This window comes from Oreochromis niloticus, linkage group LG12, assembly GCF_001858045.2.
Source record: "Oreochromis niloticus isolate F11D_XX linkage group LG12, O_niloticus_UMD_NMBU, whole genome shotgun sequence".
Taxonomy (NCBI): Eukaryota; Metazoa; Chordata; class Actinopteri; order Cichliformes; family Cichlidae; genus Oreochromis; species Oreochromis niloticus.
The window spans coordinates 31,523,241-31,584,958 of NC_031977.2; the positions used below are offsets into that span (position 1 = coordinate 31,523,241).

The 61,718-nt window shown below is 39.7% G+C and overlaps 1 protein-coding gene across 3 annotated transcripts; it reads right to left on the minus strand.

Moving 5' to 3' along the window:
• Positions 1 to 2,696: 2,696 nt before the first annotated feature.
• On the minus strand, positions 2,697 to 57,430 carry LOC100707713 (metal transporter CNNM4). 3 transcript variants are annotated; one of them, XM_003444496.5, is made up of 7 exons: positions 55,955 to 57,425; positions 36,974 to 37,117; positions 36,613 to 36,747; positions 34,465 to 34,634; positions 21,913 to 22,009; positions 10,711 to 10,889; positions 2,697 to 7,089 (listed from the first exon to the last, which is right to left on the minus strand). In XM_003444496.5, exons 1-7 carry the CDS (start codon positions 57,354 to 57,356, stop codon positions 6,832 to 6,834), a joined length of 2,385 nt encoding a protein of 794 aa, XP_003444544.1. In that variant the 5' UTR covers positions 57,357 to 57,425; the 3' UTR covers positions 2,697 to 6,831. The 3 variants fall into 3 exon arrangements, with proteins under 3 accessions (XP_003444544.1, XP_019221390.1, XP_025752808.1); XM_019365845.2 differs by lacking the exon at positions 10,711 to 10,889 and having other exon boundaries at positions 6,834 to 7,089; positions 55,955 to 57,429; XM_025897023.1 differs by lacking the exons at positions 2,697 to 7,089; positions 10,711 to 10,889 and adding an exon at positions 14,036 to 17,699 and having other exon boundaries at positions 55,955 to 57,430.
• Positions 57,431 to 61,718: the final 4,288 nt, after the last annotated feature.

Genomic DNA, 61,718 nt, shown 5'->3' on the forward strand with positions numbered 1-61,718 from the left:
GGGTTAAGCACTGGACTAGGGTGGACAGCCTATCCAGCTGATGAGGCTTAAAGGACATATGGAGCTGAATGTCATCAGCATAAAAATGATAAGACAGGTCGCTAAAAGATTGAATGATACCAGCTAAAGGAAGCATATAAAAAGAAAATAGTAATGGACCTAAAACTGAACCCTGTGGGACACCACAGGTCAGGGCAGCAATGTCAGAGGTGAACCTATCAGCCCTAACAGAAAAGGTCCTGTCTGATAAGTAGGAAGAAAACCAGTCTAGGGCAGAGCCAGATATACCAGCCAAAACCTTGAGCCTGTTGAGTAGGATTTTGTGATCGATGGTGTCAAAGGCTGCACTAAGATCAAGCAAGATGATCACAGAACAATTCCCTGCGTCAGATGCCATTAATAGATCATTATAGACTCTTAGGAGAGCAGTCTCTGTAGAGTGCTGCTTTTGAAAGCCAGACTGAAAAGGGTCGAGGATGTGTAATTTACATAATAGAGACCTGAACTGATTTTCAACAATTTTTTCAAGTAATTTACTTAAAAATGGCAATTTTGAAATAGGTCGGTAATTACTAGTAGAGCTAGGATCAAGGTTCTGTTTTTTTAACAGAGGAGTTACCACAGCATGTTTAAAATAAGATGGAACACAGCCTTGCCTCAGTGAACTGTTGATGATGGATAGTAAAGTGGGACCAATGCTGGTGATAGACCCAGACAGGACAGAGTGAGGTAATATATCCACAGAGCATGAAGAGGATTTCATTTGACCTAAAACTATAATTAAGTCATTTAGTGTGATTGGAGAAAAGGAGGTAAATGATCCAAGACAGCAAGGGGTGTCTTCATAAGGGGAGGCACTTGAGGAAATTTTGGATTTCAAGTCCATCACCTTACTTACAAAGTAATTAAGAAAAGTATTACAATCTTCATCAGAAAGCAGCAGAGCATGCTGGGTTGGAGGAGAAACAATACTGTTGATGGTATCAAATAGAATTCTTGAATTCTTCCCCCATCTTCCCTCACCCTCTGCTTAGCTGAACTAAATTCATGGTTCTCTTCTAATTTTCTTAAACTCAATAGTAATAAATCCGAGCTCCTCTTAGTAGGCACTAAATCAACATTATCCAGAACCAACAGTTTCTCTATTACTATCAATAACTCGCCGGTCTCCGTTTCTTCCTCTGTGAAAAGTTTGGGTGTCATCCTCGACAGTACTCTATCTTTCAATTCACACATTAATAATGTCACTCGGTCTGCATATTTTCAATTGCGCAACATTAATCGTCTCCGTCCTTTTCTCACCTCACATGCCACTGCCATTCTTGTCCATAGCCTTGTTACTTCCCGGATTGATTATTGTAATTCACTTCTTTTTGGTCTTACTCAAAAATCCATCCACAAGCTTCAACGCATCCAGAATTCTGCTGCCCGTATCATCACCAGGACCCCTTCTATCCACCACATCACTCCTGTTCTGCAGCAGCTTCATTGGCTCCCGGTCAAGTATTGTATCAATTTCAAAATACTCTTGTACGCATTTAAAGCTATTCATCATCTCTCTCCTCCATATCTCTCTGATCTGGTTAACATCACCACCCCATCTCGTTGTCTCAGATCTTCTTCTTCCCTTTCACTCTCTGTCCCCTCCCCCCGTCTTGTCACCATGGGGACCAGGGCTTTCAGCTGCTCTGCTCCTCGACTCTGGAATTCCCTACCTTCTGATTTAAGAAATATCTCTACCTTCTCTCTCTTTAAGTCCCAACTCAAAACCCACTTGTTAAAAATAGCTTATCCCACATAACCTCTCCATTCGGCTATTTTAAATTTGTTTATGTTTTATGATTGTGTAAACTCTTTGCTTTCATGTTGCTTTTTACTCTACTGTGTACAGTGACCTTGAGTGTTTTGAAAGGCGCTTTCAAATAAAAAGTATAATAATAATAATAATAATAATAATAATAATTATTATTATTATTATTATTATTATTGTTATTATTATGTGCAGTTTCAATCATTTAATTTCTTTCCAAATCAGAAAAAAAAAAGGTGACCGGCTCTTTGGCTTTACTCCTCGCGTTTCTACTCATCAAGTTGCAGATGTGATAAATCCAGACTTGTGCTTTTGAAAACTCCATAATGAAGGATGGTTGGAATTATTGTAAAATTTATGCACCTAACCATTCAAATTCAACCACTGAAAACCAAGTGTATCATATTTGAAATGCAGGTTTTTAAGACTTCTACATCATCAGTTTGATTTCTTCCTCCTGAGAAATAAAAAAATTGTACAATGCATTTTAAAGAATAAATGCCTGATGTAGTAAATAGGATACAAATGTGAACTTCTTTATGCAAATTCATATTTAATTGTTTTGTATTAGATCAAAAGGTTCACCAAACTCTCCATTTTCCTCCAAAAATGGAATTTACTTTACCACTTCTTTCATGGTTCATGACTAATAATTGCTGAGTAATAGCGAGAGGAACACATGTTTTTCATTGCTGAGGCAATGTTTTGTCTTTATCAAAAACGAGAAGCAAAATCTGTGAGTCAGTGATGAAAAATTATATTTGTATTAAATATATTTATAGCTGTAAACAGTATAGAGGACTAATAAGCGTAGTACTGTATGTGTACATTATTGGGAAATAAATGTCAGGTCCCTCCCAGAAAAAAAAACAAGACAATAACAAAGGTCTGTAGAGAAATATATCTCAGGTTTATTAATAACGTTCTTCATTTTCAAAACTCATTAAGACAGAAATTATAAAACAGTATTTACACCTTGTGTCTATTTATATTTTTAAGTTAAAGCATGCCAGAGAGAATGAAGGAAAATCAGTATTTTTCCCAAATGCCAGTCGCTCCATTCGCTCGGTTCCCAAATTTAACTCGAGAGAAAAAAAAAGTTATTACCACAATCACTAACAGTGTTCTGAGGTACAAAAAAAAAAAAAGAACCAAACAAACCAAAAAAAAAGCAAAACATTATATAGGCACTGACAAACACATTCACGTGCACCATAATAAACCCAAACCCAGAACAATTTAAAGCGGGGGGTTTGGGATGGGGGGGCGGGGCACTCCAACACGAACACGGAAAAAAATACAGTCCTTTGAAACAGGAGTGTGTGTCTGCGTGTGAAAAGAAAACAGGAATGAACACATACAAAAAAGTACAGTCATTAAAAAGTAGTGAAGGCAACACAGCAGTGAGAAAGTCCTTTAGCTTCTGTGCAGACAGGGGAGTGAAATTATTGCAGTCACTCGATGAAGTCAGTGATGAAATGATTATGAAATCCGGGCTACCAGCAGCATTGTGACAGAACTGTATGTTGTGTGCTGCTTGTTTGTCACTTGCAAAATTCTTACTTCTTGCTTTTAAGACAAGAAATAGAAACATTTCTTGGAAATGGAGTAAAACATGAGCACATGAAGCTAATGCAAATTCAAAAGTAGAACTAGTGTTTACTCACTGGGGCTTGTCATTAAAGGTTTGGAGGGGCTGCTGGTTTTCTTTCAATATTTGATTTAAATTGGTGTCAACTAAACTGGATAGTTGACTGGTGAATAATTAAATAGATGACTTCGGTTGCCATTTAATGACATTAGCGCTATTTAGTGGCATTTTAAGTGTGGAAAAAAGAAAAAAAAAAATCTAATTCAAGCAGCACTTTTTTCTTTCAAAATATATTTCCATGTGCTCAAATACAAATGAATGAAATGAATGAATCAATGAAATGTATTTCCCCAAAATTGTTCAGCTACAATATTTGCACAGAAAATGCCAGCCACCAGCCACAGCCTCTTTATAAGCAGCATCAGTGCTGTACTTTAGTCTTTGGTAGGCAGTAACATGCAATTAAACCTGCCAAATAAATGATTCAAATATACGAGTCACACTCACAAAGCACCTAGTTTGGTGCAAACAGTTGCAGGTTTGCCAACTGAACATAAAATGCATCATCTAACATTGAAGTGTTCGATGATCACTTTTGTATTTGGTGAAAAAAATAAAACAATAATAATAATAATAATTTGTGAAACATAACATTAAATCAACTACATGCAACTACCTCAAAAATGTTTATTTTTTTAAAAACACTAAAATTCTAATCATGTCTAATTATGTTGCTGAAGTTTTGGAAATTTACTGACCTCTCTGGCCTTTCCCACCACAGCTGAAACTCACTTTCATTGACATCTCACTTCAACAAGACAGGAAATTCCACAATAATGGAAATGCTTTTGGTTTCAGATTTCCTCATCCAGAAAACAGATTTGCTGTGAATAATTGAAAGCTGACCAGATGTAGTAATACTAATTTATTCAAATTTCAAAATCATCTTTGCTGCTGGGTGTTATGTTAATGGTCCCGATCTCAAAAACCGCAACATTAAAAGAAAAATCACTATTTTTTTTTTTTTTTAACACTAGCTTGTGATTATCTTTCCTTTAGCTTGCTTTGTATCATTCTCCTGGTGTCCAGCATATCCCAGAAGACTTGGTCACATCTATTAGAGTGAAGCTGGAAACTTATTGCTTGTAACAAAAACCTTTTGCTACTCAAAGATGACAGAACAAGTCAGGCCGGTGCTACTATAAACTTTACATCAAAAGATGGGTGTAGCATCATCTTCATCTTCCATGAAATTGTGCATTTATTTTTACCTTTGACAACTGGGGGAACTGCGAGCTCAAGTACTGGCAACTTGTTTATCAAAAGATAGCCATGAGCTAATGCATTCACAATTTTACTCTTATTGGGACCTTGTTTTACTAAACAAACATCAAATTATACTAAATAAAAAAAGTGAAACTTGCAATTCAGACCGCAAACTCAAAAAGAATGTTTTTGCTGTGGTTTTAAAGTAGATTCATTTCCTCATAAACTTTTATATAATTACATTTTCTTTGCAACCAGAGAAGTCACCCCCTGCTGGCCATTAGAAAGGATCCAGGATTAAGGCACTTCCACATTGGGTTCATGTTTCAAACCTAAAGGCTATGCCCATCTTTTAAGTGTAGTTTAATAAAAAGTACCAAAAAGTGAACATCTGTTACATGTAGTTGTTAGTGTGTAAATAAAATTCTACAACGGGCGTCTTAAAAGCAGCAGAGTATCACAAAATAAAGAAATACCCATGAAACACGGCTGTGCTCCTGTTAGAGTTCAGGGAAAGAAAAATCCACCAGAAAACGGATTTTCAGATTCTTCTTTAAGACATTGTCTGAGCGTACAGTAAAATATAACTGGAGTGTATGCCCCCCCCCAAAAAAAAAACTGACAGAATTTGGCTGATGTTGCATTTGGAGACACAAATACAACAACTATGTTAGAGTGACCCCCTTTTCCTACATTTAAAAAAAAAAAAAAAAAAAAAAAGAAAAAAAGGAAAACATAACCACTGAATGGAAAGAAACATTTTAACATGTAAAATCTCCCAAAACGGTAAAATAAAATTGCATTTTCTCCCCTTCAAATCAACAAGAATATATCCACACATACACAGACATTAAACTCAATAAATAAAATCTCAGATTTTTTAAAGTATTTTCCAGTCAGGAGGTGATCAAGCTTCTCACTTTTGGTTTATGCTCCTAACAAGTCAGTTGATGGCCAGTTTTGGTCTCGTACACGCAAACTCACGCACAGACACAGACTACCCATCGTCTTTAGAAACAAAACAAAAGAAAGTAGGAAAGGACTCTTTGCTCTCGAACACCTTCGTCTCTGCAATCCATCTAAAAACTCCCACGTCTGTCTTCAGAGAAACAGAATTAAAGGTGACACAGATATGCCATTTAGAGAGCAGGGCAGCCACACTTAACGTACCCCACATATTTAATTTAACACATTCAAAATATTCATGTTGATTGTCTTGTTCACAATACAGACTGGTGGTCTATCAGCGGCAAATCTCTTAACAACTCTGGGATAAAGGCTCTGGGCTACCAACTGTTTCTATGCAGGAAACAAGGAAGAGAAAATATATCACTATAGATAGAAATCCACCCCATTCCCCATCCTCATTTAACCACAAAATCCCCCCAATAAATATCTCACTATAAATTTCTATGGTACACGTATTACTCTGTGTGAACTCCGCAGACATGCTCGGGTCGTCTTTGTCCTCAAGCTGTATGGAGGAGGGGGATGCAGGTTGCTACACATGCGGCGATGGGCTGGTTTGGGGCTTTCGACCACACTTGCTTTTACGTACATCCGGAAATGAGGAGGAGGGCGGAGTCTCCCTGAGTCTCTGATTAGGGACAGTGATTTAGAAGCAACGCACACTCTTTCTCACACACACACTTAAATAATCGGTAACACCTCTGAACGAGAAATGGAGGAGCTTTCTGGTCCAGACAAACAGGTCCTTCAGATCAAGAGGCATGTGCAAACACTGACGCGATACTAGTTTCTGTCACTAAACTTCCATAGATCGGTAGAGGTGTGGAGACTTTGGTATGTGTGTGTACACCGATGAGCCCAAACATTATGGCCTTGAATATCCTGTTCCTCCTTTAAGCGCCGTCAAAATGTTTTGGCTCATCGGTGTGTGTTTGCTCTGTGTGTGATTGTGTGTGTGTGTGTGATTGTGTGTGTGTGATTGTGTGTGTGTGTGTTTAATCTTTGCATATTTACACAGTATGCACGTGGCTTGTCTCTTTGGGCCTCATCAGCTACACCAAGGCATGTGCCTGCGTTCCCACTCACACAAACACAAACACTCACACACAATCCTCCCCTCCTCGGCATACAACCGGGCATAGTAGTGCACGTGGGCCAATGCAGGAGTATGGAGGGCTGGTACCAGTGGAGGCTGTCAGATTCTGTTCTCCACCTGGCTGTGGTGGTTGCCTGTGTGTGGCGAGTTCTGCTCATTGAGGAGGAGAAGCGTCGTCTCGTCTGGGCCGTTCTCCGTAGGGGTGGAGTCTGCTCCCAGGTCCGTAATGGTGGTGTTACCGATGGTGGCGGGAGGCGTCTGATCCATATGAATAGTGTTGTGGCTGCTCTCGGGGGACTGCGGCGTGCTGTCCAGGCGAGATGCCATCAGGCCGTTCTGGTACTGAGCTCGTGTGATCTGAAAAAATAAGGGATAATGAGAATAGTTATCATTCTTAATATGTTAGCAAACACCTGCACAGTTGTATTTCTAGCAGTTACTGAGTACTTTTAAAACTGCATGCCAACAAAACTTTTCAGAACTATATGTCCTAGAAATTTCAATTTTAAAGACCAAAGGTGTGTCGGCATTATAAACAGAATTTCTGTCTGACTTTACAAGAAATTGTTCACTTTCAGTCCAGCATGCGGCACAGGATAACGTCACTGTGATGTCTAACTGGATCAATGTAAGGATAGTGCAGGTAACTGCATGATTTACCCAGGAAACTCTGTACTTCTCTACTGACAAAGAGGCTAAAGTGAATCATTTCCTTTGTTTGCTGCGTGTGACGAAATGTGGGATTTTCCCGACGCTGCAAGGAAAATGTATGTTTCTGGTCAGTCCATCTGTTAGACTTTTTCCCTAAAACCTGCATTATGGTCACTATATTGATTGTGGGACATCACCACAGCACTGCCATCGTTCACCACACTTGCTGCAGTCTTCTGCAAAGAAAGCTGCACTCTCAAATCCATCTGTATCAACTGGGAATCTGTGAACTCCATTGAAATGCTGGTAAAGACTAGAGATGGACCAATCCGATATTACGTATCGGTATCGGTCCGATGCTGATGTAAATTACTGGATCGGATATCGGAGAGAAATAAAAAATGTAATCCGATCCATTAAATATCAAAGCACCTCACAAAACTTGCGACCGTAGCACGTCGGAGCAGTGTGCTCACGTGATAGATCGGCTGTGTGTATTTGTAGCCTCGCTAGCAATCCGGCATTTCATCTCCGAGGAAGTTATCCCAGAGAGAAGTAAAGCAAGTGTGTAAGTTCATCTCTGAATGTTTGTAAAGCATTCCCACGTTAAGCTTAACAACCGATATATGGAGCGACTGCCTCTTCTCACTCCAACTTATTAATGATCAGCTGATCGGCTTTTCTGTCGCGAGTCCGTCTCTCTTCTTTGTTTTTGGCCCACTTTGCACCAGAAAGAGGAAACCAGCGGCTGAACAACAGCAGCACGTTTAAGCTTGATAAGCTGTTGTTAGAATTTATTTAATATTCCTTTCTACACCAGGATCCTTTTCTACGCAGCTGACGGCTGGTAACTGTGCAGGGGCGGATCTAGCAAAGTTTAGCCAGGGGGGCCGACAGGGCATTAACAGGGAAAAGGGGGCACAAAGACATACTTTTCTTTCTTATTCTCATTTAAAATGTCTAGCTTTTAATAAATAATTATCTGACTCTTACACCCAAAGTTTTAATCTGATGTAAAATGTATAGAAGTCCATTACTGTATATAGTAACTGTTAAGTCTAATATACCCTAGTAAGCTATAGTACTTTTTCCTTTGGGAAGATACCATCTGTGAATTCTGCAATTCTGTTGAAAAAAAGATGTTGAATCCATTTAATTATTCTTGAAAAATAATTTATTTCTGTGCATTTTTTTTTTTTTTCCACACTGCATCAAATTAAAGTTGATTACATCGATTAAGCATCATGAGGTGGAGGGTGGGGGGTGGTCCCTTTTTTTTTTGCTGGAAGTTTGCAAGTTTGCATATTAAGTTAGGTTGCTTAATATTTCTGCTAAGTACTCTTTAAAATACCAGAATAGGGAGGATGGAGTAGGTTTAAGTTTATTAGATTGATCAGTGTTGCTGAACTATGAAATATTTTGGGTGCAGTGTATTTTTTACATACAGGTATAACAGAATAGCTTTAGTGTCGTTGTTTATTTAAACTTGAGTATGAACTTATACAAAATGCAGCAACATATTAAAAAAAACAGTTTTATTGATTAAAAACACACTATATCGGATTCATATCGGTATCGGCAGATATCCAAATTTATGATATCGGTATCGGACATAAAAAAGTGGTATCGTACCATCTGTAGTAAAGACCCACACAATCATGCATTTGTGTCGGCTACACTAGGTTACCAGAACTGAGAGGAGCATGAGAAATAAAAGTAGGAAAAAACGACACCAAAGACACCATTCCAGCACCTGTGATGTTACTTGTTGCATGCACATCTGTTTGTGAAGGCAATAATGGCGAGTGTAAATCAAGTGCAATGCTTCGCTGATAGGCCAAAGCCTTATTTTTATTTTAAATGCCACCTGATATAATAATCAGAACTATTTGTAGCACTAGTTCCCAGAGCTCCTACACTTTTGAGAACTTCATAGACCCATGTCTACATATTGTAGCTGTTTACCGTCAGCAGTCAGCAGTGTCACAAATCTGCAGAAAAACTGGTAACATAAGCTCATTTTATTCATTGTATTGGTGTAGTTCCTTTAGCTTGGTCTGTTCTGTAGAGAAGAAAACATTTATGATATATTTCTTTGCAGTCATGCGAAACCAACCGTTAAAAGTGTCCACTGCGGTTACGGTCTTTGCTTCTAATGTATGATTTTGATGCACTTCTTCCTCTTCAACCCCTTTTCCTGTTCAGCAAGCTTTTCACCCAGTAAGAATGATAACAATTCATAGTCTAAGGAGCTTGGAAAGAAAAGCGTCTGGACTTCTTTAAGTTGCTTGAAGACGTTTCACCTCTCATCCGAGAAGCTTCTGTGGGAGTGTCCCACCGAGAGGGGCAATGGACCCCCAAAAGATTCTCTACCTAATCACATGAGCCAAGGTGTGAAAGTGGGTGTGGGTCACGATCAGCCAAGGTTTCGGGTGAGCTCATTGTGAAACCTGGCCCCACCCTATCATGTGATTTCCTGAGGTCAGATGGCCCAGGATGTGAGTGGGCGTTAAGGCGTCTGGGAAGGAATCTCAAAACTGGATTATAGATGGCAGACAGTTGGTGTCGTAAACCACCGCCTCTGTTCAAAGATGGTCGCTCACAGTGGACATAAATGGCCTCTTTTACTCCTCTTTCAAACCATCTGTCTTCTCTGTCCAAAATGTGAACATTGGCATCCTCGAAAGAGTGACCTTTGTCCTTTAGATGCAGATGAACTGCTGAGTCTTGTCCGTGGAGGTGGCTCTTCTATGTTGTGCCATACATTTATGAAGTGGCTGTTTGGTCTCTCCAATGTAGAGGTCTGGGCATTCCTCGCTGCACTGTACAGCATACACTACATTGTTAAGTTTGTGTTTACGGGTTTTGGGACTCTCCACCATTTGACCCTAGAACTGAAGAAGCTTCTCGGATGAGAGGTGAAACGTCTTCAAGCAACTTAAAGAAGTCCAGATGCTTTTCTTTCCAAGCTCCTTAGACTACGATGACCTGGATGATTGAGAACCTTCACAGAGATAACAATTCATAGCATCATCATGTTCTGAAGCTACTGCATTGGTTGAATGACCACTATTTAGATAGCCAAAGATAGTAACCAACACAAGACCATAATTCCTGCATAAACTTTGGAAAGGCTTGTTCAAACCCACTCCACCCACTCCCCAGGAACTGGTTAAAAAGTTCAGAAAATAAATGGAATTCTAAAACATAATTTAGAGACTCTGGTCCTCATGACGGAAAGATTTCCCTAAAGGTTGTGGAGAAAGATCATGTGGTGAAAAAAGGCCTTGATTGCTAATTTGGAGGTAAGAAAAAAAAAAAAACAACCTTGGCAAACTGCAGGTCAGTGAGGGCTCGGACGTAGAAGTCTGGTATGTACTGCTGCATGGGGATGCTGTTGTTGAGCTGACTGTTGCTGCCGCTGACCGAGAGAGACTCCATCCGGTCGGCTCCGCTCATTGAGGCTGTTCGGTTCAAGCCGCTGATATGGGATGGTGAACGAAACTCTGCAAACACCCACACACATGCAGGAAAGGTTAATAGCACCAGGTCCTGTTATGCATTTAAAGACAGGGTTGTGTGATAAACACCTATCGGGCCAACCAAGCTGTTGGCTGGGCTTGACGTTACAGTTTCAAAGCCTTTGATGGTGGAGACCTCAGAGGCACAAGATGCAGTGTAGCTTCAAATGCAGGTTAATATAAAGAATAATGAATGAGTGAGAGTGATTAGCGACACGCAATGTGTAATGGATGCACAGCAATAGCAGCAGTAACACCTAAACAGAAATAAAGTTAAACCTATGAGAGTAAAAGAGACAAAAGGAGGTTAATATTTAGGTATTTAATCCACTCTAAGCACCAAAGCAAAGACGTGCATCCTGCCGTGCTCAAAGCCAACGACATCTAAAAGTTTTCCAAGAGCACCATCAAACTTATTAAGGACTTATTAAGAGAGCTGAAAGCAATATTTGACACACTTGTTAAAAATAAGTGTGCGTCAATGTTTAAATATGTGTCACATTTCCAAGTGATAACTCGCAACAAACTGCTGAAAACCTCAAATTTTACTGTTCACTGGTTAGTCACAAATTGTAAAACTTTCCAGATGGAAATTTCCTGGACAAAACTTTCCCACATTCAATTTTTGATAAAAGAAAGGTTTCTGTGTTTAGAACAATTAATATTTCTGTGTGACAGATAAAAAAAAATGACTGGACTTCTTTAATTTTCTTGAAGATGTTTCATCCAAGAAGCTTCTTCAGTTCTAAGAATAACTGGTTGAGAGTCCCACAAATTTAAGCCCTATTAAAAAATTTAAAAGATTTAACTTAGAATGAAATAAAACTGACAAAAACATAAAATACTCCCAATCAGAGCTAATCAATAATAAACTAATGGATTAAATGACACATAATTTCAATTTAAGAGCATATGACTTATAGAGTTACATACAATAACCTCCACGGAACTCTATAAAGTGACACATAATAACACTCATAATGTAACCAGTAAAGCTTAGCCATTAGTTCAGCTCAGTTTAGCTCTAGATGGCCATAACATGCAGCATGCACCCCCCACTTCCCTCAGACTTGTTATATTCACCCTCTGCTCACTCATAGTGTAACCACAATGATGACATTCACGCACGTCATCCAGCTGATAATACTCCTGGATGTGTCATAAGCACTTCACACGCAAGCTTTACATGGAGGAAGTGGAAAGAAAGGCTCTTGGCTCTTTTAAAGGGAGAGTACCCAGCCACTGGTACAGATATGTAGGCAACACCTGGGTCAAAATCAAAACACAAGAAGTGGAATCCTTCACTGCGCACATTAACGCCGTGGATAAAAACATCAAGTTCACCAGGGAAGACACAAAGGACAACTGCTTGCCTTTCCTGGACTGCGCTGTGCACATTGAAGAGAATGGCAACCTCAACATTGAAGTTTACCGGAAGCCCACACACACGTACCAGTACCTCCTCTTTGGCTACGTTCACACTGCAGGCGAAAGCGCATCAAATCCAATTTTTTTGACCCTATGCGGCCCATATCCGATCATGGTATGACAGTGTGAACGGCACAAATCCGATATTTTCAAATCCGATCTGGGTCACTTTCGTATGTGGTACTGAATCCGATACATATCCGATGTTTTAGAAAGCGACTGCTGTTTGAACGGTCGTGTCGCATTAAATCCGTCTTTTACGTCACTGACACAAGACAGACGCCAATTATCAGCGCCGGAGAAGACATCGCGAACGCTTCCTGGCCATCCAGCGTAGATGTCAGTGAAACTGTTGGGAAGACAACGTGAACATTTTATTTGTGCTGTATAATCTGCAGATTCTGACAGAAATCTGCAACTATCCTTTGAAGCACCGCTCCTCTCTAAAACAGCAATAAGGATAATTATTAGGTTATCTACATTATTATGTAAATAACAAAATAACTTAAAGCAAAAATTGGGAAACGTAAAGTCCGAAGTCTTTATATTAAGGGCCATCAGTCAAACAATATTGTTTGGTCTGGGTCTAAACAGAGCGAGTTGTGTGTGACGTCTTCTTTTGCGCATGCGGGCCGCTTTGAGCGTTCACACTAGAGCACGTTTGCTGTTGCGTTTTATTTGTAGTGTGAACAAGCAGACAAAAAAAAAAAAAAAAAAAAATCGGATTTGATCAAAAAAATCGGAATTGAGCATTAAGACCTGCAGTGTGAACGTAGCCTTTGACTCACATCACCCTCTGGACCACAAACTTGGAGTAATTAGGACCCTGCACCACCGGGCAGAACATGTTCCCTCTAAGCCTGAAGGGAAAAAGAAGGAACACACATATGTAAAGGAAGCACTTAAAACATGCGGTTATCCTAACTGGGCGTTTATAAAGTCAGCAAAGATGCACAGAAAAGAAGATCAGACACCAGCGAGGGAGGATAAGAAAGACAGACGCAACAACATTGTCATCCCCTATGTAGCCGGTGTATCAGAGAAACTCAGGAGAGTTTTCTCCAAACACGACATCCCAGTGTACTTCAGACCCAGCAACACACTCAGACAGAAACTGGTTCACCCGAAAGACAAAACTGCTAAACACAAACTTAACAATGTGGTGTACGCTGTACAGTGCAGCGAGGAATGCCCAGACCTCTACATCGGAGAGACCAAACAGCCACTTCACAAGCGCATGGCACAACATAGAAGAGCCACCTCCACAGGACAAGACTCAGCAGTTCATCTGCATCTTAAGGATAAAGGTCACTCTTTCGAGGATGCCAATGTTCACATTTTGGACAGAGAGGACAGATGGTTTGAAAGAGGAGTGAAAGAGGCCATTTATGTCCACTGTGAGCGACCATCTTTGAACAGAGGCGGTGGTTTATGACACCAACTGTCTGCCATCTATAATCCAGTTTTGAGTTCCCTCCCCAGACGCCTTAACGCCCACTCACATCCTGGGCCATCTGACCTCAGGAAATCACATGATAGGACGGGGCCAGGTTTCACAATGAGCTCACCCGAAACCCTGGCTGATTGGGACCCACACCCACTTTCACACCTTGGCTCATGTGATTAGGTAGAGGATCATCAGGGGGTCCTGTGTCCCTCTTTGGGGGGAAACTCCCACTGGGTTTAAATCTGGGACTCTCCACCATTGACCCTTAGAACTGAAGAAGCTTCTCGGATGAGAGGTGAAACATCTTCAAGCAACTCAAAGAAGAAGTCCAGACGCTTTTCTTTTCAAGCTCCTTAAATTCACATGCAAGCTCATTACCAGATGTGTGCTATTACCAGTTGGTGTGAGTCTTCCAGTAGGGGGCCTCAGTGAGTCATAGGAAACTGTTTTACCTAGACATGTCAAGTGTGTTAGCTTTCAGGAAATTAAACTCTATAGTTAATTCTGGTTGTCTATGGCTACTTTTTAAGTTAGTGGTTAGATGTCACTTCATCAGAAAACAATAATTGTCTAAAATAATCATTTTAAGGTCCAGTAGGGAACCTTTCTTTAGTTGTATCCTGTCAACTTATTATGCAGCCACAACTGAAAACAACACCCAACCACTCACAAGTTAGCACTCTGGTGATGATGATTTTCAGCTCTTAATTTGATTTCATTTCGAATCTTTCTTTACATATAAAAGTACCTAAAAAAAGACATTATCCCATTGATCTGTGAGAATTATGAATTCTCAACTTGCATCATCTTAGTTCTGTGAAACTGTCATGTAACAATGAAGGAGTGGATCTGATTATCTCAAGGGAGAGGCACGATAAAGCATATCCTGCTTTATTGTCTAATTTTTTCTAAATACATCATGATGGTTTTTCTAAAGGTCATCCTGATGTATTAGATTAAACTTGAAAATGAAACAGGAAGCTCATAAGGAAAGTGTTTAATGAGGTCATAGTTTCTCCCCCATACACATGCTCTCTGCTAGCTAAAAACGCGAGTGCTAAAGATAGCGATACCCCGTCCCTCCCTGCAAAAACACAATTGAAAGCCTAAATGGGAAAAGTATGAACCAATCATGCTGTTTGCCTAGCGCATACATGCAGTATAGTTTTACAAGGATTTTAGAGGTGTGGGGACAGGGATCTCTCTCTACTCATTATTACTCATTTAATGACATAAGTGTCATTTTTAACCCTTTTCTTGACTTACTGTGTTAAAAATGTGAAGGAGCATGGCTTTTGCTCAGTAGTGGGATGAACAGAGCCACTCTTTAGTCTGGATTGAGTCATTAATGATGCTGTAATGTTATAAAACTGTGCCCACATGTAGTAAAAACATAAGAAAGCTTTAAACCTTATTTTGAGATAAAGTCACCAAACTTCATCATCAGAGTTGACTGGCAATGGTGTCCTAGTGAACATTAAATATGGCTTCCTCCCTGTTCATTTAGAAAGCAGCTGCAAAACAATCGCCCTGATTTGCTGTAGTTGGATCCCAAGTTTCAAGACTTCTAGAACGACTTTGATGGTTTCAGATTTATAGAACATGTTTTTCTTTTTCCTTTATAAATGTTACATCAAAACATTTTGTGAATTTCTCCTTTTTGATGAATATTTAATATTATTCCTGTTTGTCTGTGTCACTGGTCACAGTGTCAAACCCTCCAAAAAGTCTCCTACTGGATCTTTGAGAACAAAACTCTGAAAATTTTAAAAGAACTACCCTCTACCTGTAATGTGGTGCTCGCACAGGGAGTCGGTGCTTTTAACAGTAAGGCAGACGAGTGATTGGACCAAATTCTAAATAACAATCACCGTACACCCATTTTAATTCATACAGCAATTACAATTTTTTTCTTACTGTTCTTACTGTGCTTTAAAAACACTACAGTCTATTACAGCTATTAATATTATTTAGTCTATTTAAAACTAGTGTTTTCATGACATCGTCAGTTCAACGACAACAAAAAAGAGCTGAATTAAAAGGCTCACATGCTGCATCTTAATAGCTCCACATTCTCCACTGAAAACACTACGTCCAGATGAAGAGAGCTCATTTCTTTCTTTCTTTCTTTCTTTCTTTCTTTCTTTCTTTCTTTCTTTCTTTCTTTCTTTCTTTCTTTCAGCATTAGCAGTTATACTTAAAAACTCACGCAATGCCAACAGAAGACAAGCCCATCTGAAGCTATCAGGAGCAGAGTCTGCAAAGAGCAGACAGCTTAACCCCCGAGGGGATTCATGTCCCATCTGTGCATCTCATGATGTCGTCCCGTCCTTTTGAGTTTTATTTTAGATATGCCACGTGATCGTGTTATTCCCCCCGCATTCCCTCCCAGTTTAAGAAGTGTGCTGACATTTTGGTTGATAAACTCTTTGATCAACTTTCATTATTTCAAAAAATTCGATAGACGCCAGTTTCACACTCGCATCTCCTCGGTGCTACTATGAATCAATGAATGTGCAAAATTATCTTATTGTACAGACCAAAATCCTTCTTTTTCTCCAACCACCAAGTCACATTATTCCATATCTCCATCATCTGTCTTCAAGTCTTTCTCCAATCTAGTGCTAAACACTTTAAACTTACTTTGCTTTAGGCTGTTATCCATGTAAACTATTCAAAACAATTTTTTGAAAACACCCTTAAAGACACTTTTTAGACTAATAAAGGCAATTTGGGATTATTTTACACTTCATATAATTGAAATAACTGATGCTAGTACTTTTTGAAAGCAGAGCCTATTCAAATATTTAGGGGTTAAAAATGAGCTATGGCTAATATTTGGTGTAGAGGTTGTCAAAAGGCAAGTTATTGCCATTTTGGTTACACATGTGACTGTGACTAAACAGAGCTATGAGTACTCAAACAAACTCAAACTTTTTTTTCTTTTAAATGAAGCTTCTTGGCCAAACATGTATAACACTCTAAAAATACTGGCAGTCACTCGTGCTGTCCCTTAGCCTCCGAGTAGATTCACCTATGATAATATATGTGAAGATCCAAGATGACTTCCTCGGTTAATGCATTCCCAAGATTACCAGAAAACCTGACTTGTGACTGGGGCATCGAGTTCACTGGGTTTCAATCAATTTAAAAATCCTACTCTGCCTCGTTCTCGAGTTCACAAAGTTGGCTGTGGTAACAACGTCGCTCAGGCTGAGAGAGAAAAAAATGATCAAGCTTCGATTTAACAGATTTTTTTTCAAAAGGACAAATAATCTCTGTTTAAACTAACCTGTTAAGTTGTTTACAATGAAGTAAATTTAAATTAATGCTGGCCTACATTAAGAGAACACTGATTTATCACCTTCTTGTTTCCTCCTGCTCATTTGCTGTCCAAAATTGGAACAATAAAATGCAGACGTAGTTTGATCTACTGTGATGGAGGTTGTCTTGGTTGATCAAAGAGTTTCTTTGCCAAAAAGTAGCTGTTATCCTCTAAATCTTTGCTCTTCTTAAAGGACAAATCTGCCTTGAATCACACAGAGAAGAAAGCTAGCGCTGTACTTGTGATCTGTGGGCTGAAACCTCAACGTGGTACACCTTTGGGCAATCAAATGGTGATGTGAGGACAGGTGAGGACTGAGCAAAACTTACAGGACTGTATATAAAAGTCTTATCAGTGATCTATTATTTAAACCCACAAAGAGCACTGCCATGAGAATTTCTCTTCTCTTAGTGATCCGGCATCAATTTGCCCAACATGTACAACAGAGTCAAAGCTAGTGCCCCCCTCTACCCATCCACCCAGTGCCCCATGTGTCCTTCGTGTTAAAGGACCCAGACATGCCGGCGTTTACCTGGCAACCGAGAGAACAGAGAAAACCTCTTAAAGGAGAGGTGACGAGGACGATGTGCAGCCACTGGGAGAGGAGAGAAGGAAGGAAGGATAGAGGAGGTGATATTGACGAGGAGAGACAGAGGGGGCAGAGGAATGAAGGCGAGGGAGGGACAGTCAGTGAGAGACAGATCTGCTTCCAGTCTGGACAAGGACATGCAAAACCAGGAGAAACTCTGCTCCACTGAAAGAATCACCACACGTCAGGTTACACTGTTTGAAGGTGAAGTGAAATTTTCAGGTTCTCGTTACTCAGCTGCTTCTGAAAGTCTGATTGATCAGAAATTTGATGAAATGAGTAACAGAAGATGACAAAGGGAAATAACAAAATACAAGCACTTCACATGTTTCTCCATCTGCGGCACTTGAGAGAGTAAACCACTTATTCTGAATATGGAACTGAAAGGAAATACAGAAGAGAAATCAGATTATTTATGTCAGATTAGATGCTGATTCATTGTGATTTAATGCGGCAATGTTAGACACACTGAAACTCAATCACCGCTCTGGGGTTTTCACAGCCTACACTATGTGGACAAAAGTATTGGGCCATGCTTCTGAGTATTTCACTCTCAGCTGTAAGTGGTATTACCACAAAGTGGAAGATAAAAGAACCGCAGCAAATCAGCCACAAAGTGGCAGACCACATGACGCTGCGGAGCAGCATTAGTGTGTACACGCTGCTGCTCTGCTGACTCGATAGCTGTGCAGTTCCTATCTTTCTCTGGTATTAACATCAGCATAAAAGCTGTACAGTCAGTCAGACAGTCAGTGGCTGAGCACTTCCTATAGGTGTAAGGTTTAGGTGGCCTTTAGCTTTTGTCCATACAGTCTCCCTGCAATGCTGATCAGACAGAAGGGGAGCTTGAATTTTATTCACATGTCAATTTGAGCACCAAAAAGCTTTTGTTTATTAGAATCAGTTAGGGTACGGTCATCTTGAAAAACTTATGTCAGATCATCAGATCAGAACTAATGAATACAACAATGTTTGAAGACAGTGTTTATTTTTATTTTATAGAGCTTCTTAATGTCTGAACACAATCTTTTGTTTTTGAACGTTTCCAAAAAACTTTCTAATTAAACCTGATAAATAATACTAAGTACTAAATAATAAAACATTATAAATCTAACCTGGCATTAATTTGGTGCTCACATTTGACACTTTACAATAATCAATAGTCATCAATACTTTTGAGTGTCATGATAAATATTCTCAAATTCAAAACATGACTCAAAATAATCAAGGGTATGGTTTTTGCAGGGTACAGGGAGGAGGTAGAGCTTGATAGGGTGCTCTCGTCCAATATTTTCATAACGCCAATGTGTGTATATGTGTGTGCGGGTGCATGGGTATGTATGAATGGGTATATATATATCTGTAGGTTGTGTATCCCTTGAGGTGTTGTGTATAGATAGATATACAGATAGACGGATAGAGAGATAGAGAGAGAGATAAAAAAAATCAATAATAGATAAGCTTATGCTCCTTTTTGAACATGAAAGTTGGTTTTTTTGTAGTTGTGGTTGCTTGTTTTTCTTTTGCTTTGTTTGTCTCTTTTTATTTCTATGTTGTTGTACTTTTTTTAACATGTTCAAAATAAAGATTCAATTCAATTCAAATAATCAAGCTAAAACCAAACAAACAAAAAAACCACGATACTGAATTTGAACAAGAATGATGATTTTAGAAAGCCCAACTTTTTATTGTTGGGAATGAAAACAAAAGACTTTTAGTTCTTTATTTTTTAAATCATAGTAACACGATACTTGGTGTTCTCTCTCCATCTGGGTCCCAAAATACTAACAGAGTTATGGAAAAAAAAGTATAACATTAAATGATAATTCATTTCATATCAGAATGAATTTATTTCTTTAGTCCTTAAAGCATGTTACCAGCTAATTTATTTTATCTAAGTCTTATAAATGTACATTTTTTGTTATACTGCTTTTCTCCTAAACACATTGAGAAAGCTCGGTTTGAACCCGTTCAGCCTCACTTAATTTTAGATTGAGTGTATTTATCCTGGATTATGTAAAAAGGGTTCTGGTAAGTTGTCTAGAGAGATTTTGTCTTTTTTGGAGAGCTCTGTTAAGCAGGATGAAATAAACTGTCAAGCTTTTTGATGCAACGTCCCACATCTGTCAGATCAAGCTGCTATCAGGCTGATATCTTGTCTGACCCCAGCATCGAAGGTGAGCACACCGAGATTTTCCCCGCAGATACTGAACAGATGTGCTGCAAAGACTGATGCGGCACGATTGAATAGCAGAGAGATAAGCTGACAACTGAATACAAGAAGAAATAGATACTGTGTATAAAACTGGCAGAGAAAGGAAGGAAATCTCGAATGAACTGAAAGTATGAGTTTATGAGACACTGTATTAAAGGGAGAGAGGTCAAAAGTCATACACAAAGCGGTTTCACAATCACTGTTGCAGTCATTTCTCCTTTCAGATACATGTGGTATGGCATGGCCTCCGTGAACCCAGAACGTTATTTTTTTAATGCTGAATACGTGCAGAAAAACTCGACTTTTGATAACACATGGTACAAATGAAGACATAGTTCCTGCTGAAGGGACGTGCGAAACGTGAGCGTGCATTAGATGTTTGTAACTCTTAAGCTACATGAAGTACGTGACCTATGGTTACTACTACTCCGATTACTCAGATTTGTTTTTTGGTTTTTTTTGAAACACAAATCTGAAAACTCGCTGTTTGTCATACGTGAAATCCTGGTAAATTAGTAAGATAAGATAAAGGCCATCTTATCTTACTAATTTACCAGGATTTCACGTATGACAAACAGCGAGTTTTCAGATTTGTTTTTCAAATTTGAAACATGTAATAAATTACGATGAGGTGCACCAAGTGTTTATGAACAAATTATGTGAATACAATGAAAATGTCTGAAGCACAAAACGTTTGTGACTGTGTGCATGACAAAAAGCAGTAATAGAAACGTGCACACATACAGTTTCCTATTGTGACACATGATGGTTGACATGCCGCTTTCCACTTTCCCTCCAGCCAGCCAACAATTTTAATGACATTAATTTTTTTTTGAATAATAAACAATTTAAACTGTCTTCATGCATCCAGATCAGTTTCACTGGACTTTGGCACAGATTCCAGAGAGGCACCAAATGTCAATAGAATATTGGTATTGGCCAATATTCACCATATTTATTGAATTGTCAGTCAGTATCTGCAAATGAGAGAGCCCATCATATTTATCTGTTATTGAATCAGTTGTGCTTGTTTATGTTTAAGTATTGTGTGGTAAAGAGCTTAAAGTCACGTGGGAATAACCTTCAACACTGGTCAAGGTGTGATGTTTAAACACTGGTATCAGCACACATTGGTGCATCCCTTATTGACTCTAGGAGGCTCTCAAATCTGAGACTGCTGTAACGTATCGGACCTGCAGGTGATTCACTGATTGAGATCATTTTCATACTCAGAACATTCAGTGACCTCTAGTGTCCTGATGTTGGTGGTGCTATGATTCTGGAAGACACCTCTCCCATCAGTCTAAAGCTGTTTCAATGTAAGTTAAAGGTCAGCGATTTGCAGTAACACAAACCACGGTACCAAAAAGCACTCCTCACTATAGTTTCACAGGTTTATTTTTTTCCTTTAAATTGGCTCCAGTCTGTATTTTACGAGCCCTTTGAAGTTGCCAACTGTAATGTTTTAAATTGTGCACCAGGTGGGGCTGGAAGACTTCGAATTCCTCTTCTAGGTGGGAATAAAGTGCAGGAATGTGATTGGTGACATTTATATGTATGGGGTTTTTTTCTCTGTTGTTGTTGTTGTTTTTTTTTTTTTTTTTTTTTTTTTTTTTGAACGAGACTGAATTTCAGGAATCTGGGGGAACTTGTAACACGGGCCAAAGAAGACTACTGTGTACTTTTATGTATTTTTAGATGCTTTTTCTTTTTTGTCCCTGTAAAAGTTTACACTTTGCTCTGTAGCGGTTCCTTCTTGTGATTTAATTATAACTAATAGAAAACAAATGTAACTGTATGTAGTCAGCTGTTAAATGTATTTAATATTTTTTTTATCATGTACTTCATATGATAAGCAACATGCTGTGTTGCACTAAAACAAAGCACTAAAAGAAATCATGGGCCACAAAATAATGTTGCAAAGCTGTCCGTCTGTACCAGCTGAGATCTTGGTGTAATGCTCTTTGTATGTGTGTAACATACAGTAATGTGTTTTGGACTCACCCAGTGTGGGAGCACTGAGCGCCATGATACCATAGTATGAGAAAGGTCCGGTCTCAAACTTCATGTTCTCATTTCCAGCCTCCACCTCCACTCGACCCTGCAAAAACAGGACAGATGTTCGTGCTTTTTAACAGTTAAGGCTGCAACAGTTCATTCCTTCTGTTCATGTGGATTTACTCTGCAAAGTCATCCTCAAGCCTTGTGCTGAGCCACATGCAATATTTCAGAACCAATGAAAAATTAAGGCAGACATAATAGAAATAGGTATTTTAAATAATCTATTTAAATGACTGCAGAATTTCAGAACATTTATGTTCTTGGATTTCAGCTCTCCATTTAATCTGAAGCTAGTGTTTCTGTGCCAAAATAATACAAAAGAAATTCTCGAAGTTCTTACTCATTTTGACATAAATCCAGCGAAACATTACGTGGCTCTAAAATTTACATCCCTTAAGTCATGTAAATGACTTGAGGCATGTAAATGTTCTGTAGTGAACACTTTGGGGCTGTGCATATCAGACAAGGTCATATCCTCATGGCAGAACTAAAGTCTCAGCAAACTGATTAAACATATGTGTGGAGAGAAGGAGAGAGAGTTTTTATTTAAGAGGCATTTATTTATTTCTTAATATCCCTGTTCTCGCTAATCACAGGCTAACAAGTCCCTGCATATGCTGTAGTGTCCTTGGGTAAGACGCTACCCCCAGTGTTAGTTATATAATGACACAGCGGTGGTGTGTGTGTGTGGCGCACTTTAAAAAGGTAAGAAAAACGCACAATAAAGTTAAAAAAATATATACATTTTACTTTGATTTTGTCCATCAAGTATTTCAAAACCTTATCCATTTTCCCATCATGTATGACAATAAAAAGAAAGAATTCCTGCTATTTAAAAACAGACTCACTGGCTATGTTTGGTCATTTTGATTAAGCATATTAATGGAGATACTGATTTACTTCCTGCTAATCAGTCAATCCTTCTTCCTAATTAAGCCCTAAAGCACTGGAAGATCACAATTTCTGCTGAGCAGCCCTGACTTTTCTTTTCTTTTCTATGAAATGACACAATTTGGCCTCTAGAGGGCGGTGCAATAACAGGTGAAAAAAAACCCCATATAGCAGTTATTAGTGACCATCCTCAGGAGATGCTTTGCATCACTTGTGGGAAGAAACGGGTTTACTCTGGCCTTGATCAGCCGTCAATAAACACTGTGAAACATGATACACATCTGGCAAAGCTGCTGTCTGCAGAGGGAGGGTGTGATGCAATGGAGAGAAAGGGGAGTTAGCGTAGCAGAAGTTTCTTTGTAAAGAGAGATGGAAGAGAGATTAGGGGCACACAGAGGGAGATGGAGGGATAAGAGGACAGAGGACAGGACAGAAGGGGGTTAAGGAGGCCTCTGTGTTGGAGGCAGTTGGCCCGGATCGTCCTGCTGGAATGTGTGAACTGCAGCAACAACACAGCACAGTTAATCCATGCTGCCATCCCTCCTTCACTCCACACTCCCACCCCGCTGCAAATGGACTGAGCTGATGAAAACATAACAGGTGGTAAAATAAAAGGACGACAAAAGAAAGAGATGGGCAAACAGGACAGAGGGTGGGCTATGCTTACAACAGTGACAAATACAGCAGGACAATTAGCTTAGGACTTAAATTCTAACATCTGAATGAGTTTGCTGTTAAGTGTTGATTAAACCTAATTTGAAATTTTTGTGCAGATTTTAAAGCTTCCAAACACAGCAGCCATAAAATCTGTTATATCGTTGGCTAATATTTCAGTTTAATGTTCAAATGATATCAATAAAGTGTCAACTTTACCAAAAACAGAAGGTAAGCACTGCTCTAAAAATGCAGGCTTGCAGTCATGTTTCAGGAGTCTGTTAAGGATTTATGTGGATAAAAATCATCAGCATGTAAAACCTGCAGACACAGATTAATAACTCAGCAATCAATATCATAAAAACTGAACAACCAAAAATTATTGTTTTAACTGTGAATTTCCCCTTAAGACCTCCTGGTTCAGCAGAGAGCAGCCAACAAACACAATTAATCCGATATAACCATCCATTGTGCTATTTTAGGGCGCGTGCCAATTTAGAAACCTGGCTTTGTTGTTACAAGAGAGGAGAGGGAGAGGGAGAGGGAGTGTATCCGTCACTGGAGTTACCAGGTGGGCGGTTTCAATCACAAACTCTCTGCTGAATTAAACTCACAACATCGGCCCGCAGCATTTCACAACTGTCAAAAGTGATCAGAACAAAAATCTACGCCACAGCTTGTCTAACACTCTAGAAACAATTAGGACACCAACCACATACAACCTGATTCGTGTATCCATATTTAGCCTTGTTTACCTTTGTGAGGTCTCGCTCTTCCTAAAATAAACTGTTTGCTCTCAAAAAAGATTATTTCATCATTGCTGTGCCACTTCTTTATTTAGTCTGCAAATAATTACATGATTAATTTGGTGATTGAATTGATAAAAATGCGGATTAACATAAACATAGATGAGAGAAAGAGTGAAAGAAAACGGTAACAGCAAGATATACATACACACAAGAGTACACAAACCACGATTTGAGGTTAACTGGGTTAAATTAGTTACATATGGTGCTGACGAACTGAGGTGCAGAGGGGGGTAACATCTAAAGGACAATAAACAATGACCAATCATCAGCTGACCTGTCAGGTGATTAATTACTGTACACTTTGTTTTTCTTGCTAACTGCAGCACAGGGTGACGAGAGGTTCCTCTTTATCTGAAACTGCACAGCATTTTTATCCTTTTCCCCATCCCAGAGACAATGTGCGACTTTTTAATTGGCAGACACTTTTCTGAAGTATAGCTTTTAACCATGACGCCATCATATGTCATACACAAGTGAACCAATTAACATCCTACTGGGGATAACTGCAAATAGTGCCAGCAGATTAGCAGATTTTCAGCACAAAGAGATGAAGGTGATAGTTTTCACACAGATGAATAAACGTCAAACAGAAAACTGATTAAACAGAAGTGTGAGATGGTCGAGAATTTACTCCAATGTCCTGTTATATATTACGGAGCAAGGAGGAGACGGCTGAGTTTATTAAACTCCACCGACACAGCTGGTGACGCAACTCTGAAGGCTGGACCGTCCCATTTCACAGCTTCGCACTTCGGGCCTTCTCGCTCATCGAAGGAGCTGGCCCACGTAGACCGTGAAGGAGGGGTCCTTCGAAGGATGTGGCCTAGGAATTGGGACACAGCTAAGAATGGGAAGCTACTTTTTACAGTGTGCAACCACTGCTTTCCCCCCCCTTTTTGCCAGACTCATGTATTTTTCAGTTCTACACATAAGAAAGTATAACAATAAAGTACAAGTGGTTCTCAAAAGAAACACATGGCTTAAAAAGAAATGTGACACTTCGTGGATGCCAAAGACGAGCAGCAGTTGCAACGGTTATTTGGATCATTACGGTTTATTTGTTTTATGCTTATTCTATATACTGAATGAGGGTGTTGGGAAAGTTTCATTTAAAGAAAATATATTTGTATTTGTTGTACGAGTTTATTTTTGAAGTGGGGGTGTCCTGACAGTGACCTGTCTGAGTGTATTCCAGTTGGAGTTGTGATTAAAAAACTACAAATTAAAGTTTCACACTCGTGTATCACACAATTGCCTAACAAGTGAAAGATCCCGTGTTCGACCCAGGAGGAGACATGAATCCATTTAGGGCTGCATTAGCGGAAAATCAAACATGCAGCACTACCTGCTGTGGTGACTCCTTGTGAATAAGGGAGCAGTCAAAAGTAGCTTAAATACAGTTACTGTTACAGTAGGAGATAAAATGGCTGTGCAAATGTTAAACATGTTGAGGTGACTGGTATTCAGGTACAGTCACACCTTTAGGCTTGTCCTGGATACTCCCACATGCCTGCATGCTACAGTTTATAAGCCAACATTAACATGCTCTTTGACCTTTTAGATTAAAATTTGTATTTCAAGAACATACTTTGGGTGGATGGGGGCAAAATCAAACCACATTTCCCAAATCAGGACAATCCATCCTCTCAGTGGGTGAGGTATTCATTTTAGCTTTATTTTAAAGGCTACGTTGACTTGGCACGACTCCCTTTGGCAAAAAGTTCTGGTCCAAATTTGTCTGGTTAGAATCATTCACACCTGCTCACTGCACCCACAGGCTCCTGCAGAGTAATCGGAGGTCGAATGCCTTAATCAAGGACAACCCGCTACTGAAAGACGAGCAGACATTCACTGCAAGCCTCCTCTCACTGTTGTCCTTTACTGGCAAGGCAGAAAAGAAAACAAACAACCACCAGGAAGATTCGACATTCCTCGAACAACTCCTCTACCGTTGCCCCACAAGTATACAAGGTTTACAGTAGCGAGACTTCCTTCTATGACCACTAATGAAATTGTTAAACCTGCTCTGCCACTAGCCTCTTACAAGTATATCAGAGCGGTGAAAGATGTCAATCATCTCCTGGCATGTAGTCATGTCTGTGTGTATGCGAACACTGGCAAAGGTCAAATAGCTAGCTTGAAACATATGCACGCTAAAAACAAAACAAAACAAAAAAACCAAACACACATAGAAACATGCTGAAGCTTGACGACAAGCGACCCATTTTCCTAGATCTGCACTGACAGGCGTTAAGCAAAAGCACAGTAATGACATAACAACGTCATGAAAGCAGAGCACTTTCATTAGCCGTCTACCAGTGCTGGTTTATTAGGTATGTGAGAAGAAAGTTTTTCTTAAAAGTCTCAGATCTACAGTAAAAAGTGTCTCAAACCTTCATTACAAAACCCACTTAAGCTCCTCTGTGAGATAAAAGCTCAGACTAGCTGCTGTAGTCTGCCCAAAAACAAAGTGAGTGAGAACCATAAGTGACCCTAGCCTTGTGGTGATCAAACCACTGAAAATACATTTTAAGGGAATTAACATTATTTTTTCCAGAAAAAAAAAAAAAAATCTTTAAATGCTGTTGTGAGCACTCTCTGTACTATTAGGAACTATTTTCTCTCTGCTGTTTATCTTTTACATATCTTGATACTCACTGGACTTCCTTAAATCAAATTCTTTGACACAGGTGAATCAGTCTTATCTGTCCTGTTGCAGAAAATGTTTTCTTTCTGACTTCCTTCATTGCTCGAGGGCTCTTAAGAAAGGCTCAAGGAGTAAACCGGCGCACTGCTTTAAAACATAAGGGAAACATGTAAGAGTCTAATTGTAAAAATGAATGCAGCACAGAAACAGTTTCATGCCGATCATCTTTTTTTAAATAACCAAAACTGTAAAAATTACCAAGTTACTGTGTGAAGCAAACCATTATTTCAACCTTTATTTAAAAATCTAGTAGACGTCCAACAGTCAAGCTGTGGATGAGGGAATTATCTCTGCGAAAAAGGCTGAAAACATTGGGTTTGAATATTTCTCTCCTAAATATTAAAGTTTCAAACAGCTAGTAAATTTTCCGCCAGCTTCTTAGAAACTAGCTGAAAATTAAGCCCCATCTCAGGCTAAAAGGAACTTCACTGAAGATCACCATTCAAGGAAAAGTTTGGAATAATGAATAATTCAAATCTTCAGAATTTAGAATGTCTGATCCAGTATTCGTGAAAAGCGACTTTTAAATAATGATTAATTTTTGGTATTTTACTTTTATGTTCATTTGTTTTCTAGTTAATATTTAACACCTTGTCCTTTCACCACATAAATGGAAACCACTTTGATTAAAATTTTCTTTACACATTATCCCTGAATGACTGACGAGTGATACTTGAGAGGATAAAAGAAAAAAAAAAGGTTTCCTATAACAGTTACACACTTCTTTGTCTCAGAGTCGCCTGTCGCTCCCAAAGGACAACAGAAACAATTGTCACTACACGGAGCTCTCACAGGCCATAATTCATAAACATACACATCATATGGGCCTCACTGCAGAAGAATGAAACCCACAACACAATGTGTTAGTACACCACAATTTGCTTTAGTTTCTAATAGAAAGCTGAGGGTGGTAATAAACCTCAGAGAGCAACACATCTCATACTCATTTCTAACTAACTTTGAGCTGTTCAGCTATTCAGCTTAAAGTTCAACGTAGGTGTGTTTTCTGGTTGTGTGTTTTTGCTGAACTGTAGGTGGGTCTTGGCCAAAGTTCAAGTGGCCACGTTAGGACTCATCAGCACTGTGATATTTGTCAGTAACAACAAGTTATACATCAAACCGATCTTTGTGTACTTGAATGATCATTTATGTTGCGCTGCGACTGCTAAACAGGAAGGAATTGCTTATGAGGAATTTTCTACTTCAGTGACAAAGCATAGCAACGGCAGTGAAAGAAGAAAAGGCAGTGTCAAGGAAGCAGGACTTCAAAAAGAAAGGAGGAGTCAGTGAAAGTATGACAGCAGAGCATTAAGAGGTTTAAGAGAGCAAGGTGAGAGAGGATGTCCTGGTACAGAGACGGGGCTCAGGGAAGGGCAGCCATCTGCCGTGAAACATTTAAGGTTCAGGAAAGAGAAGCAAACAGCTTCATATACACACACAGCGAGTGGAAGCGTTTAGTCAGAAATCAGGGGAAGCCCCGCAGCAACTTAAGTCTATAGCAGCGTAACTAAGGGATGGCAGAAGTCACCCAATGCAGCTCTAACTGTAAGCTTGAACAAAAATGAAAGTTTCAAGCCTAATCTTAAAAGTAGAGAGGCCTCCTGAACCCAAATCTGGAGCCAGTTCCACAGGAGACAACCCTCGTAGAGCAGAGTATTTATTAAAGCCTAATATGAAGTATATCAACAGTTTATTTCTAATTAGCTCTTAGTTTTGTACTACCTGCTTTTGTTTCTTATAGTCAAGGAAAATCATTGCTGCCATCTCCACCCTCACTCCTTCTTTTACACTCTGGGATAACATAATGTCTCCCACAAGAGAGACAACCAATAAACAATATTGCAGCCATCTAGTCACAAACAAGAAGGCATCCCTTAGACCAGAGGTTCCCAAAGTGTGGGGCCCGCCCCTAGGGGGCGCAGAGCCATTGGGGGGGGGGCGGTATGAAAAGAAAAAAAAATAAGAAGAAGGCCTGGACACTGCTAGCACGGGGCTTCCACACAAACGCAAAGCAGGAGATGAAGCATCGCCAAATGTGTTTCCAAACCAACTTCCTTCCAAGTCAAAGACTAGAAAATATGGTGAAGCATATCTTCCCTTTGGCTTCACCTGCATTAGTTTTCCCTGCGTCGGGAGCACGCGCTGAGCTCTCCAAATCACGGACAAACAGTATCCCACATTTTTGATTTTTAGTTCACAAACACTTGTTGTAATGACTAACTACTCCTGACATTTTGGACATGTTAGCTCTTTATACAGTAAAGTTACAGCGGGATACAAATAATATCAGGCTCATCCTGCCACGATTTGTTCCCCCGGTCCAAATCACGGACAAACAGGATCCCACAGCTGTTTATGTTTTTGAACCCAATTTGCACAGAGAGACATTTTTTGAAAAATGTATTGATAGCAATGTTGAATATTATTACACAGGAAAAACAAACAACTACACGTAAAATAATTACACTGTGACGCCTCTGCCTTTCTGAATGGAGGGACAGTAACTGTGTGTGTATATGTAAGCGTGTAAAAATTGAAGATAGAGACAAAATACTGTTAATCTGACTATCTGCCATTCTGCAATTCATCTCATGTAAACAACGTGGCGCACAGCGTGACGTGAAAAGAGGCACATACCTTTGTCGTTGCGTGATGAACTCTGTATTCCTCGTCCACACATAAACGCAAAAAAGGAGTTTTAAATAATCTCCGTTTTCGGTGATTCGCAACACCGTTTACGTGTTGACGAAAGACCCAAACGCATAGAAACAGCTGCGTTTTCAAAAATACCCGTGTAGGTGTGGACGTAGCGTAAAAGAGTTAGTAGTATATTTTATTACTACCTGTATTTATTGCCGTTTACTTGCATTTGCTTAATTGTTTGAGGTGTGATTAAACCGCAATGGAGCAAAATATGGGTGTGTGTGTTTGGAGGATGTGTTTGTGCGGGGTGGGGGGGGGGGGGGGGGGGTTGGAAACCACTGCCTTAGAGGAGGGGTGGAATTGTGTGTTGCAGTCATAAAGAAAGGTAAATGTCATTCTGTGTGACTATTACAACTCTGGAAAATAGATTCATAGGCAGAATGAGGCGATAAGGACCCAGACTGTCTGAGGATCCTTCCTGCTGTGTAGGTTGCATTTGTGTTTGTGTGAAGCTCAGTAGAGCCCCTGCAGAGGTCTGAGGATTCACTGTCACAGGTTTGTTAATAACTTATAACAAAGCCTGCAGGGGCTCTGCCTCAAGACACACACACCACCTGACACTGATTGTGTGTGTGTGTGTGTGTGTGTGTGTGTGTGTGTGCGTGCGTGCGTGCGTGCGTGCGTGCGTGCGTGTGCGTGCGTGTGTGTGTGTGCGCGTGCGTGTGTAAGAGGGAGACTGTGGTTGTGAGCTTTCACGTGCGAGGCCTAGTGTGTCCTGCCAGCCTCTTGTGTTTAGTGGTTTGTGAGCATGTGTTTGTCATAAAATGAACTGCTGATGTCAAACTGAACAGTTTCCTCCAACAGTTTGTGCAAACTGATTGACTCACTTACACTATGGCACAAAGACACACACAAACATTTCCTCAGTGGGATTTAACAGTGTGAGTCAGTGTCAACTAATAACAAGCTCAACCCCAGCCTAATGTGTCGATGGTGTAGGCTCCATCTCTCTCACACATGCACTCACACACAAAGATTGCCTCCTTTTAAGTGCAGGAATATTTCTTATTCTCACAGGACTCCATTTTTCCATCTCTTGTTCACAACAGGAAGGAGCTTCTCTCTAATAATGATGTGATGTAATTACCCTGGAATGTACTGCGTGTACAGCAACTGTGCTTATATGACTTACCAATGTCTAGTCTACATTTCATAATGTCAAAAACACTGATTTTATCTTTTGTTTTAATCTCATTTTGTCTTTGTTCTGTCCACTTTAGAAACTAGTTGACCCCAGTCTGTGAAACAAATGCATAACAGAGATTTCTCAAAAATAAGAATGATCAAACCTCTTGTACAACATCAAAACATAACCGGAAAATTTATACTTGAAATTAAATACCATCTAAAAATGTTCAGATGATGCCTGCACATCTCCTAAAGCTGAGTGAACCCTGTGAACACAACAGACATCGGACTCAGGCTGCGATACTGACCGTTTTGTGAGAATCACTAAGCATCTTTATAGACGCATAAATCACTCGGGTCATAAACAAATAGGCTGCCTGGTGACAGCAAGGATCACCAACAGGAAAACACACACATATGCAAAGTAATCATGTGGACCCTATAAAGGAGTGGAACAAGTGCAGCGAATTATAATATCTGAGGTTTTTTGTTCTCGTGAGTCAACCGCACACTGGATGTTGATGTAAACGTAAGAGTAAAAAAAATAAAAATAAAAATCTAACGTCTGCAGATAAACAGAGGTCAAAGTATGTGCAGTGAGTCAATCTATGAAAACAAGCAGCTCCCCTTATCTAAAGACGTCACAAACTGTCATTGGACTCTGCATTTTGAAGTCAGAAGTGACCATATTTGGATAAGAAGATGGTTATCAGCTAAGGCGAGCGAGCTTGGTCAATAAGTCTTTTCAACTGCTGAAGAACAATAATAAAATACTAGAATTTTACACACAAAAGCAAACTTCATGGATGATCTCAATGGTTCAAATGATTAAAATGATACATCAACCAACCCCCCACTTTAAATCAGGCTATTAATATGGCAGTCTATGGGGATTCGCATTTAGGGCCTGCTTCAAGTGGCCATTAAGGGAACTGCGGTTTCTGGCACTTTACAGTCTCATAAGTTTCCGTTTGGTTCAGCTTGTGACTGCACCAAGCTAAAAGGCACACATTATTTAAGGGGGTTTAAAAAAAAAAAAGCAAATGCAGAATCGTATTAACCTCCTTCTCAGGTTGCAAAGACATGTCAGATTGTAAAAGGGAAAATGACTGTCTCTGTCTTGCTTTATAATCTCAGTAAAACATTTTCATGAGTTTAAAGTCTCAAATGTTAGTTGCAAGTCTTATTTAGTATAGCACAATGTTCATTTTCTAAACTTTGGTCCCATTTAGAGCAAAGTAGACAATAAAGCACAGCATGCTTTAGGCCAGACCTACGCTGAGACTGGCAAGTCACAACCACATGAGCACGTAATATCCTTGGTTTCTCAATCAGACCAACTCCTCGCTTGCCGCATCTGGTTTCAGAAAACCATTATGGCAACTCAAGACTTCAAAATGGGACTTCACAGACCAGTGGGTGATCTCCTATGTCCCGCTTTTTATATTTTATATAGTGTGTGTGGGATCAACTATAGAATTTGGTGTTATGTACTCTGTATTGCTTAATGAAGGCTTGAGCCAGGAAAGCCCGATGTGTCACAATGTGTTGCATTTTTATTTGGGCAATAAAGAAATTAAAGCGGAACCCCAACGAGTGCAAGCCATTTTTTTCTCTTTATGCTTGCACCTGCCCATGTTTTAGTGTGGATGTTGCTGGTCAAGTAATCTCAGCTCTTTCCAAATCCATATCCCTGCATTTTTTTTGGTAACTTGAGGCAACCCATCAAACTTCACAAATCTCTGTTTTGTGTTTGCACACATCAGAAAAGTACTGTACTGTGTACTGTGGGTTCAGCATTACTGCTTGTTCCCTAGTTAGAGGCTTCTGTGGTATCTTCCTATGCAGAAACCAGAGGTGGAAAATTGCAAGCCCTGCATGCTTACCGTAAATGCCACCGACTTATTCCACATGTGGGGTCCACAAAAGCTACAGTATCCGGCCTCCCACCGGGAAAATCTCACAGAGGAGAGTGGAGGGGAGAAAGCTGAAATAGATCTCCAGATTAGCAAACCCTGCTAATGACTGTTTGGGAACAATGACATAAACAATCTCTGGGAAATATGTGTGTGTGAAAGAGTGACATTAAGACAATGAAGCGTAGTTTTCCCACCCTTTGGGATTTGAGTGCACGTCTATATGTACACAGAGTGAGTGCAGCAGATGTGCAAAATCAGGGCAAGTTACTTCTTTGTGCGCTACAGCATGAACGTGTAGAGGGAGGCGGTTTTCAAGTTGAAATGGGTGTGTCTATGTTAGCTTTGGGATTGGTGTATTGAAGCAATCTGACAGCAGCGAGTTTGTGATGTAATTAGTTCCTTCAGGCATATAATGCATGTCGTCTAGGACCTCAATGCAGCCCTACTACAGGCACCGCTTGTCTGTCCGAGGTCACTGCACTGTGAAATCTTCTTTTCACCCTTTTAATCAATCAAACCTGATTATTAGGTCACCATTTATAATTACTACTGAATTACAGACAGTAATATGGCAATACATTCCCACTGTGGATAAAAGTACAGAGTCATCTAAACATTACACCTACAGAAAATCCAGAAATGAAGCATGTGGGCTAATGTTAACGCCAGAGGAGGTTTGAGACTCTGCAGTGTAAATGATGAATCTTCAGCATTTGGCAACCCTGCTCTGTCACTGGCCCCTAAATGCTTCCACTTTGGAACCACACCAGTTGTAGTCAACAATAAATTATTTAGGAGAGTAGGAATCTCACAAGCTCCCTTGTTGCCACAGTGCCGTCTTATTACAGTACCAAGCTTGAATTGAAACAAATGTTAATAAAAGCAGACTGAATGGAAAGGTGCTTGATTTTACAGATCTATGGCAATGAGACTGGAAACACAAATTGCTATTGCTAAGAGGCGTGCAGCGCAGTACTTTTGGGTGCAAATTTCTTTTTATTCCCTATACTACTATACCTTGTGCCACAAGAGTAACAAGTCTTTTGTTTATAAATAGAAACATGAAACACGAGCTGAAATATTTCATGAAAAATCTGGACGAAATGTGAAGTTTTCAACTGTGCGGTTCATGTTTCATCTCCTGTTACTGCAGGTGTGCCATGAACGTAGCAGCTTATGCCTAGGTAAGGGAATCGTATGTCTCTGCTGCGTTTTTCCCGCCATTGATGTGAAAATGTTGTTTAAATGTTAAAAAGTAAAGCAGGAAAAGAAAAAAAAAAAAAGCATATTTACAGCTTTGGGCGAATTAATTTTTTCAAAGCTTAACTACAGAGAGCTAGCTCAATTAATCATCATCAATAATTCATTTAATTGTTAATTAAGAAAACATATACAATATTTTAATTTGACAAATGCTATCTGCTGATAAAACTCTTGTGGTATAGAACACACCACTGTTTCCTTCAGCAACAGGTACTTCTAAGGTCTTTCTGACACAACAGCTAAACAAACTAAAATGCAAAACAATCCTAGTGCTGTGCTGTGAATGAAGAGTTCTAAGCAAATATCTGACAGCAGAGTGAGCAACTACAGATTTTTGGATTCGGACCAACCATTTTTCCAAATCTAGCCTGAAGCAACAAAGGAGTCAAACACCCATGTAGCTCCCTGAATCACTGAGTACCTGCAGGATGAGAATGAAGTAGTCGGCCGGCTTGCCCCTTTGGTAGATGTAGTGATGGGTTGACCGTTTATCGTTCTCATTGAACTTGATCTCCTGGATCACATCGGGGTGACGCAGGATTCGCAGCAGCACCTTGTCTGAAATCTGAGACGGGCTGAACAAGCTCACCTCTGCCAAAAGAGAAAAAGCAGAACAACAGATATTTTACACCATTTATTAGTGAAGACTAAAAGCCATGTTTTTTTTATTTTAATGCAAGTACTCTTAAGTATATAGGATGACCAAAACTGACCAAGGCATTTCTTAAAATAGTAAACATGAAATTAAACAGTGCTGGTTAATTTCATCCACACGTTAGGCCAACCTATAATTTACAGTCCAGTAAGGACATAACGAAAACACAGGTTACTTAAGCTGAGTTTAAGTTGTATCATATGTTATATGTTGTCAGTAGGTAGGCCACAAACTACTCAATTAAAGGATCCAGATGTACTTAAATGAAAATCAACAATTCTGAAACTGCAGACAAACAAACACAATATAACACTGACATTCTGTCTTCCTCTACTGTGTTACCCATGTGTGGCTCTTAATGCCTGGTGACAGCTGTAAGGTTTAAAGATTATTCAGGTAAGGACGAATTGATAATTACATTTTTGTCATGATCCAACAATCTAATAAGATTTGCTTTCGCGACACATTTTTGTTACCGGATTATTTTTAAAATAATGTTAGCTTTTGAATAGTTGAATTAACTACAATTGAAACACTTTTTCAATTAAAAATAAATTAAATTTTATAAAACACTACATTTTTTTGATAACTAAACACTTGGTTTAGGTGTTTATTGAGCAAAAACGCTGCAGAGATGTTTAATGCATGGTGTCCTTGTTTGTTTGGTTTTTTTTTTTTTTTAAGTAAATGAGAAAGAAGAGGAACTGTTGAAATATATTTGGTTTACATGGATTTCTCAACCGTCAGGCTGTTGCAATCAGAGCTCAGCTGTAAGTGCTTTGGTCCCCACCCAAACTGGAAACAAAGAAATGGTGCACCCTGCAAACAAAGCCATGGTCACTGCACACTGAGAGATGAGGCATATATTGCCAATGTTGGAATTCATCATCGGAAAGGCAAACAACCCCCTTTCACTATGGTTTACATAGTAAGTCAGAGTGTTCCCCTGTATTGTTGCTGTTGCTGGGATTCAGTGTTTTCAATGATTTCGTAAATCAAAGGTGTAGCTCTTACATTTTATGTCTACTTATTAATGGCTTTTAATATCCTTAAAAAAACAAAACAAACAAACAATGTCACACTGAAGCATTTATTTGATAATGCACGTTCTACTGTCTGAAATATGTCTGTCGACCATCAGTCATACTGCAGGAATGCACCAGTGCACAGAGTCATTAGAGACATGTTCTCAAATCTGCTGGGAAAGAATCATTAATGTGAACAGAACAAAAAAAGACCAAATAAACATGGAAACTTTAACACATTACTGATATAAACGGAACAACAACAAAAAAAACAACTCCTGTTTGATAAATCAAAAAAAGCAACATTAGACCAAGATCCTCAGAAAGAAAACAGAAACTAAGTCAGCAGACACTGACGTTATGCCTCCAGACACAGCAGACGTGAATACCACAGTGTGTGCCAGGGAAGGAAGTGCTACGTCATGCTAGGAGTGGCTAACTGCCAGATGCAGTTAGCCACTGCTTCATATCAGCTAACGCACACTTAGCAGATAGATTCCTATGACTTCTCAAGAGATGTGTGTCATTGGTAGCATTACATGCAGCTGGCTAGTCTGTCCAGAGTCGATGGCAGGCACAGGTAGACATGTTGATGGGTCTTAAATAGATCCTAAAAGTAAATAAATAGTGCAAATCTCCTCACTGCATGCATAGACCTGTCTTTCCTGTCAGATGGTCACATGACAGAATCCTTCACTTACTGACATCCCAAAGGTGTTTTTTGTGCATTGCATATGATAAAATAAAATAAAGTTACAATATGATGGATTTTTTTTTAAACATCCATCAAAATGAAGGAAGCCTACCATAAATCTACCGGGTACACGTAACGCTGCGCTTACTGACAGTGAATGTGTGTCATTTCATGTTTCCACACTTCCTTTCTCACCTGTAGCCAGGAAACGATGGGCAGCCAGCAGCAGCTGAGGAGAGATCTTCACCTTAGATTCACTCTCATGTTTAAAGGCAGAGAAGTCTCTCTTGTTTTTGTTGGGTGCCACCTTTTTCCTCGTGCGATTATCAGCTAAGAAGAGCAAAAAAAAACAAAAAAAAAACAGAAGAAGCAGCATTTATTAATGATCAAATTTACACTTCATTCAGTTAACAGAAACCTGACATTTGTCAGGTATTCATCCCAAAGGTTGAACAGTAATACTTCACAGATTTAATAGTGTTACTTAAACTGAAAGTTAAGACAAGCTTAGTATAAAGCGATAAAGCAAGACAAACAAAAGCAAAATCAAACTCACTGTAAAGGTCGGATTCATCCAGAATTTCTGATTTGATAATCTCCTCTATGACGTCCTCCAGGGTGACCAACCCCAACACTTCGTAGAAAGGATCTCCTTCCCCCTCGTTGTTCACCTTCTGGACAATGGCCAGGTGGGATTTTCCTAAATCAGAGAATGAGCCTCATTAGTTGGATTATCAGAGGATTACTTTAACCATTCTGTAAGGCATTATAATTAAATCCACAAGAAGAAGGGTTGTAAGAATAGGGATAAAACATCTTCCCTCATTAATTTTCTAGATGTCCTATTGTAACTGATTAAAAACTTAATTATAGAGTAGCAGGAAAGTTGCAACAAAGAGGTGCATAGAGCTCTTTTACCTATGATGGGATGATTTAAAATATTACAGACAGTATTAGTACCACAAATGTTTTACTCTAAATCCCTTTCTCACTGTTTATGATCCCATGATGTTTGGTTTCTTCTGTAAACAGATTAAAAAAAGGTGAGGCAGGATAGTTTGATTTGGCACTCGATAAACTGCACATTAAATGATGTCAGCACCGCACTGCTACACAAACAGCAGCAGGGAACAATATCAAATCAGAGATAGGTAATAAAGTGAAAATCTAGTTATGATGTCAACAATGTAGTTATGCCTTAGTAATGCTGACATAATAAATTCAGGTTAACAGCCAAATATAGTTTCAGCTCTATTTAACCTCTAAAAAAATGTGCATGCTTCATTCATGCTCTTTTAAACGATCATGCAATATAAAATATCAATATTTTATTTTATTATTGTATTAATAGGTTTTTTTTCAGTCATAGTTATAGAGGGTGAAAAAAAAAACAAACATATTTGCTACACAACGTCTAGTTTTATCTTGCAACATGAAAGCCCATCAGAGTCTCTCTATCAAGACAATCATATCAGGGAGTATTCCTATCTGATAACGACTTTCTAAAATGAACTCCTCGACCCACACCTTTTGCTTGCACCACAAATAGCCTGTTAATGTGTACAGGTCATTGCAGTTAAAGTTAGGTCCGGACTTTAGTCATGAATGTTACTGTACAACATAAGAACACACGTACACAATGAGACATGTGTCCCCTGCTCAACTCTTAAAATAAAGAACCCGTCACAGTGCAGATGGTCACTGGTTGGCAGCAGTGCCAAAGAAGCCTTGGGAATGCTCTGAATTATTCACCACCCTGACAGAGAAGCATCAGAGAATAGTAGCAATGGTCCCCAAGTGGGTAAATTCCTTGACTCTACCCAGAAGAACCAAAATTGGCAGGAAAAGTCTCAATGACTGACAAAACTCGAGCCTTTATTCAAATAAAGGCATACAAGCTCTGATCGCTGACAAAGTTTACTCTTCCCATTGATTGGTCAGTTGGGGGAGAAGCTAATGCTACAAGACAAAAAGCACATAAACAAACCTAAAACAGGGGTGGGCCGGTGTCCTGCAGGTTTTAGATGTGTCCTTGATACAACACAGCTGATTTAAATGGCTAAATTACCTCCTCAACATGTCTTGAAGTTCTCCAGAGGCCTGGTAATGAACTAATCATTTGATTCAGGTGTGTTGACCCAAGGTGAGATCTAAAACCTGCAGGACACCGGCCCTCGAGGCCTGGAGTTCCCAACCCCTGCAATAAATGAATGGATACAATAAATGTTTTCGAACAGCTAGAACCCTGACTTTACCAAGCTGTGATGAGTGCCCCCTTCAGGTCGTTGCACTAAGACATCCCATAAATACTGATGAAACAATTTTGTTGGAGTGAATTGTCTTACATTTCTCCTTGCTGTTATGCTAAGTTACTAAATTAAAGACTTAACTTAGTTTTCCAACCCACACTACAACTTCAAATCCAATGTGTTCAATAACAACTGGATAGAGATGTGTTATGTCCAAGTTGGACTCAAATCCTTATTTTTCTTGCAATTATAACATAGAGCTTTACATCCAAATTGCTAGTTTGCAGTACTCCATCTCTCACACAGTCATACACACACAAGCCATTAAGAGATTAGATCTGAGCTGCAGGCCAACAACTCTGACAATTTGATTCCTAACTAAAAGGCGAGCTATCTTCACGGTCAATTAAATAACGTTTTAATAACCATCTGTTTCACTATAAATACAACGTTTATTCACATTTTTCACATAACTCCAAGTTTTTAAGCTGTGATAAAGGATGAAACACTAGAAGAGGCTCTGAACGCGAGAAACCACACAGGTCCATCAGTGGTCTTTGTCGGGAAGCGTGTGATGAATGGAATTTACAAATGACCAGCGATTAAATGTAGACCAAAGGCACTGGGATTTTCCTCTCCGGGAGCATGTCCTTGCTGTTTGTCCTGCAAAATGGATGCTGCTGGCACACTGACACACACTTCACAGTCTCAGCTTCGACCTTGCCTGGTTTTACCTCACAATTAAAAATAAAGGAGCTTTGAAGAATTTGTCCCACTAGGCCGGCTTTACAGTAAAACTCATTGATATGAAGACATGGCAAGTAGGGGTGGGTGGATGATGTCTGTCTACTTAGTTTGGATGCTCACGAGGAAGCTCAACATTCAATTCAATTCAGTTTTATTTATATAGCGCTAAATCACAACAACAGTTGCCTCAAGGCGCTTTATATTGTACAGTAGATTCTACGATAATAGATACAGAGAAAAACCCAACAATCATATGACCCCCTATGAGCAAGCACTTTGGCGACAGTGGGAAGGAAAAACTCCCTTTTAACAGGAAGAAACCTCCGGCAGAACCAGGCTCAGGGAGGGGCGGTGCCATCTGCTGCGACCGGTTGGGGTGAAAGAAGGAAGACATTGTTCAATATCAGCTCACAGAAATTGCAAGCAGTTCTCATCTTGGCATGATCTCATCTTGAGTCATCATTTAGCTAGCAATATTTTATATGTTCCCTTTCACGGGTTTCCCACGCAAATTCTTCCTGATTAGCTTTTCTCAACTGTATGGGAAAATGAAAGAAACCAAAAGAGGTGTTAGGACTGACAGAAAAAGAAGCCGTAAAACTTTGAGGTTGAGGTAATATGAGAGCAGCTTAACTAACTTCAAAAGTAGCTATGCTACCTACTTCAGCACTTCAGTTATATCTTTTCTTTAGTAACTAACATTTTAGCCACCCTGTAATTACAATAACAAACTCAGTAGTGTTTTATAGTTTTAAGAAACCTCAATAGAAAAGATAAGCTAATCGCTTTATTTTTAGCCCTGTATCCATTACTGGACTCTGCTTGAGTAGATCTGCATGATTCACAGTTCAGTATAATCCTTATCCATCTTACAGTAGACCTTGGTACTCCACACCTCCCCCTCCCTTTTACATCAACTCTCTTCTGACTGGATGCCCCTTGAAAACAGAAGATTTGCAGAGGTGATGGGCGGGGCTTCTGTGCTCACTCAGAGCTGCAGAGATCACCACATTATCTATAACTGTTCTCTGTGAAACTATCCAGAAATATGAGTGGAAAAAATGTTGGTAACAGAGTGGTTTGGGTATTTGAGAAGTATACATTCTTTAGCTGATTATTGCTCTTTCCACAGAAGATCACTGCAGCAATGAAAACAGAAGCACTGTGTAATGGAAAAAGACACTCCGTGTGTGTGTGTGTGTGTGTGTGTGTGTGTGTGTGTGTGTGTGTGTGTGTGTGTGTGTGTGTGTGTGTGTGTGTGTGTGTGTGTGTGTGTGTGACCTCACTCTGTATTGGCAAGTCAATATTTCAGAGGAAGTAGGACCCCAGGAGATACACTTAGCCCCAGTTACTGGAGAGTCACTGGAGAGTCTACTGACTCCTCAGAGTACAGATATTAACAGACACAAAAAACTTTGCACACAAGGAGGTTCATCCAAATACTGGCTGCTTAATGCATTCATTGTCTGAGCTGTGTGAGCTGAGGCTACAGTTAAAAAAATAAACACACATAGCTACTATCCGTACCATCTGTCTGCCCAGCTGATCTTCTTTTGAGATCTGTCACAAAAAAACAAAACAAAAAAAAAACAAAAGGGGAGGATAACAGAGCAGCATCCTCACCTCAGGCTCCCACAAAAACACTCAGATCTCACTTATCAAATGGTGAATCAGACATGGCAGCAGAGTGTTTTTAATAAAAATCCATCCCTCTGTCATTGTTTTACACAGAGACACTGTTAAGCTGAAGTGATAGTTGACGCCTTAGGAACTCCTTGACTTTGACAACTTAAAAATTTTAGACTTTGACCCCCCCCCCAAAAAAATATGACTTAAATTATTTTATTTAGTAAAAGTGAAAATACAGCCAGAAGTTTCTTCCTGTTAAAAGGGAGTTTTTCCTTCCAACTGTTGCCAAGCGACGCTCTTAATCTGATTCATAGTCTTCCCTGTATTATTTTAGGGTTATTTTGGACCTTACAATATGAACTGCCTTGAAGCAATTGTTGTTGTGATTTGGCACTATACAAATTAAATTAAAATTGAATTGAATAAATAATACAACGACCATGGGAACAACTGAGGTTAACTGAGTTTCTCATAGTCTTGGACATGTGAAAATGGGGTGGCAAAGAACAAACTCTGAATTCAGTGATTAACAAGTGACGCTAAACCGATTTAGCACGATTTAGCTATTACAGGTAACAAGGTAATTTCTTATACAATATGGATAAAAAGTGTCAGTACCGTTCAAATCTATGCAATATTTATTGGACAACTGTACAAATATATCAGCTACCAGTCCAGGTTGGTTATTCTGGACGTTTTGTCTTTAACTTTGCTAATTTAGTGATCTACCCTACCCTGAGAAATCACAATGGTTAGCTTATAAAATGCAGTTAAGTAAATGTCTAGCCAGTGCTGTGTTGTGGAGACCTGGTTTGTGTGGTTAAAGTTAAGTGCTGGTGAGTAAATGTCACCCCCCAACTAGCCTATTACTGGACTTCATGTAGGTTTCTTGGCTTGCCATTTTTATCTGTTCAAAGAAAATAATCCAACATACAAGACAGTGAATTCTTTCTCACAAAGAACAAGTGTGTCTGCAGCTTTTATTTTCAGCTTGTCCAGTGACTTTGAAAATGCAATTTACTTGCAGCACTAAACCGATGAACCTCATGATTAAGAAAAGAGAAACAACAATAAAAACATAATATGTACTCAGTCATTTGAATAGGATGATTGCAGGCTACAAAGCAGGAGACTGTTTTGATAAATCTGTACCCTCCAAAAAACCCACCACAGCCAGATGGTGTAAATTCTTTTTGAGCCTGGGAAAAAAACATTAATCACAGACATTCTCTAGAACTGCAGATAAAGTAAGCAAAGCATGCGAAAGCACAGGAGGAGAGTTTGCTAAAACAGGAACTGAGAAACAATCTGACCTTTATCATAAGAACTGAGCTCTGCTCAACTATTAACTGCAGCTTCTCCCATTTATGTGGAGCACTTCCACAGCATTTAGTACCAAAGGAATAATAAAACCTTTCATGCACAAACATTGTGTTTAATGTAGCTCCTTTATTTTCATACGACATCTGAAAATTAGTTTGCTCTTATCAGTTTGATAGATCACTAATTAAACTGAATGTATCAATGGCGTTCACACACACAAACAGTCTCAGCAGGTCAGATGACCATGCAGTTCGTTTTTCTGCCCTCAGGCTTCTATGTCACCAGCCTGTGAACCGGGCCTGCTTGTTGACATGAAATATTGGTGACAAAAAGATGAGGGAGAGAGCAATGAGAAAGGAATGCCACACTTTTTCTACCCACATACAAAACACACCCCACCACATATCAGCAGGACCACAGCCAACAACTTCAAAACATATCCACTGTGAGAGGCTGAAACAAAACCGGACGGCAGCATGTACGCACATTCACACATGCACACACTTGCATGAGAATGGCGCACACTCACTTGTTGTGTGGGACAGGTCAAGCTCTTCAAACTCGTTTTTCCAGTTAAAACTGGAACCCCATGCAGATAGAGCTACTGTGATCTTAGGGAACAGCAGGGCTATAAAGTAATGGCTGAAACGGCTGCTGAGCATAGCGGATTCTTTTATAAACAAAACCCTCGACAGAGAGACAGAATCTACTTTATTCAGCCTCCTGAGCATTTCTACTTTAAGCAGCAAAATTACAATGAAATGCAGCAAATATTAAGAGTGTTTCGCACAGTAAAACAATTTAATCTCATAATAAACACAAATAGCTTTTAAGTACTGTAGTGTAGAAGATTATTTAAAAATATGACCAAGTGTTGAGACAAATTATTTATGGGTCATCCAATGCCAAAAAAATAGAATGACATGTTAACTGCTTTCAGACACAATACAGCATGTACTGCCTCTCATTACTGGGCTCACCGCACCATAATTCTCCTGCTCATTATCTTAATCTTATCTTAAGTTTTAATAGCTTTATAGAGCTGGTCCACTTACTCCATGTCTTTCCCCACCTCTCTTTCCCAGTTTCCCTGTCCACTCTCCACCATCCTGCCTTGAACGAAATCTATTAAGCTCACTTCAAGCTTTTATTCATAGACTCTAGTTGAGTAGCTTTTGCATGGCTCACAGTTCAAAATATATCTCAAACATGAACTTGATGCTACCCCTCACTTCATTCATTGTCTGAATGAAATCATTCTCCCTCCTCCCACCCTCCCTTTCAGCCAACTTTGTTCCGATTGGCAGAGCTGAAGGTGTGTTATGCATTGACCCCTTTTTCCAACATCATACATCTGTCAACATCTGTCTGAAACCAAAAATTAGAGCAGAATAGGGATTATATGAACATATGTTGACCTCATCAATTGAATATTTGGCTGTGCTTAATATGAGAATCCACCTCGCACATGTATGTATATATTTTGTCCACCCTGCCTGCTGTCAGCTGGATGCCCTGGATGTTCCTGTTGACTACGGAGGATTCATTCATAAGTTGTCTAAGCTCAACTTATGCGAATTCTGATCCATATGAGCTCCCGAACCTCATGAAACAACATGTTTACACCTTGCTTGGCACAAGCCTTTGAAAATAATAATTTTCAGAGTGCAAAGGTGACATTTTAGCATCCAGTCTGAAAGCCCCTTCGGGGATGTGATATGTGGGCGTAATGACAGCGGACACAAAGTAGGTGTCTGTGACTGAAACAGCTTCTTTTGGTGTTCACAGAGTGATGTAATGGGTGAGAATGTTTGTCCAAAAATGATTAGAGATTTGGACAGCATCTTCTCAGCAACCAGCTTGAGTCGGATTAGACCAGGGGTTGGCAAATCCAGGCCTCAAGGGTCGGTGTCCTGCAGGTTTTAGATCTCACCCTGGGTCAACACACCTGAATCAAACGATTAGTTCATTACCAGGCCTCTGTAGAACTTCAAGACATGTTGAGGAGCTAATTTAGCCATTTAAGTAAGCTGTGTTGGATCAAGGACACATCTAAAACCTGCAGGACACCGGTCCTCGAGGCCTGGAGTTGCCCACTCCTGGACTAGACTGTGCACATGAATCCAGTCAAGCACATCTAAAGCCCCTTTGTGGCAAACTGTACATAAACTTATAACATGCCAAAAAACTTCCAAATGCAAACAAGCCGGTGTGATCCAAAACTAAAACCTTCACTCTTCTCATCCAAAACATGTCAGGAATGACAATGTTGTGTTTATTTTACATGCTATATCACTTACGGGTAATTCGAACTGACAGACAAAGCAACTATGTGTGGCTATGTTTGAGACATAATACAATTCTGCTGAGTTGCTCTTTCTTCGTGCTGACTGATATCATTTTGGCACTAAGCCAGGAAGTGTTGATGTGACACACTTACACGCGCACGTGCACAAAACATATACACCAACTTGGAGTTGCACTGTCAGCACCTCAAGCCACAGCCACAGGGACAAGACAGGAAGAGAGAATGAAGGGGACGGCTGATAAGAACAGAGAAACTCTGTTGATTGCATAAGTGCTGATTAGACAAAACAAAAGTTTCTACAGTTCAAGTCCGCCCTGAATTGCCTCCCACTTCTGTCTCCCGCCGCAAATAGTGACAATTTTAATGCGATACATTGATAACGCTTATCGTGTTGTAGTAAGTTTGTTATGACTGCTGCTACCAAGTACAAGAATGAACTCTCCATGTCAATTTTAAGCTAGCACAGACAAGAATTTGTTCAAAAGTGCTCAGAAACATGACATTTTGACCTTATAGATGTGTAAGAACTTGGTCTCGTTCATAATGGGAACACTGCTCTATGAGAGAAATATGTTAGCATCATAGCCTAAAAATAGAAAAGGTAATGTAAGGACAGGTTTTGAATTCATCTGCCACTGAACCCATTTAAGAGATAAAATATTTTCATGTCTGGATGGCTGACTGTCTTTTAGATAGGGCTGCCACAAACGATTATTTTGATAGTCGACTAGTCACCGATTATTTTTGCGATTGGTCGACTAATCAGATCATGCATCCATTGGACGTAAAATGTACAGCTTATTGCACCAGCATGCGTCTGCTCTTATATAACTATCATTCCATCATCAAGTGTTTAAGGTATGTGCTAACTAAAAATAAAGACAAGATGATAGTTTATTACACTTTTAATGAAATTTGCAGATTGTTTCAGTGAAGTTTAATAAACTCAGCCGTCTGCTCCTTGCTATCTAAAATATAACAGGACACCGGAGTATATTCTGGAGCATCTCACACTTCTGATAATCAGTTGTCTGCTTGACATTTATTCAGCTGTGCAAAAACTATAACTTTATTTCTCAGCCAAACCAATTTACCCAGGAACAAATAAAATACTAAAAAAAAGCCAAACAATAACATATTTAAGTTATCTAAGTGACTTATATTACATGTTTAACCTGAGTAGCGAAAGACGGCGGTGAGTTTGAAAACAATTTGCCGGGAGTCCGGTGTTCCCACCGGCTCTAATGAGCCTTGAACCCCGGCTCGCTATCGAGCTGGTGGGTAACAGACGTCTCCGAAAACGTCGGAGCGCTTTTGAAAATATGTGGTGTCTTGATAGACTGAGCAGATATTTGAGGTTTACACAGCTACATTCTCACCTGAAAATATGTTAAACGTTTATTTTGTGACCCAGAAAGAATAATAAGAGTAATATTAAAACTAACTAGCTGCCGCTAAACTGCGCTGGGCCGCGCTACGAATTCTGGGACAAAGTTTCTTCTTCCTCGGGGTTTAACGGCAGCTGGCATCCTTGTACATGCAGTGCTGCCATCTTCTGTTTCAGTCCGTCATTACACTCTTAAATCCTACTACTTATTCCTGCGTCTTTTGGGATCTTACAAAGCTTCAAACGACGCGTCGACTATTAAATTAGTCGTCGACGTAATCGTGACTAGTCGACTAATCGTGGCAGCCCTACTTTTAGATTAAGCAACCTTTTATGCAGAGAGCCATAAAAATGGCTGTAGACCCATCATTCATGTGGGTTTAATCCCCCATAAATGATATTCAGTCACTGTAGACTGTAAAGTCAGCTAACAAGCGTGTGAGCGAGTCACATTCAGTGCGTCGCTGTGTGTGCCTGTGTGCATGTGCATTTACGCTCTGTGACTCAGCAGAACACCTGAGGGTCTGTCTCTTAAAAATAGAAAGCCAAATATTTGTTGACAGATGAATACAGGCACAACTACCAGTTAAAAAAAAATGACAGGAGTGGAGACTGCAGTTGAGCGGCAGCTGGGTGGTTAGTTGGTAGGTAAATATTTTGTCCAAAAACTCTAACATGGCCAAATATACAGACTTCAGAAGCTAAAGACGGTTTTGTAAACCTCAGCATTACAGTGTGAACTTGTTTGGCCTCGACACCAGTAATCCTCCATTACTGCCATGTTAAAAAGACACAAAATCCTGGATAAATAACCATATTTATCTTACCAAAGGAACCCATTTAGAGGGCAACCGCGAGAAACCACCACCTTGCACATACCCATTTGCAAACTGCAATCAGGTCTGTGTGTGTGTACATGGACAAGCGCCAAGCATGCACACTTACACAAAAAAAAAAAAAAAGAAAAAAAAAAAATACTATGGCAAGCTTTGGCTAGCAGAAGAAGAAAAGGTGCTCTTTTTCTTACAAAAGACAGAATAGTGTATGCAGCCACTGAATAATACCAGGACCCTTACAGATTTATAGGGGAAATAATAACTATTTCAGCTGCTTTGCATAGTTTTGCAGTTCAAAATAATTCTTTATTTAAGGGGACTTTATTTTTTATAATTTTCAACGGATTTGGGGCAACTGGTCTGTTTGCTCACTACCTAAAACGAGCCCTGTCAGAGAACCATTAAAAAGGCCTAGAGACCAGTAAATGAAACGCTGGTTTCTAGGGAAAAACATGTATTCCCTTAGAGGTTTGCGAGTTGTTACTGGAGGTTGCAGCCCGTTGCTAGGGGAAATCAGGTGCAAAGAGGCAAACAGTGCTGCAACTCATCTCTGCTTAAGGCCACCCCTTCCTTTAGGCTGGCTTTTTTCTGATCACTTGCATGATTCAAAGAGACGATTTGAACAGGAAGATTGTGGTTTTGTCTGAGATGACAGTTCTGGCATATCCTCTTCTCTGTGACATCATACAGAGACAGGAGTATGGGAAAAAACTAGCTTGAAATCTAAAACAGTGATTAGAGTAGTCTGAAGCCTGAGCTTTTGGCTCATTAGGATTGCTGACACAAACGCTGACCTGATCATTTGAAACCTTGACCATGTTTAATGTGAGCATCCACCGCTGTGGAAACGTACAACAGGTCCATCTACAGAGCGTACAGTCATGGCCAAAAGTTTTGAGAATGACACAAATACTGTTTTTCACAAAGTTTGCTGCTTCAGTTTTTATGATGTCAATTTGCATTTACTCCAGAATGTTATGAAGAGCGATCAGATGAATTGCAAAGTCCCTCTGTGCCATGGAAATTGTCTTCCCATTTCCACTGCATTTCACCGCTACCATAAAAGGACCTGCTGGGATCATTTCAATAATCTTCTTGTTAACTCAGGTGAGAATGTTGACGTGCAGAAGGCTGGAGATCATTATCTCATGCTGACGGCGTTAGAATAGGAGATTGGATGCATTAAAAGGAAGGTGATGCTTGAAATCATTGTTCTTCCTTTTAACCATGGTTACCTGGAAGGAAACACGTGCAGCCCTCATTGTGTTGCATAACAAGGGCTTCACGGGCAAGGATGTTGTTCCTACAAAGATTGCAATTAAATCAACCATTTATCGGATCATCAAGAACTTCAAGGAAAGAGGTTCAATTGTTGTGAAGAAGGCTTCAGGACGCTCAAGAAAGTCCAGCAAGTAACAGGACCGTCTCTTAGCGATAATTCAGCTGCAGGATTGGAGTGCAACCAGTTCAGAGCTTGCTCAGAAATGGCAGGAGGCATGTGGGAGTGCATCTGCGCGCACAGTGAGGCGAAGACTTTTGGAAGATGGCCTCGTGTCAAGAAGGGCAGCAAAGAAGCCACTTCTATAAAAAACAAAACAAAAAAACAACAACAACAACACATCAGGGAAAGACTAATACTCTGCAAAAAGTACAGCGAGTGGACTGCTGAGGAATGGGGTAAAGTCATTTTCTCTGATGAAGCCCCTTTCCAATTGTTTGGGGCATCTGCAAAAAGGACTGTCCGGAGAAGAAAAGGTGAGTGCTACCATCAGTCCTGTCTCATGCAAATACTAAAGCATCCCATTTGTAGGGCTGCTTCTCATCAAATGGAGTGGGCTCACTCACAATTTTACCAAAGAACACAGCCATGAATACAGAATGCTACCAAAACATCCTCCGACAGCAACTTCTTCAAACCATCCAAGAACAGTTTGGCGAAGAACAATGCCTTTTCCAGCATGATGGAGCACCGTGCCATAAGGCAAAGTGATAACCAAGTGGCTTGGGGAACAAAACATTGATATTTCAGATCCATGGCAAGGAAACTCCACAGACCTTAATCCAATTGAGAACTTGTGGTCAATCCTCAAGTGGCAGGTGGACAAACAAAAACCCACTAATTCTGGCAAACTCCAACCATTGATTATGAAAGAATGGGTTGCCATCAGTCAGGATTTGGTCCAGAAGTTGACTGACAGCATGCAGAGGTCTTGAAAAACGAAGGACCAACATTGCAAATATTGACTGGCATAAACGTGATGTAATTGTCAATAAAAGCCTTTAAAACTTATGAAGTGCTTGTAATTATACTTCGATACATCACAGAAACAACCGACACAAAGATCTAAAAACACTGAAGCAGCAAACTCGTTCTCAAAACTTTTGGCTGCGACTGTAAAATGTGTAGGTGTCTTAAAGTGAACCATTCACAAATTTATAGATCTGACATTTGGCAATAAAAGAAAAATATAATGTAAGATTAAAGTTTATGTTTTGTTATGTTATGAAAAGAGTGGGAGAAGACAATAACTTTTTTACAACACATAAAGCAAAATGAATGCAAAGGCAGTAAGTACGTCCAACTTCAAAGTGATTCATAAACAGCTTTTAATTAAAAACCTATTGGGAGGGGGGGGGGGGGGGGGTGTTGAATGTCTGTACAAGGTTCAGTTATCTGTACACTTCCAGCTTTTAGTTGTAACTAACAGTCATTGCACAACCTGGCAACCGCTTTCTACAAAACTGCACATTATTCTTGAACCATAACATTATTTGTATTCCAGTAAACCCAATCTCTACCAGGGGTTACAGAAAGTCTTCCTCTCTAGAAAGTCAAAACAAAAAAACAAGGACAGATGGGCAGAGGCAAAAACTGGGAAACTGAAAAGAACTGGAGGCAGTGATGGGGGGGGGGGGGGGGGCACAGAGCGAGAAAGCGGGAGACGAGAGACACACCCACCATAAAAACAGGAGTGGAGACATAGGGCTGTCAGAACAGCCCTATCATGTTGAGATTGGGTAATCTTTTACTCAACGTCATAAAACGCAGTGTTCCTTAGAGGCTCAAATAGGAGCTGTAAATATTGCAGGTTCCCGGGCTCACGTTCACAGCCATTTCTGATTTTCTCTAATCCACACAGCATCAAAAGCATACATACAGGCTCAATTACATACATGCACTCACTTAAATCCTTTTTAAATGGTGCTGAAGGTTCTACAAGGTCTTTTAACTTTACAAGGCCAAGACCTATTCCCTTTTCATTAGTGATCATGATTGATTACAACTAATAATTTCTCTTTGCCATCTTAAGAAGGATTTGTTGAACACCCCATGATGTGTGTTTGTAAACCTTTGATCATAACTGTATATCCATGTGTGCAAATGTGCAGGGAGTATCACAAGCACCAGCACTAGTGTATCTGTGCTTGCTTCACAAGCACAGAAGTTAAGAGGCGGATGTGTCAGGGCACGTCAAAGCCAACAGTTAAGTTTAGATTAAACAAAAAAGAAAACAAATATCCTCCTCACCCCTCTGTGAGGGACCACGAGGGTCAGCGTGGACTCAGCGTGCAGTTCTTAATTTGACGCTGAGCTGTCTGCAAAGCAAACAAACCGCCTGCTAGAAAAGTGAACCTGACATTCATGTTGTTTACTGTATGCATGTGAGAATGTAATGTAGTGTAATGCGAGTCCTTGGCCCTGTTCTTTTTATCGGCAGCACTTTTCTTTTTCATGGCTTTCACCCAAACACAGTGATCCCAGGAGGTGCTCGTGCGGTCAGGTGGTTGAAACTATGTGCACATGTGGGACATTATCAGTGCCTTTCATATTAAATCTAATGTTTTTATACAGTGGATGTTAGAAACTCACACAAACATCTGTGGCTTTTAACTACATCCTTATTTGCCAATAGTATTCATACTTAATTATTTCTTAATTTGCCAGTTATTTATTTTAGTTACCCGAGTAATTCACGAGTTTAAAAAAAAAAAAGTAAATAAACAGTGCAAACCCACCATCGCAAATTTCTGAAGTTTCGATTTTCTCGTTATGTCCAAATGAGGTGGAGAAAGCTGTCAGTTGTTCTAAAAGTACTCACTTCACAGGGTTTGAATTTCAAGCTAATCTTATGAATTCTTTTAGAAATCCTTCATTTACACCAAACTCTAACCACTACATGGCCCATAAAATCTCATTTTAATCTGTTTTGGAAATATACCCACAGCCTAACAGACAAACGGTCATTAAACCAGAGCACACAATAACAGGGTGGGTGGGAGGGGCAGATAAGTGCCCGAACACCGATAAACTGCAGACAATGTGGACGGCCTTGACAACCACCAACAAAAGCACCAGACTCAACTTCTCAGATCATACCCATTATTAAAAGTACTATAGGTTTATACACCAAACAACCTACATACATCAAAGAATTACAAATACAGTAAAGAGAACATAGGATGGGGACATACAAGTGCCCTTTACTCTGCATTCATGTGTCCAGCCACACCCATCTTCAAACTCAAACCTTTATCTGGATCTGAACTATTGTACACACCTGAGACCAGAGGCATTTTCACACAAGAACCCTGGACAACATCTGGAAAAACAGGTCTGTCCTTTTGTAGGAGGTTAACTTTTCTCGATTTATACTTCACTGTATGGTTATAAAGATCATTTTGCTTAGTTCAAGTATCAAAATATAATGATTTTACTAATAAACTCATTTTCATTCTTAAAATGACGACTTTCTGCATGCGGATATTGCTTGTGGTGATCCTTCATTGTGACAAGATTAGTATTACTAATAAAGATTTTCTAAAGTATTTGTCACTTAATCCTAATGGCATTTTCAAAAGAAAACTCCTCAGGGCAAAATGCAAGCTAATAAAATACACGACCAGTGCCATTACAACATGTGAGAGTGTGTTGACAGAGTGCACGTGGGCCTCCGGGAAATTCATGGTTCACTTGTGTTTGTGTGCTTTCTAAATTTTGCCTGATGTCCAGTGTGCATTAAGCTAATTACACAAGAGCCACAAGCAAGGCCATTTTTACCATCACCTTTTCATTAAATTATAGAAGAACGAGTAACAGAAGTATGGCCTTTAACCATATTGCATAAACTTATATGAGAGGTTTTAATTTACCAGTCAGGGTTCGGACTTTTGTCTGTAGTAGTTAATTCTGAATTATCACAGAAACAACTAGTTTCCTCTATAGGGTGGCTGGGCTATGCAAAATAAGTGAGTGCAATCCTTGTCTCCTGAGATCCCAGGATCTCCAGATATCCAGAAGGAGCTCAGAGGAGAGCCACCTTTCCGATGTGTCAAAGGCAGCCTGCTGAGGTGGCCGGAGCATCTAATCAGGTCTTATGGGCACCTTCCGCTGTGGAGGTTTACCAGGCACACTCAGCTGGCAGGAGACCTCGAGGTAGATCTAGAGCTCACTAGAGAGATTATTAATCTCATCCGACCAGCAAGTACCTCAGAAATCTCCCACGAGAAACTGGAAAATGCTGCTCGGGAAACAAATGTCTGCTTAGCCTGCTGCCATCGCAACGTGGATAAGCGGAAGAAAATGTATGGATGTGGATGAATATCATGGATGTATAAATAAAAGTTAATGTTTTCTTTTATGTCTGCTGTTGCCATTTCCAGCATGTCATTAAAATTTGATCTCATCTAATAAGGTCACTTCATAGTCCATCTGAAATGTCACGTCATGTTGACAGAAAAGGTTGGTGGGAATAACACACACACACACACACACACACACACTCATTTCCTGGGTTGTGTGAGTGTGTCACAGTCACTGGTATCTATTCAAAACAGTCTTTACTATGAATTAATAGTCAAACTCACAACTCTAAAATCAAAATGCAAATCCAGTGGTTTTGATTATGTGGAGCAAAACCCTGTGAAAAATCTGTGTGAGCACATCGAAGCTGCAGGATGCCATCGCTGTGGTAACTGATGCCGAGCTGCAGTGAGAGGAACTTGAGTTGCAGGCAGGGATCCGGGTCACAGGAGAAGCAGGGGGTGTACAGGAAATTAAGCCTGCACATACTATAACCACGTTAAAGCCATCCACCACAGCCTGAACATAGGCTCCTCATTCACAGCGTGAAGGCTGACACGGTAAAGGTAATACTCTGAGGTATGTTCAGACTGTGCAGTGTTTTTGCAGCACTTGCAAGAATGTCGACACAGCAAATATTAAATCATCTCTTAATGTTAAAAACATTTTTAAAGAACATTTTTGAGGTTTTCTATGTCTGTCCAGCTTTCATACCAATAGTCATATCAAAGCAAACAGAAATTCGCAATTCAATGTGTGTTAGCGGAAATAGATAACATCAACTCACATAACAGCAGCTATCAGACCACAGATTAGCATCATCTCCTGTAAATAACATTACTTGTGCTGCCTGTCTTGAATTAGCTGAAACCATAACAGAGCAGCTAGGTATGCATTTCAGCTGTTTCTGTGAATCCCACTGTGAACCCACACTCCAACCGACCCAAAGTACAGATACAGGAATGATATGGTTCTTCGTGACTACAGACAAATTTCGCTAGGTTTTTTGGAACAAATCGCTCACCACATCAAGGTGGACCGCAGCCCTGAAAGTTTCTCTGCATTTCCCAGAAAAGCAGATGTGAGAACCGAATGTTCAGCTTAGTCAGAGCAGACAGTATACGGCCAGCTTCTGATATAAGAACACAGAGGATGATGGGCATCAAGTGCCCTTCCACCTAGATGCTCTTTCTAGGAGACATTCTAGCATAAACCAAACAGTAGTGAGAATGCACCTGAAAGTTTTGTGTTACATGTGGGAAAAAGCAGCTTCAGAGAATGTCTAACCCTGATTTTCTCCACACTGGCTGAAGTTTATGTGTGAAAAAAGCCTCTTTCCCAACAACCTACATACAAATCCTGGCCCCTCCACATCGCATGACTAGGATGTCATCAAGGAGAAATGCAGTGACTAGCACTGAGTCTTACTCACAGCAGGCTAATCTACATAAAAGGTGTAAAATTTGAAAGTACTTGATTTAACTTTCTGCTGAGATTCTTTCAAATTACGACCTTAATTAAATTACACTGATTATGACATCTGCTTGGAAGAGCAATACTTATTTGACTTGACATTTTAATGTCGTTAAAAAAAACAATACTCCAGTTAATTTATAAGTGTTTCTAATTGTGTTAAAAAGATGATTAACCTTTAGGTCAGACTGCTGTGTTTCTTTTGTTCCAGCATTCACTTCTGCACAGGTTTAGTTAAGGCCCCCCAAAAATCTGCAACAGTTATTTCAGGGCACTTTTTAGGATTACTTGAAGATCACAGAAGGTCCACCTCACATGAGCAAGCACTTAGCAAGAGCAGGGAGAAAAAAAGAAACTAACAGGAAGGTGGCCATCTGCCGAAACCAGCGGGGGCGAGAGAAAAAGATGCACAAATATATCGCCCATGTTAAATGTCATCAGCTTGTCAGCATATAACACGACTTTTACAGATGTCATAAACAGATGTTTATCTGTTGTGCTGCATCAGTTCTGCTCTGGCTCAAATTTTTAATCGCAAGACGGTGTGATAAAGAGAAGAGATGAAAGTCTTTGAAATCTATTTTAATGCATCTTTATTTTTCCAGTCACAATAGAGGGAAAAATAAATAAGAGCAAAAATAATAAGTACTGGTACTGGAATCAACTATGACTCATAACAGCAACGAGAGGCCCCGAACATTTTCTCCACTGTAACCTTCAAACTGAAGACTTTAAACACACAAACTTCTCATATTGTCAAATTTACTTACAGAAAATCTCTCTGTCAAGATTTCAACACTGTAAGCACCTAGATTTACAGCGTGTGTGTGTGTGTTTGTATGCACTGCAGTTTATTGCCAAAGCCTCCCACCTTGCCAGCCGAGCTCACTTCGATGAGCTGCAGATACATCTTGGCCAAATATCACACAGCACTATGCACCACTACAGCAACTCAACAACTCAAAACTCAATTTCCAACACTTGATTAGAGCTAAATGAATTACTACAGTGAAAGAGACAACATGCCGACAAAGTCCAATGACAGGATATTAATGATACTGCAAGACTTAGACACAGTAAGCCAGTGTGTGTGTGTGTGTGTCTGTGTCTTTGACCTTCAGATGAGAAGCCTGAGGAAGGAAAAATATACTGCAGCGGGAGATAGCGTCAGTGTTTGTAAATCGTCCTGAGAGCGAGTGCGAGCACGTGAGCCTGTGTGTGTGTGTGTGTGTGTGTGTGTGTGTGTGTGTGTGTGTGTGTGTGTGTGTGTGTGTGAGGCAAAAGAGAGAAGTAAAACTGGGAAGTGTTATGGTATCTCAAAGCACAAACTTGCCTAGCTCTCACCAGAGAACTTTCTGTCTATCAAGTTATCTAGATCAAGAGAACTACAACTACTTTGAGAAATAAACCTACTTATGGAACCTCACAACAACCTTCTGTTAGACAGATATAGCAAACAGTTTTTAAAGAAAAAGGGCATCTACCACTGAGAGACCATCTCTAGACAAAACGCTTGACCACATGCAGGAGTTGTGGTGCAGGTAGGATACATCTCAGGAATTAAACTTTCATTTACTCTTAAATTAAGCGATTCAATAAAGGGAAAGGTTTAAATAATCATAGTGGACCTGGCCAAATGCACTAAAGAAGGAGGAACCAGTGTCACACTTCTACTGAAAAGAGTTGAAAAAATTACCAGTCATATTTTTGAGAGCAAACTTAACCCCTGACTCTGTGGGTACAGATTCCCCTGACTTTGACTTGAAGATGCCAAAACACCAGCTTGACTACTGCATTTTTCAGCATGTGGCTTTCAGGGGTCTTATAAGCGAAAACATTGCTGGAGCTCTGATTACTTCATGCTTCATCGTCTCCTCCATTCACCTAAGAAGTGGATGAAGCTGTACCAGAAACATTTGCTCGCACCGCACACTGCTGAACCAAATCACAGGTTTCACTCCTGCGTTATCACACCATATCACCAGCACCAAGATTTCCACAAACCTTTTTTGAACTCCTCCAGCATGGCGTCCAGCTTGGTGTCGTGGAAGACGAAATGGACCGGATGGTTGTAGAATTTGGTGATGGTCTTCAAGGTGGTGCAGTCGTCTGGGTCCACAAAGGCCAGATCCTTGACGAAGAGGATGTCCACGATGTTGGAGCGCTCGTCTTCGTACACGGGTATCCTGGTGTAGCCGCTCTCCATGATCTCGGACATGGTGTTGAAGTCCAACACGGCGTCGCTGTGGATCATGAAGCAATTGTTGATTGGCGTCATGACATCCTCCACTGTTTTAGTCCGGAGCTCCAGCGCTCCTTGGATCATGTTGAGCTCCTCTTTCACCAGGTCATTGTAGGGCTCGGTGACTTTCAACATCTCCACTAGCTTCTCTCTGTTGTACACTGTGCCGATCTCCTGGCCCAGCACGCAGTCGAGGAGTTTGCTAATGGGCCAGGACAGAGGGAAAGTCAACAGCATGAACAGCTTGGTGAGGACGATGGTGTTCGCCCCGACTGCTAATCCGTGTCGGGAGCACAGAGCCTGGGGGACAATCTCGCCAAATATTACGATGCCGACAGTGGAGGCGACGACTGCTCCGACCCCGGACTTGGTGAGGTCGTCCAGGAGGATGGTGAGCGTAGTGTTGACCAGGACATTACCGAGCAGCAGTGAGCACAACAGGTAGTTGCCCTTCCTACGAATGGGCTCGATCTTCCGCGCGTACTTCTTCTCCTTCTCTGTGCCGCAGTTCTGCACGATGCGCAGTTCCATCGGATCCAGCGCCATCAGTCCCAGGTTGAGCCCGCTGAACATGCCGGACAGCACCAGCAGGAAGCAGATGAGGATAATCTGCAGCCAGATGGGCAGCAGGGACTTCTTCGCCTCCACCACGCGCAGCCTGCCGTCTTCTTCGTCCATCAGGTACCACTTCTGATCCCGGGCGTCCAGGACGCACAAGCCGAACACTTTCACCACCTCAGTCTTACGGAGCTGCTTGATGCTGAGGGAGACTGTCCCTGAGGTGTTTTCGTCGTTTACCTTCATGGGTCCCCTAACATCAATATCATTCTGATCTTTGGGACAAGTCCTGTTTAACCATTTATCTGGGAAATCAGCATCTTCTTTATCACTGACGAACAGTTTACCGAACCTGATGATACCCGAGCTGTTGGGGAACAAGTGGAGCCCGTAGACCCTTAAGGAGATGTCGCTCCCCTCGGTCACCTGAATATCTCCCCCTTCCGTGGTCTCGGCTGGCTTGTCGCTCTTCTCTAGCCTCATGCCGAGTATCCGCGTGGTTTCCCTCGAGTCTGAAACCGAAGCTTCAACCAGCCTCGTCGCAAAAACGCATGAAAACACGAATAAAGTTAACGTAAACCCCCAGCCACTTGAATCCATCGCCATGTTTGTTTCGCTCTCTGCCAACAGGCGAACTGACGTCACCTACTCGTTTCCACAAGCCTGCCTCCAAATTTACATACAAATATCACCCAATCGGCAGCGTATACGTCACTAAAACTTGGGCCGAGCCCCAACAGTTTCATTTTTTTAAGGTCGACTGACGGATTTTCTTTTAAAGGTCGACCGTGTGGGAGCAGACGAAAATTAACGCATGAATGGATGTAACGATAAACAAATTTTAAATACAAGACATCAAATAATCACATTTTATGACATTTTCCCACCACGATTTTTTATATATATATATATATATATATATATATATATTTAACTTATTTATTGTGAAAAAAGATAAACAGTGTTACAAAGTAATTAACGTGGTCTTTAACTTAATTTTTATTGAAGAAAATATCAGTTAAGTTGTATATTTAGCTACTATATGGCACAGAAAAACCCAAACTGAGTCATAAAAGTATTAACCTTCACAGACAACTGTCTTAATTGTGTTTACCCGTATGACACGTCGAATTAAAATACAAATTCTGAAGCAGTATCAAGCAAGCAAGCAAGCAATTTATTTATATAGCACTTTCAGATCAGCCCCCAGCTGAACACAAAGTGCTGTACACTTGACATGCCAAAATGATACATTAAACATGTTAAAAAAAATAAGAAAAATAATAATATAAAATAAATAAAATATATATATAAAAATGATTATTAAAATGACATTAAAATAAATAAAATTAGCACAAATAGCAAAGACAATAATAAAATAGTATATATAATGATGATGAGAATTACATTTAAAACAATAAAATCAGCAAATTAGATCAAAACAATAAAATCAATAAAATCAGGGTCAGACTGTGTCATATGCCAAGGAGTAAAAATGGGTTTTAAGACGTGTTTTAAAAGTGGACAGTGAAGGGGCCTCTCTAATGTGCTGGGGCAGATTGTTCCACAGATTAGGAGCAGCAATAGAGTATCAAAATAAGTCGAAGACAGAGAAATGTGTTTAAAGTCAATAATTTAGTCTACAAAACCTTTGTAATCACAGTATGCACAATGTGACAGTTAATGATATCCGTTTAATGAGATTAGAAAGAGTAAGTAGTGTCACTGATTTGAAATACAGTGCATGTTTATGTTATCTACTGTCTCTAGTAATGCTATTAATACTCCTCTGTGTGCTTTGCAAACTGAATATTTGAGGCAAAAAGAAAAACCTTGGGTCACAAGTGAATAGAATGCCAAACTAGGCACTCTCACCGGTGGATAAGAGAATGATAATGCCAACACCAAAGACAATGAAAGGATTAATCTCTGAAACACACATGCGTCTTAGCATTTTGAGAAAAAGAAATTAAACGTTTTAAAATTTAGTTTTTACACGTTTTTTTTAATGAAAAGATGCTGCTAAATAGAATCACGTGTGTAAATGTATTACTTTAATCTTGAATTACTTTTTTGTTGACATTGTAAGTAAATGTAATTATTGAGGGCAGAGCAACATCTAGTGGTCAAACCGTGGTCAATGCAGCCTAACGTGCTGGTGTGAAAATGGTGAAGGAAATGAGAATGATTCTAATCTAATGATTCTAAGTAAAAATGAGGCTCAAAATTGTGTATATACATAAGAAAGGCCTTCAGGCATGCAACTACACCCATACAGGATCTAATTCAGTTCATTTGTAAAGTGTGAAAACTGCAGTGAAAGCATTAAATTCTCGGCATTTACTTGTAATTAGTGACAGAAAAACTTTTTTTGTTCTCTCCGCTGAGATCAGGCTGGAAAATGTTTCTGGCCCATCTGACAGTTTATCTGAACCTGTTTTCAGGCTCTTTGCACTCTTTCTTTTCCCACCTTTAGCTTCTGCATTCACAGAAGCGGTGGTCCAGGTCTTCTAATTCTTGAACATCTTTTAAAACTGTTGCCATCTGACAGTAACTTGTAGCCTTTTTTTCAACCTTTAATCAGATGATGTTTGCATTACTTTGTTTTCAGAGGATTGTATACTGGTGCCTGTACACTATCACACCATTTTATTTCCTCATGTTAACCTTAACATGAGGAAATAAACATGAGGAAATAAATGCATATCTTTGCTAAAACAAGTCTTGTTTTAGCAAAGATATGCATGATTTTCTGCATCTCACTGTAAGCTAAACTTGTCTTCAGCAGAGAATCACATATTGCTCATTCATCCATGGAAATACTGTAAAGACACCTCTTTGGCTTTGTTCCATTTAATATATTTGAGAAACAAAAAAAAGAAAAAACAAACCAATTTCATTGTATGGTTATGTTTGCACATATAATTTATAGGTGTTTAGTATATTCTAAATTATTTTTCTTTTATTTGTTTTTTGTTTAATTTGTGTGCACTTTTTTCTTATTTCTGTTTTATATTGGATCATACTCCAAACATAAAAAACAAAAGTTCTCCAGACTTTAGAGGACGCGATGAAGAAATAAAGTGTTTTGTCACCAATCCCTTTATAATCGTCTCCACTGTACGATGTGTAATGGTACCACAAATCTCTAGTCTTGGTAACTTATATTTTTACCTGGAAGTACATGAAGAGCCACATTATTCATTTGATTAATTTGAACTTCCTTCAAATTTTTATTTAACTTACCTCCTCACAAGGCTGTGAAGAAGCTCGCAGATGTTTCTGTTTCTATAATTCAAGGAACTGAACAACACAAACCTTTATTATTTATTCTTTCATTGTGTCAAGCTGAAAAATGTAGCCATTGTGAGGTGCATCAGGTGCTTTCCTGATAGTATTGATAGTATTAAAATTCTGACCATACACTGAAAAAAGAACATGTTGGATTTACTTAATTCACTAGTGGACATTGGTTGCACAAATGTTTTACTTTGGCAGCAACTTAAACTTTTGATGTAAATTAACACTTAACTTTAAAACCCAAGGCAACTTGCAAGATGGTTACGTAAATCCAAGAGATAGCCAGTCTCCTTTTTCAGTGTACTTCTCTGCATTCATAACTCTTAAATTTTTAGAAGATCTAGTAAAGGTTTCAATTTGTCACTCCACGATATGAGTTGCCACTGATTTTCAGTTGAGTTCTTGTATAATTTGGTGTACCCAGTCTTTTTTCCCCATTTCCCTTCCTTAGAAATAGCTTCTTCACAGCCACACTTCCACTGAGACCGCTTCTGATGATGCTACAGTGAACCGTACATGGATCAACTGAAGGCCTGATGCATCTCTCAGGTTCTGTAACTTGTCCTTGTTGGATTTTCTCCCTATTTCTCAAGGACCTGACTTTCAGATACTATTCATCAGCTACTTTTAGCACTGCCACTTCTTCAATATGCCTCTCACTTGTTTCATCAAATATTTTTCAAGGACACACGATGTTCTGTGAATAGCTATTTGGGAATCACCTTTTTGGTGTAAAAATACTAATGTATTCCTGTCAAACTATCTTTGGCATTTTGTTCAGATTCAACTAAAGAAATGGGAACACATTTTGTCTTTTGTGGCAAGCTGCTAGTAAAAAAAGTACCTAAAGAGACATTTAACCACTCAAATGTGTCCAAATGATTTATTTGAATGACGTGTTCTCTCCTGGAAAAGAGTAAGAAGACAAAGAAGAATTAGAGGAAGACCATGACCAAAGTGGTTAAGAATTTCCCTGCTGAAGTCACCGACTGCTGGGGATTATATCTGCTGATAACAGCCACTCAATGAGCCGCTAATATTCAACAAGGCATCTAAGAGAAATTTCGCCCCCCCAGCTGAAATCCTAAAATCCTAAATACAGATAGGTTTTCTGAAAGACTATTGGTGATTATCTAAGTTTAACTCAAAGAGTAGTATTAATCTAAACACTGGGCTTCCAGAAACAATCCAGATGCACAGACTGCATGAAGATATTAATTTCTTTAATCATATTTGATCAGCTTCCTGAGCATAAATGCATATTTATCTTTTTAATAATAATTTATGCGTGTAAAGTAAAAGCGAGCCATCTGAAAAGGATGATTACTGAAAACAAATGAAGAATAAAACATATGAAACTTTGAACATGAAAGTGCTTTTTTAAAATATGTTTTTAGCGACACCTTGTGGCCACATCTTCTTTTGAAAACAGCATTGTGCAAGGCGGTCTATGACAAGAAGTGACTTGAAAGCCTAAATTCCATAAAAAGCCAAAATGTGAGAAGGGTGTTACAGTAGAGATCTCAGTTCACAGAAGCACACACGAACACAACAGTGTTAATACGTTGTTAGATTACAATATATGGCAACATTTAATTTCTTTGTTTTATACATTTTTATAAAATGTTGTCCTCAACCTTTCCTACTGGTACATATACTCTATGTAGT

Excerpts from the sequence above, each read along its gene's own strand:
- LOC100707713 (XM_003444496.5), bottom strand. The coding sequence starts at position 57,356 with ATGGCGATGGATTCAAGTGGCTGGGGGTTTACGTTAACTTTATTCGTG. Across the intron at positions 37,118-55,954 it reads GCTGGAGGAGTTCAAAAAAG|GAAAATCCCACCTGGCCATT; the intron begins GTTTGTGGAAAT and ends TCTCTGATTTAG. Across the intron at positions 36,748-36,973 it reads GGATGAATCCGACCTTTACA|CTGATAATCGCACGAGGAAA; the intron begins GTGAGTTTGATT and ends TGCTCTTCTTAG.